Raw genomic sequence first — 72,089 nt, 5'->3', positions numbered from 1 at the left:
CTTTATATTAATGTTGGGCTGGTCCCCTAAAGAAGTTTTGTCTTATTGTATATGCCCTGCCGTGTTTGTAGGACTGTGGACTGTTTTAGAGGCGTCATGCAGAACTTCTCATTCAATTTTCCTTGGTTGGGACTCTTCGGTCCTCACTCTCTCTTTTTCTTCCTCGGCCTGGCAGCCTCGATCTGTACACTTGCCTCCCGCAGCCGTACGGTTCCGGGTCTCCACTATTCTATTCTTTCTTGATCGCACGCATGGGACTGTAGAGTTCTGGGAGAGGTGGAACAAGGAAGTGAGATCCCCAGCTGCCATCTTGCTGCTGTGCTGGGCCTCTGGATGGGATGGTGGAACAAATGGGAAGCAAGCAAGATCCCTTGTGACATCACAACAATGGGCTACCATCTTGGTAACCCACTGTTGCGATGTTCTAATTCTAAAGATTTTGGTTCTAGTAGCTGCTGCTGTGTGTGTGGGAACAAAAAAGGCAAATGCACCATATTAGCCTCCATGTCTTTAGTAAAAAAAAGATTTCAATCCTGTTGATTGTGATAGAGGCTTCCTAGGGAAATCATATGTCACAATAATAATAAAATATGCTTACATTTATTGATTTAAAAATAGGGAGGATTTCTGTTGTAGAGCAACGTCCTCTTGCTGATGTAAGGAAGAGTGTTGGGGTGTTGAATAGTTTATTTGGATAAAAAATCTTTCAAAAAAAGGCAGCCCCATCGTAGCTCTAAACCATATTGCATTTCAATAGGTATTTCCAGCCTAGAATAGAAGGAGATCTCCATTATGCCTATTTGAAGAAAGGTTATGTGGTATCCTAGCTACGATGCATGCATTCAGTTGCCATGATACTGGATGATGCCACGGAGCATGATTCCCGAGAAGAGTGTCAGTTTATGAGAGGAGGTTCAAGTTGTGAGCTGTACCTGCTTGTTTCTGAATAAACTTACTTCTATTTAACTCTTGGAAGAAGTCATCATTACAATTTGGCAAAGATGGATGCGTGATACAAGCAGAGAATGTGGACCCATGCTATTTAGTTTAAAGATAAAGATCATTTACTGATTTATAGAGAAATGGATGTCTTACATTAAAAGGATCAAGATCACAACTATATCTGCAAATAGGATTGAAAGAACCTCCCACACTTAAATGTGAGTACCTTGACTTTAAAAAATGTATTTGAACTAGAGGGAATTTTGAAGAGGTACTTTTCTTCTAAAGAGGCTAACAAAGTTAAGAATGAATTAATGTTCCTGCAAGGATAAAGATAAAGTGGAACTAATTACAATTCTTACGCCTGAAGTGGGAACTGTCTCATCCCCTGCAACAGTTATGCCTGAAGTTGAACCGTTTTATCCTCATTGCCTCTATTAAGCGATTTCCTTCTCACTATTACCAAAAAACAGCAACCTGGTTAAAAAAATTGGTACTGAACCTCTGAATTCTCATGATGCAGGACATAATTGCTGTTGGTGATTATTTGGATTTTGCCTTCATTAAGATTCATGGCTAGAGATTAACACTTTATTCGTTATTATTGTGTTGGATGGTATGAGTAAAGTGTTGGTGTTCAAATTTCACACCTATCATATACTTCATGCAAGTTATCCTTCTTATTCCCTAACTTTACATTTCTATGCTTAAAACTTGGAAGTAAACATCTCAGGATACCTAAACGGTTGGTGTGCTTAACCGTTGACGGCCGCATTGTTCGAGTGGGGTGTGCGTGTGCGCGCAGGAAGGTGCTGGAGCGAGGCGATCTTCTTCTGAGTGAGGTGAGTGAGACGCCATTCCTACATTATTCAAGTCTCCGGTTGCTTGAGCGAGATGATCTGTTGCTAGTACGTGGAGTTTGACGCCATCTGCTGCATCATCTGGTCGTGTCTGCACGTCACAGGTGCTAGCCAATCCTTTGTGTTCTTTTGGAAGTAAAGCATTCTACTCTGATACGTCCAGGCACGAGGTCACATTGTACTTGGGGCCAGGCTACGTAACCTTGCGTGCCTCCATTTTTGAAATACCGCTTCAACAAATTAAACACCTGAGTTTATCGGAAACTTAAAGCTGATTTTTTAAATTCATTTCTACACATCCCGAGTTCATCTGATGCTCAAGGACAACTTTAAAATTAACTTCTACATGTTACAACGAGGTTGTTTTAAATGTATCAAGCTGTAGGTACTTTCCCCCACATGCGTCAATCTCGGCTTTTGCGATTTCTAAATTGCGAAAAATAACGATTCGCAATTTAGAATTCGCAAAACGGGATGCATGAATATTTTCTAATACTAATAGCGATTCGGTAAAATTCACATTTTTTTCCGAATCGCTAATATTATGCGAATTCTAATTTGCTAATTTGCATTTACCATTGATTCCTATGGGCCAAAAGGCCCATAGGAATCAATGGGAATTGCGAATTAGCAAATTAGAATTCGCATAATCTTCATGCATTCCATGGGTGCAGGGGGGGGTCCAAAGGACCCCCCCCCTGCACCCCTGAAATTTATTTTTAAGTGGATGTTTCACACACACATGTCCTATGGACATGTGTGTCTGTAACATGCAAGTTTTAAAAATGCTTTTTTTTGCTTTTTTAACAATTTTCGCAAATTAACACGAGGGTCAACCTCGTGTTAATTTGCACTTCCAATTTTCAAATTCGCTATTTTTTTTAAAATGATGCATTGCATTTAAGGAATCGCACAAATGCGATTCCTTAAATGCATTCGCAATTGTTAGAAATGCTAAAAATAGCGAATTATGCACAAAAGTTTGATGCATCCCAAAAACGGATTTTGCAATCGCAAACGGCCGATTTTTCCGATACGCACCGTTTGCGAATGCAAAAAACGTTGATGCATGTGGGGGTTTAGCTCTATTCAGTCATTCAAAATTAATTGCTCAATGGAACACAGTGACAGCAATTAAGTTATCGGCACATGCTCTTGAACAAGTAGAACTTAACAAAGCTTTTATTCTTTATTTATTTAGCTGTCATCCCTTTTCATTTTACATAGTATTAACCTTTCTCCTTGAGCATTGTACATTTTTAGTATTTTATTGTGTTAAAATAGATTGTGATTTCATTGCAACATGGCCTCTCAAGGGGGATTGAATACTCCAGTTCCCTTCTTAGCCTGTCCAGGTGAACCTTTGATTAAATGATCAGACTGGAAGGACTATTAATGCTCTTGAAGAGGAGAATGATGACACATTTTCCCAATCCAGGAAGAAGAAAATGCTCCTGTACAACTTAGGCCCTGAAGGCAACAGGGTATTTAATCAAATGGAGAAAAAAAAACAGACCAGCGGATAGTAGTAATGTTTTTAATGACACTCTTGAAGATTTAGATGTACATTATCATCCTCCTGTATGTGCAGGCATAAGTAGATATGGATTTTTAAAAAGAAAACAAGGTAACACCTAATCTGTTGAGGATTATGTCTCCTCCTTAAACAAATTAGTAATTAAATATGAATTTGGTACTTTACATGATAGTTTTATAAGGGACCAGTTAGATATGCACTCCAACAAGTTGGACTTGTAAAGTAAATGTGTTGGACTTGTAAAGCGCACAGCTGCCCGTAAGCGTCCCGGCGCTTGCTTAGGGAACCCGTCCTGGTATTCCCCTGTGAGAAACCCCGGCAGGGTGTCCACAAGGTGAAAGCCAGGCATCCCGCCGCGAGGGGCCGTAGTGGAGATTAAGCAAGCTATTGCCCAGAGTCGCAGAGTGTGACCCCGTGAGTTGAGTAGGCACCAGAGCAAGAATTGTCGAGGCTGTGGAATTTTGGACCCGAGACCCGCCGAGGCGGGGAATCGAACCCTGGTCCACGGTCGAACTCAGCTTCCGGGTCTGCCGCCTCTAACCACTGAGCCACGCTTTCGCCAAGTTTGCCATCCAAGAGAAATTGTGGACTTGTGGAGATGCTCCTGTCAATTAAATCTTTGCTATGGTGAGAAAAGCCAAGATGTCAAAAAGATGTACAAAGGCTGCACTCAAAAGTAACGAAGAAGGGTTAACAGTAGGCAAAGTCTCACATGCTCACTATAAAAAGAATGAAAAACATAAAAACATTCCACCTCTAGTGTTCACAAAAAAGTGGGAGTTTTCAACAAAACCAAAGTGGATAAAACCCCAAATTGCTACAGATATATTTATAAAGGGCACTATACCAATGATACAAAATGTAAAAAAATAAAAAGGAAGAAGGGAATAGCCCAACTATCCAAGGGACAGGGTCACACTTTTTCACAATGACACAAAATGTCCAGCTTTAAAGTATAAATGTTCCTTCTGTGGGAAAGTTGGGCATTTTACAAATGCATGCAAGATAAAATTGAATAAAAACAAAAATAGTGATGTGTTGATGACAACGGCACAGATAACGATTCAAACTCACCAAGTGATGATGGCATTTTGTATATCATTGATTGTGATAATACAGGAGATATTGTATCTTGCGTTAAGTCCAAGAAGAAACCCACTTGTGATGTATGTATAGGTGGTGTGTTAGTACAGATAGTTCCAGATTCAGGTTCCCCATATACAATTATTCAACAAAATGTTTGGAATTAACTATTTGCTAACACCCTTAACAAAGATTGGCGACCTTCTGACATTCAACCAGTAGCATTTACAGGCGAAAAGATTCCCATGGTGGGAATTGTGGAAGAATTTTTTTAATTTAAAGGTAGGAAGGCTTTAGGGAAATTGTATGTCGCAGAGGTGGGACCTTCCGTACTAGGGTGGATTGATCAAGGGGCCCTGGGTATCATTCTTAACCCAAAAAATTATGATCAAGTGATGATTTTTGACGATTATGATAAACAATATATGGATCATATCGTATAACAGTTTCCCACAGTCTTCTCAGGAAAATAGGTAAGTGAAATGGGTTTTCTCATAAGATTATTCTTAGAGATGATGCCCGTCCTGTGTGTCATAAAGCAAGAAACATTCCTGTCAATGTGAGGGAAGCTGTTATGGCGGATTTGGATACTCTTGAGAAGAAAGGAATTATAGAACCAATTGAATGCGCAGAGTGGTTGGCCCCATTAGTCGCCGCACGCAAATCGAATGGCCGTTTGCGTTTGTGTGTGGACTTGAGAGACCTAAATAAAAATATTCTAGTTGATAAATTTCCACTACCTAGGATACAGGAACTTCTTTCTCGTACTAAAGATGTTAAATGGTTTTCAACCATTGACCTGACCTCCGCTTACCACCAGATTCCCTTACATGAGTCCAGTAAGAATCTAACTGCTTTTATTACTTCCTTCGGCTGTTATCGCTTTCTCAGAATGCCATTTGGATTGGCTTCTGGGGCAGCAGTTTTTCAACGTCTAATGCACAAACTATTCAAAATGCAGGAGGGGGTCACATACTTCCAAGATTACATTTTAATTATGGGTCCGAACTAGGATGAACATGATCAAAGACTTATTAAAGTGTTAAATGTTCTTGCAAAAAATGGTCTTACTGCTGAACTCAAAAAATGCTAATTTGGAATGAATTCAGTGACTTACTTAGGTCATGAAGTGAGTGGTGACGGAATTTCCCCTAAGAAAAAATTAATTCAGGCCATTGAGAATGCCCCCATACCTAAATCTAAGGATGATGTAAGGTCCTTTCTCGGTCTAGCCGAGTTTTACTCAAAATTTGTAAAAGACTTTGCAAGCAAAACTTACAACCTGGGACAACTCCTTAAGAACAGAAAAGAATGTATTTGGAATGCTGAGCTTCAACATGATTTCAACAAAATCAGACAAGATTTAGTGTCTGCCTTGCATTTACAAGCCTTTGATTGCATGTCTCTCAGCATTATTATCACCAATGCCAGTGGGAAGGGTCTAGGGGCTGTCCTTTCCCATTGTTGTGATGATGGATCTGAGGCTACCATTGGTTTTGCATCTTGTTCCCTAACCGCTTCTGCAGAGAAGTACTCTGTAATAGAGAAAGAGATGTTAGCCACGGTATGGGCCATGGAAAAATTTTGAAAATGTATTTGGGGTACCAGGTTCACTTTACATACAGACCATAAGCCCTTGCGTAAGATTTTGACACCTAATGGCATTCACAAAGCTACTCCTAGGTTAGCTAGGATGAGCCTTAAACTATTGGAATTCACCTATGATGTAGTATACATTCCAGGGAAAAAGAATCACATTGCAGACTATTTGAGCAGAGCCCCTCTACCTTGTCAGGATGACATAATTAATGATTATGATGAATATAACGTTGCTGCCATTCAAGAATCCAGTTGTGATACCTCACACACTATTTCAAAAGAAATGTGGAACAAGGAATGTGACTGTGATAAAGCCTTATGTGATGTAGCTAAATATGTTGTGGAGGGTTGGCCCACAAAGTCTTGCTTACAAGAAGATTTAAGATTCTTTTGGGAAATTAAAAAGGAATTGTTCATTGATGACTGCAATCATTTATGCATGGGTAGTAAAGTTGTGGTACCTTCAAAGTTGCGTTCAAACATTCTGTGTAGTAATCATGAAGGACATTTAGGTGTTACTAAACTTAAAAGTAGAGTGAAGATATCTTATTGGTGGCCAGGTCTAGACAGACACATTGAGAAATGTGTGCAAGACTGCCATACTTGTGCCAATTCTGATAAGGCCCAGAAAGTGTTTAAACACTCTCTGGGTAGCAGGTTTATTCCGGAACATCCCTGGAAGGATTTGAGTATTGATTTGCTTGGTCCTATTGAGGATCAAACTGGTTGTCTGAAACACATCTTAGTTATTATTGCCAATTTTTCCAAGTGGCTGGAGATTGAAGTTATAGATCGGTGTGATTCTAAAGTGATTGTAAATTTTCTGGAAAAATTATTCTTACAGGAGGGTATTCCGAGGAATACCCTTAGTGACAATGGTCCACAGTTTTGTTCAGATATTTTCTTACAGTTTCTAAAAAGGAATGGTGTGTGTGGGAAGAAAACTCCCGTCTATCATACAGCCTGTAATTGAATTGTGGAGCGTTTTAATAGAGTCATCATGGGTAGCATTCAGGCAGCAAACTCTGCAGGTAAGAACTGGGAGAAAGAACTGTATAGCACTATATGGGAGTACAGATTCACTCCCACTTGCACTAGCTACAGTCCATTCAGAATTTTACAGGGGAGAGAACCTTTTACAAAAGATAATGTGGAATGGAATTGCAAAAAGGTTTGTGGGAAATGGTCTCCTGCTGTTGTCCGATCCAAATTATGTAAGGTACAGGAGTCATATATTGACAAATTTGACAAAAAACATTCCAATAGAGAAGCTGATCTCCAGATTGGTAATTGGGTGAAAATAAAGTTGGGAACAAAAGTTAGGAAAGGTGAGAGTAAATATTCTGCTCCCTTACAAGTTTTAGAAACATACTCTAAGTCTGCGAAGTTGAGTGATAATAAAATATGGCATCATAGTAGGATGGCTAAATGTAAAGGAAACTTTTCTGTGGTTGGGGTGAGAAACCCTCATCAATGAATTGGATGTGGGACGAAGATTTGAAAGAAAAGAAAGAACCTCCTTCTATTGTGCATGATAATGATAATCATCCATGTGCTACAACTGCTTCAAATTCTGTTTCTTGCAATCCATCTAGAGTAACTCGCACTGGTAGATCAGTGAAAATACCCTCAACATACAGAAGTTATGTAATATAATTCGTTATTGTATTACAAAGAGGGGGGCAGGTTGAGTATCTCATTTTGTTATTGTATTTTAGTTGTTATTTATTGTTTATTGTATTTTTATTATATTCATTGTTGCCTTTTGGCATCCTTATTTTATATCTAATTTATTATGACTGCTAGTATTACCATAGCTTATTGCACATTTTTCCTTATTCAATGTAAAGAGAGAAGATGTGGTATCCTAGCTACGATGCATGCATTCAGTTGCCATGGTACTGGTTGATGCTTGGAGCAGGATTCCGGAGGAGAGTGTCAGTTTATGAGAGGAGGTTCAAGTTGTGAGTTGTACCTGCTTGTTTACCGAATAAACTTACTTCTAATTAACTCTTGGAAGTAGTCATCATTACAGGTTAAATAATTTTGTATCCAGTATGGTGGCCTTGGGTGTTTAGAACAGTACATATAAAAATGTTGGCTGACACAGGATCCTCTTAAGGTAGGAGACTGGCTGTTCGTTTTTTCTCAGCAATATCCTTGGTCCAGTTGTCAGGAAACAGACTGGGTAAAATGTACTAAATGATGGCCGTACTTTGGTTTATTAATGAGAAAAAAGATAGTATCCAAAAGTTCAAAGCAAGAGCTTAATTTCCCGATTTACATGTAGTGGGTTTATTATGCACTTCATCCAGTTACTAAGGCCCACATGCATCATTGAGACATTTTGCACTTCTTAATTTGCGAAAAATAAGGAATCGCAAATTAAGAATTGCAAAATGCTATGCATCATTATTTTCGGTATTCATTTGTGATTCGGTAAAAATCGCAATTTTTACCGAATCCCAAATAAATACCGAATTCTTAAGTTAATTTTCGCAATTCCCATTGATTCCTATGGGCCAAAAGGCTGCATGGGGGGGTCCAAAGGACCCCCCCATGCACCCCTGAAATGTATTTTACGCATCATGTTTCACACACACATGTCCTAAGGACATGTGTGTGTGAAACATGAATGTTGAAAAAAAAACATTTTCAGCATTTTAAACACTTTTTCCAAATTTACCGAGTGGTTCAACCACTCGGTAAATTTGACACCCTAATTGCGATTTTGCACTTTTAAAAGTAATGATGCATTGCTTTTAAGAAATCGCACATCTGCGACTTCTTAAAAGCAATCGCAATTTTAGAACTCACAAAAATGTTACGAATTCTAAAATTGCTTCATGCATCCCAAAAAGCACTTTTGGAATCGCAAACGGCCGATTTTAAGGAATCGCACCGTTTGCGACTCCAAAAATGCTTGATGCATGTAGGCCTAAATGTTTGCTCCCCAATGATGCCTCTCTGTACCCCTACACCATCAAATATTAGACAGGATATAAACATTTGCATTACCAGGGGGAGAGCGGGCATGACGTGCCCTAGTGCAAACAAATTAGCCTTCTACCACAGTAGTGTCCCTGTGCATCTGCTTTACCCCTATTTATAGCACTTGAAATAAACTGAACTATAACTTTACTGTGCGCAGCCCTATGCCTTATCAAATATCTTCAACCTTCAGTTACCCCATAAGGCTTTTGTATTTGATAGGTAAACCAAGTTCCAGCTAATTGTTCGGAAACCTGAGAAGGAATGGGCTTGAAACAAAGTTCTCTGTTTGACATTAAATCTTTTCACCACACCGGCCCCTGCTATCTTGTCGAGAACGTGGCCTGACACGCTACTGAAATAACTCTGGGCCTTGGATTAGGACAAACTGGTCTCTCCTTCCAGGACTACCACTTCCATATAGCGCGATAAAGCAGCAGACTGAAGGTGGCATCAAGGACTGGCATCAAAGTATGAAAAAGGACTGAAAATGGGCTTCAGTTTTGGATACGTGCTCCAGATGGCACAACCCTATTAGGTCTGGAAAGCTGAAAATCTTTGCATCATTCACACCATCTTCACACTCCATGCTGGAGGTGAAATGTCAAATAAATGTATCTGTGCAGACAAATATATTCTCCCTCCTTGTTTTGAGTATTGGATTTCTCAGAGGGGACCTATTGAAAAGCACATGCAATAGCAATGTACTCACTCATTCTCTCAGTTACTGTTTATCATTTTCTGCAATGATCGATTCATCCATTTGCCTTCCTTAACATTGTTACCTTTTCCCATGGGATTCTTAAACATATATCATCATATGGCTCCTTACCATGTTTACTGTGGACGGCATTAAGGAGTTTATTCTCTCTTTTGTAGTAAATTGATGCAGTAAAACTGCCTCGAATGACCAATACCACAGGTTTAGGTTTTCACTGGGTGCAGTATTACCACATCATTCTGACTTCTGCACCTGAATAAAATTGAATAATGTGGTAATATGTTGGGTTTTCCCCATTCCAAGGTGCTGAACTCATAGTGTGCAGTTTTATCCAAACACCTATTGTGCATATTTGGAGGAAATGCTTGAAAACTAGCATTTATCGAAGGCAACCAAATCACCCACCCTTTCCAGCCAGGCTTCAGGCAAGGTCGTACTACAGAACTGGTGATGATTGCCATTATGCATGGTTTATGAAGTAGGTTGCATAAAGGTGGTGTCGGTGGACTGGTTCTCTCAGATCTTTCTGCTGTCGTTGACACCTTGGATCATTTCATTTTCACTGTCAGACATCAGGAAATAGGAACTAGAGGCATTGAGGCTTAAGTGGGACCAAACTGTTATTTTTTCATGTTTTAAAACTCAGTAGCCTAAATATGAGGCTCCTAGCGTCGCTCTTGCACCATGCAGCGTGGTGCAAAAGCGACAAAAAACTTGAAACCTATTTTTGAAGCCATGTAATGCCACTTTATGTGGCTCATAGTGCCTCCAAAAATCTTGAGTAATGCAGTGATTTGTGATGCTATCCCTTGTGAAGGCATCCATGGGCGTTGTGTGGGTGTTCCCAAGCAACTCTTATGAATTTTGACGCATCTCCTGATTTACAAGAATTTGTCAACCTGGGGATATGTCAAAAAAGTACACCTTCCCAGGGAAATATCTTTATTTCTCCTTGTTTCTTCCTCTTTCTTTGTGTGATGCATTCTACAGCACACATAGAAAGGGCACATACAGCTAGATTCATGAAAGGGCCGTTTTGCGAGTCTTTAATAGCGATTGATAAGGAATCGCTATTAAGGACTTGCAAAACGGGATTCATGTAGGAATTGCTAAATAAATTGCGATTCCTACACATTCCTTATTTGCGATTAGCAAGGCCCATAGGAATGAATGGGGAGTTATTCCTTATTTGCGATTAGCAATTTGCTAATCGCAAATAAGGATGCGATTTCAAGGGTGCCAGGGGTGTCCAAAGGACACCCTGTAGCACCCCTGAAATGCAACATTACACAGGTGTTGCGCACACACATGTCCAAAAGACAGGTGTGTGTGTAACATGCAAAAGAAAAAAATGCACTAAAGTGCTTTAATCTATTTTTTAGCTATTTACCACGAAGTCAGACTTCGTGGTAAATAGCGTCCAAATATAGCGAATTCGCAATTTAAAATTGGTTGATGAATTGCATTTAAGGAATCTCTAATAGAGATTCCTTAAATGCAATTCCTCGCACAATAGCGAATTCTATAATAGCGATTATTGCATTTGGGATGATGAATCCCAAATGCAATAATTGCGCTCGCAAAGGGCCAGATTCTCAGAATCTGGCCCTTTGCAAGCCGATTTTCGTTTCATGAATCTGGCCATATGCCTCCCAGGATTGTTTTTGTGCAATAAGGTGCCCCTTCCTGTACAAAAACAATCCTGCATGTAATACAGGCACCCTTGCACCATGGTGCAAGGCAGCCTGCATAGGCACTGGGCTGTCAAAAGTGTGACAGCACAAGGGGAAGGACAGGAATACACTTTATTGTCTTAAATATGCTGCATTCCTGCCCTTTCCCTGTCACGCAGTGCAGCACAGCAAGGTCAGCTGTGTTCTCTCTCCTTTATCACCATTATTTTGTAGCATATATATGTTGTCACTGGAATTTTGTTACATTCAGCTGGAGCTAAATTTTATATATATATATATATATATATATATTCACAAATCCGGCTCAGTTTCCCAGTCCAATGGCGCTCCTTGTACCGGTGCACGACTCCCAAGCAGAGCCCCGCTTGTATTTATTGCACAAATCTTCTTTTAAGGGAAGAACGAGTCGGCACTCACAAAGTTTATCCCAATCCTCTTTATTCTCTTGTGATCACTCCAGCACAGCAAAAAACAAACCAACGCGTTTCGCAACGAACTGTCGCTTGTTCACGGTCGAAAACACAAAGTGTTAGACCCACCTATAACGGGAGGGCCCTACAGACATTTCCTGTTTGTGATCTCACTTCCTGTTGAATTCACAGGAAGTTAGATGGGGGTTGTAGTTTTAAGGGTCATTTCGCATTTTATCGTTTTAAACAAATTACACAGCGGTGTAGTGGTTAAAAAGTGTGAAACATTTCATATCAGTGTATGTCCGAGAATTTAAATACACCCCTGTTTTCGTGGCCTAATCCCCCACACATTTTTTTGCGCCCTGGTGGTTATACTACGTATTACAAAATATCGCCCTCCAGTGGGCATATCATCCATTGCAACATTGTTATTTCCATTACATTTTAAGCAAAATCAGAGTATGTGTCTTGAAACACTCCACGCAATCAGCAAAAATTGCGAATATCATGAGACAACATTGGCATTTGGTCACGGATGAACCAGATTTACATTCGCTATTTTCCAAAGAGATCACTTTTGCATATCATCGGTCAAAAAACATGCAAGAATTACTGAAAAAGCGAACACCTGAGGCTCCTGAAGTAACTTATAAAGGGATGCAAAGATGTGAGAATTGCATGCATTGCAACAATGTGATTGTGGGAAGAATGTTCATACATCCCATGACAGGTAAAAATATTCCTTTATTTCATTCAAGTACTTGTGATACTAAAGGAGTGATCTATGGCATCAAATGCCCATGCGGCAAATTATACATTGGCCAAACAGAGCGCAAGATTAAAATAAGAATTACGGAACATAAAAGCAATATCCGTTTGAAAAATGTCAAATCAACAGTGGCAACTCATTGGGCTGAAACAGGCCATAATATAGCTCAATTACGGTTCACTATATTAGAGGTGATTAAACCCAGATCTGATCAAGACACTCATAAACAAAGACTAAGATCAGAATACTTTTGGATTCATAAATTGGGAAGCTTACACCCACAAGGACTGAATGACAGGATAGAGCTATCCTGCTTTTTATGAACAATTAAAAAAGCTTTACTATATTCCTGTTTAACACATCGAAGAGAGTACTATGATCCCATTCCAAGATGGCTGCCACATTTCCTAAATGTTTAATCTTTCCTTTGTTTACATTGTTTAGATACATAAATCACTTTTTGGTTTGTATTTCTTCACATGCACTCAGGATATATTGAATTGTTTGTATTTTTTATGTTTATTTTAATTTTATTTTTTGATCGTTTAAATGGTCAATAATTTTAGAATTATTTCATGTAAATAGGAGGTCACATAATCACCACCGTTTTTCATTAAGCTGGTATGTTATATCACATTTCTTGTGGTTTTCATATAGTATTCGTAGCCCATCAGCACAAAATGCACAGAACTGAGTAGCGATCATGTGATCGCGATAGGAACCAATCACGGAGGTTCTAACTGGTAATATCAGACATGATTGTGTGACACGCACAACGATTGGTTGAGCGGAAACGGCGCGTAACTCTTGGCATTTAACTGTGAGTAACATCGAAATGTTTGTTTCAATCGCGGTAAAATTGCTTTTGGTTATTTTGATGCGAATAAGATTGCAACGTTCGTTTCAGTCAGGGTACACTTAACTTTATGTGTTGCACATATTTTTATTGTTTAGTTTGAATGTTTGGGGAGTTCACCGACAATAGTGGACACATTATGGTATGCACTCGAACATAATGTTAAATGTGGTAGAATGCTCTTGATTTGATATTTTTACTGATACTATTGCTGATATATTATTTGATACGCTCGCTGATATGAATGGATTGAACAGTTATACACTGATTACTGAAAAAGGTATATGTAATCGCTGTAATGCTCATATAACTCCTTGTTTCCCTCACAGACCCCCGAGGAAGGGTCAACCTCGACCCGAAAGGCATTGGGTAGAAGTTAAATGTTAAAACCTTCATATGTCATTAATGAATGGAGTAATTCAATTGACTTTGCAAGATGATGAAAATGAAAATAAAAAGAAATGATGTGAAATTTCTAACAAAAGGTGAAAAAGTTTTTTCATAAAAAGATGCAAACATTAGTATGAGACCATCAGGGTCAGGATAACATTGTGCACAACTCCACTTGCAAGTGGAATCTCCACTTTCTCCATTTTTGACTCATACGTAATCGAATGCCCATGTTCGTTGAAATATATTGGGAGCACCAAAAACGAATTCAAAAAACGAATTTTGGAACACGTAAGAGCTACAACCAACAGAGACAGGAGCAATGCAGTAGCGAAACATATGGAGAGCATGCACAACAGTGACTGGAAACTACTGAAAGTATATGCACTCGAATGCATATTACCACATGAGAGGGGAGGCGATCAAGAACAGAAACTGAGATGTCGGGAATCGAGACAAATCCTAAATTTTCGAACAATGACCCCGTGGGGGTTAAATCAGAGCGAAGAACTTTATGTACATCTGTGATGAACTTGGTTGAATGAACATAAATTGATCAGTATATGTCCCGATAATTCGGAGAGGAGGAAATCAAAAAATAACGAAGTATGAATAGACAACTAGAACTAAATAATACTAATGTACAAAGGTGAAAAATTTGTAAGATGGGATGTGACATGGAAGGTGTGAAATTGGATTATTTTGGTCCCGCACCCCTCCCGCAAACCCCCCCCCCCCCAATTGTTCATCTATGGGAATGATATAGAATGCCAAATCTGAGGTGGTATACCATTTAGGCAGGAAGTGCAGCATTGATTGATCATACAATGCCCACTGGAGGGCATAAAACAGAATGGCAGGATTCGAATTGCAAAGTTTTGTATCTGATTTTGCTTAAAATGTAATGGAAATAACAATGTTGCAATGGATGATATGCCCACTGGAGGGCGATATTTTGTAATACGTAGTATAACCACCAGGGCGCAAAAAAATGTGTGGGGGATTAGGCCACGAAAACAGGGGTGTATTTAAATTCTCGGACATACACTGATATGAAATGTTTCACACTTTTTAACCACTACACCGCTGTGTAATTTGTTTAAAACGATAAAATGCGAAATGACCCTTAAAACTACAACCCCCATCTAACTTCCTGTGAATTCAACAGGAAGTGAGATCACAAACAGGAAATGTCTGTAGGGCCCTCCCGTTATAGGTGGGTCTAACACTTTGTGTTTTCGACCGTGAACAAGCGACAGTTCGTTGCGAAACGCGTTGGTTTGTTTTTTGCTGTGCTGGAGTGATCACAAGAGAATAAAGAGGATTGGGATAAACTTTGTGAGTGCCGACTCGTTCTTCCCTTAAAAGAAGATTTGTGCAATATATATATATATATATATATATACATATATATATATGTACGACACATTTTACAAAAAGCACTGGCACTTTGTTAGATACGATCCGATAATAGGATACCAGGTTGCTGTTCCTCCTTGTGCGGCAATGAATGATCTCTGTTCACCAGAGCCAAAGCTGCATGCACCAAACACATGCATAAAATAACTTTGTAAGCGAGTGCAATGCTTCAGCTATCAAATGGAATAGGGGAGAGGATGTGTCCTAACGGCTAGAGTGGTCAACCTCGGAGCTGGGGAACCAGGTTCGAGTCTCTGCAGGGATGCTAAACATCTGATAATTATGGACAAACCAATTAAGCTCTTGATGAATGTGTCCATCTGTAATGCAACTAGTGCTCATGTTAAGTGCTCTGATACATTTGGGTCGAGTTTGCACTATATAAAACTCCCCCCAAAAACGAAATAATAAAGTGAGAACTTTTGTTTCACATTGCCATTGCTGTGTCCAAAAAAGGCAAATATATTTACATTAACTTGACAGCTGCTCTGTAATCTCTAGTGGTCTCTACACTCGAACAGTGGAGTATTTAGGGTCCTGCAGTGTAAAAACATTGGAAGAAAGGCTCTAACCACATTACTTCCTTAATTTCAGCAAGTTTCACATTGGTGGAGACTTTCTCTGTCCAGAAATCAAAATGTGGGTACACTCTCCTGGCACAAATGAGTTTCTTCCATGTATTTGTTGAGTTTGTCTAGCCATGGACTCAACTCCAGTTTGTGGTTGTGGTGTCTGCCTACAGCAATAATATCAGCAGAACAGTGGTGGTGAAAGTGCCATTTTGGGACTTCTTACAATCCCACCTAGTCTCCATCATAATAAAGAAAATCAAGCAACCATTCCGAACCCCAAAAGCAATAAAACCTGGCTACTACCAGACACATAATGCATCAGGTGAATTTTATAAGATGTAAAAGGTCATATATATGCAGACTGAGATCATATATTTCTTTCACATTCACTTTCATGCATAAGAGCTACTAAAAGGTAATTGCAACATGATTGGAGCGCACCTTAAAATCTCATGCACAAAACTAACACTCTGCACATAGATTACGCAATAGACCGACACCAATTATACACCACTACTAAGTGATTCAACTACTGAGGAAGTACTTTAGGGACCACATGATGGTTATGAAGCACTTTACAAACACCATAATACTATATAATACTCAAAGTACTTATGCCCTACTGTGTTAAAGGCAAAACCTTTGCAAGACTTCAGGCTGTAGTGTGGCCACTGAATTCTTCCAATTTAGTGAGATCATTTGAAATTAAGGTGAATTTCTGATTACTGTGTTAGGGGTAGGGAATTCAACATTCATGACTGCATAGCATAAGTAGACACAGCTTCAGACAATATCCTCAACTGGAAGACATGGTCTAAGTTCATCAGCCATTGAATGATGTTCCTTTTGCTTTTTGTCCCAAATGAAGACATAAGTATGCAAAAAGAATAAGTCTGTAATTTATTTAGAATGAAATAGTGTTTTCAGCCATCAGACACCGATTGAAAACAAAAGTATTAACCACTGATTTGGAGAGTAACCACTGACTGGGCCCAAACCCCTGTGGTGTACCAGATAAATATATTTTCAAAAATATTGTGCTACCATAACTTTGTTGAATAATATTAAGCCCCAAAATATCAACAAGGTGAGACTATACAGGTAAGTATGTTTACTTAACTCCACGTGTGCATCTAGACAATATATATATATATATATATATATATATATATATATATATATATATATATATATATATATATATATATATTCACTGAAAAAACCATAGGTTAGAGACCATATATAGTTAGCTGGACATTTTATTGACATAAAACCAATGAAATTCCATATATAGTTAGTTGCACTAACTATATATCGCGCACCCGCAATCCACTGCTGATGATGTCACATATTACATCATTCATGACATGGGTCAGTGACATCACTGATGACATCACTGATGACATCTCAAATGACATCACTGATGACATCACTGATGACATCTCAAATGACATCACTGATGACATCATCTAGTGTCTGTGTGTTTTTGTAAAGTTTAAATATGTTTTACATATTGAAGAATGAGTGGATGTATGGAAGACTGAGTGTGTGTGTGGCTGGCTGGGAGGTGTGTGACTCTGTGCATATCAATGTGTACTTGTATCAGTGATTGTATAAGAGAGTAAGTATGTGTTAGTATATGTGTGAAAAAGTATGGTGTTCTGTGTTTAACTGTATAGATGAGGAAATCGAAGTGTGATTGATTCTTCACAGGACTGACTAGGTGTATGAGTGCATATGATAGTGTTGTAATAATGAGTGACTGTATGTATGAGTGATTGTATGGGTGAATGAGTGAATGTGTGTGTAGACGTAGGAATCAGTGAGTGCGTATGTAGTAACTGGTATTGGTGTGTCATGATGTCATCAGTGATGTCATTTGAGATGTCATCAGTGATGTCATTTGAGATGTCATCAGTGATGTCATCAGTGATGTCACTGAAGTATGGTGTTCTGTGTTTAACTGTATAGATGAGGAAATGGAAGTGTGATTGATTCTTTACAGGACTGACTAGGTGTGTGAGTAACTCCATGGATGAGTGGCAGTGTGTGAGTGTCTGCATAGGTGTATGAGTGCATATGATAGTGTTGTAATAATGAGTGACTGTATGTATGAGTGATTGTATGGGTGAATGAGTGAATGTGTGTGTAGACGTAGGAATCAGTGAGTGCGTATGTAGTAACTGGTATTGGTGTGTCATGATGTCATCAGTGATGTCATTTGAGATGTCATCAGTGATGTCATCAGTGATGTCATTTGAGATGTCATCAGTGATGTCATCAGTGATGTCACTGACCATGTCATGAATGATGTAATATGTGACATCATCAGCAGTGGATTGCGGGTGCGCGATATATAGTTAGTGCAACTAACTATATATGGAATTTCGTTGGTTTTATGTCAATAAAATGTCCAGCTAACTATATATGGTCTCTAACCTATGGTTTTTTCAGTGAATTTTCAAGGTTTTGTAAATGCAAATTCCTAACTATATATGGTCTATAACCTATGGTTTTTTCAGTGAATTTCATTGGTTTTTTAAAAGCTAATATCTATAGCTGTAAAATATATTCTTTATTACGTGACGTATCACGTAGCCACGTGAGACGCCTCATGACGCGTCGCATAACCGTGACGTATCGGCTCTGCAGCGCAAACAAAACCCGTAACGTAAGCGTGCCGGAGCACGCTTACAGATATATATATTTTTTTTAACCTTAATTAGACAAAATCCACACGTGCACATATCTTGAGGCCTTGCAAAGGCACATCAAACAAACAGTCCCTACAATTTTGCCAAGTTTGCTGGAAATCTATTCCCTTCATTTTTTTTTTACTGTTTCTCTTGGTTTTCTTCCCCTTGTTACGCTTACCGGGACGCTACCCGGTACGCGAACCGGACGCTCCAAAAACACAAGATGGCGGACTCCCGTTACGCTGCCGGTTAGCTGCCCGGTTCGCGTACCGGGAAGCGCCTCTACCGCGAAAAATCGCGGGGGACTTTAATATCCCCCTCATCAATCCTAGGGGGTCAGGAGGGGTTTACCTTGCCCCCTTTCCTTCATTTCCCCCTTCTTTTTTCACCACATCTTGTCTCTCGAACCTACCGAGAGACAAGATGGCGGCCGCTCCGGACTGTTTACAATGTTGACAGCTACGCTGCCGGTTAGCTGCCCGGTTAGCTGCCCGGTGAGCTGCCCGGTTCGCGTACCGGGACGCGCTTCTACGGCATAAAATCGCAAAAAATGTTTTATTTTTTATTTTTTGCCCCGCGGGGCACTTTAATATCCCCCTCATCAATCCTAGGGGGTCAGGAGGGGTCTACCTTGCCCCCTTTCCTTCATTTCCCCTTTCGTTTTTCACCACATCTTGTCTCTCGATCCTACCGAGAGACAAGATGGCGGCCGCTCCGGACTGTTTAGAATGTTGACAGACACCGGAGAGCCAATCAGCTTCGCTTCGCGAAGTTCCGTTACGCGTCAGGTACGCGAACCGGGGCGCTAACCGGAGCGCTGTCACAGATATATATTTTTTTTTAAACGTTAATTTCTCAAAATCCACTGGAGCACATATATTGAGACATAGCAAAGGCACGTCGGGCAAACCATATCTACAATTTTGCCAAGTTTCATGTAAATCTATTCAGCCGTTCGAGCTAAAAGTGAGTCCAACCGCCCTATGGAAAAATGAATGTGAAAAACGCGTTTTGGGACCCCCCTTTTTTCTCGGCCCCCCCTTGACGAAACCCCCCCAAATTTTCAGGGGCTGCTCAGAAACAAAATGTGCCATTTTCCTGAAATTTCTGCCAATTCCGTCCTCAAACGCCAAAGTTATTAGACATAGAATTTTCAGAAATCCCATAGAGAAAAAATCCTAACTATATATACCCACTGGCTATCGCCAGTAGGTAATATACATATATAAACATATATAATCTGCATATCTATATAAATATAAATGCATGCATACATATACATATATGCATACATATGCATGTTATTTACATGAAAGTTTTAAAAACACTAATAAAAGCAAAGCTAAAAAGCCACCTCATTACAAACAGAATGGCTTTAACTTAAACGAGGGCGAGATCTATTGCATTTTCAATGCTTGTTTACTTTGGTTCTATCAAGAAGGCATTCAGATGTGTCACACATTTGCCATAAATTCTGAATGTTAGCACTCTAGTTGCTCATTAGATCACTGTAGTAAAGCTAGTGCTGACCAGGGAAGTCTGCTGCTAATCATGGTTTGCAGCCATTTTCCCGCATTTTTTATCCCGCAGACTTTCAGTCCGCATACCATTATCCCGCAAGGTCATTGACCTCGCATACCATTATCCCGCATTTTTTCAAAACGCATGTGCATTTATCGCGCATGCCTTTACAAAGAATTACGTTTTAAAGGCATGTATGGTAAATGCATTTGCGTTGTGAAAACCACGATGACGAGAGAGGTAAGTGGGTTTGTGTTAATTTTTTCGTGGGTTAGTGATTGTGTAGTGTAGTGTTGTGTAGTGTAGTGTTGTGTTAGTGTAGTGTAGAGTTGTGGTGGTTGTTTAGTGTAGGGTCATGCTGGGGGTAGTGTTTTAGGGTTTAGGGTTGTGTTGTAGTGTTTGCGTAGTGTAGGGTCATGCTGGGGCTAGTGTTTTAGGGTTTAGGGTAGTGTTGTAGTGTTTGCGTAGTGTAGGGTCATGCTGGGGGTAGTGTTTTAGGGTGTAGGGTAGTGTTGTAGTGTTTGCGTAGTGTAGGGTCATGCTGGGGGTAGTGATTTAGGGTTTTGGGTAGTGTTGTAGTGTTTGCGTAGTGTAGGGTCATGCTGGGGGTAGTGTTTTAGGGTTTAGGGTAGTGTTGTAGTGTTTGCGTAGTGTAGGGTCATGCTGGGGGGTAGTGTTTTAGGGTTTAGGGTAGTGTTGTAGTGTTTGCGTAGTGTAGGGTCATGCTGGGTGTAGTGTTTTAGGGTTTAGGGTAGTGTTGTAGTGTTTGCGTAGTGTAGGGTCATGCTGGGGGTAGTGTTTTAGGGTTTAGGGTAGTGTTGTAGTGTTTGCGTAGTGTAGGGTCATGCTGGGGTGTAGTGTTTTAGGGTTTAGGGTAGTGTTGTAGTGTTTGCGTAGTGTAGGGTCATGCTGGGGATAGTGTTTTAGGGTTTAGGGTAGTGTTGTAGTGTTTGCGTAGTGTAGGGTCATGCTGGGGGTAGTGTTTTAGGGTTTAGGGTAGTGTTGTAGTGTTTGCGTAGTGTAGGGTCATGCTGGGGGTTGTGTTTTAGGGTTTAGGGTAGTGTTGTAGTGTTTGCGTAGTGTAGGGTCATGCTGGGGGTAGTGTTTTAGGGTTTAGGGTAGTGTTGTAGTGTTTGCGTAGTGTAGGGTCATGCTGGGGGTAGTGTTTTAGGGTTTAGGGTAGTGTTGTAGTGTTTGCGTAGTGTAGGGTCATGCTGGGGTGTAGTGTTTTAGGGTTTAGGGTAGTGTTGTAGTGTTTGCGTAGTGTAGGGTCATGCTGGGGGTAGTGTTTTAGGGTTTAGGGTAGTGTTGTAGTGTTTGCGTAGTGTAGGGTCATGCTGGGGGTAGTGTTTTAGGGTTTAGGGTAGTGTTGTAGTGTTTGCGTAGTGTAGGGTCATGCTGGGGGTAGTGTTTTAGGGTTTAGGGTAGTGTTGTAGTGTTTGCGTAGTGTAGGGTCGTGCTGGGGTGTAGAGTTTTAGGGTTTTGGGTAGTGTTGTAGTGTTTGCGTAGTGTAGGGTCATGCTGGGGGTAGTGTTTTAGGGTTTAGGGTAGTGTTGTAATGTTTGCGTAGTGTAGGGTCATGCTGGGGGTAGTGTTTTAGGGTTTAGGGTAGTGTTGTAGTGTTTGCGTAGTGTAGGGTCATGCTGGGGTGTAGTGTTTTAGGGTTTTGGGTAGTGTTGTAGTGTTTGTGTAGTGTAGGGTCATGCTGGGGGTAGTGTTTTAGGGTTTAGGGTAGTGTTGTAGTGTTTGTGTAGTGTAGGGTCATGCTGGGGGTAGTGTTTTAGGGTTTAGGGTAGTTTAGTTGTTTAGTGTATGCTAAAGGCATATTCGTTCTAAAAGTTTTCGTTATTTTAATTTGCGGCCTAATAGTACATGCAGGATTTTTTTTGCGGACTGATGGTATGCGGGATTTCGTCATATATTCGCTAATCATACTTTCTATGGCAAAATGAACCCCCTCATTTTGTTCCTTTTTAAATTAAATGTTTTAAGAGTTACCACTTTATTCCAATCAAGATGGCTTCAGGTGTGCCATACCTTTGTAATAAGTAGGACTGTTAGCACTCTAGTTGTTCTTTAGAACACTCTGGGACATTCTGTCATTGGGCTATAGTTGGGCTACATCTGGCTGATATTTGGGCTACATTTGTTTTTTTTTGTCTCTGGTGGCCATCTTTGGGCTACATTGGGCTACATTGGGCTACATTGGGCTATATTGGGCTACATTTGGGCTCCAACATATATATAGCCCAATGTAGCCCAATATATGTTTTTCAAAGTTAATTTTCGTAAAAACCACTGGAGCCTATATCTTGAGACATAGCAAAGGTACATCGGGCTACCAGTCCCTACAATTTTGCCAAGTTTGGTGTAAATCCATTCAGCCGTTCGGGCTAAAAGTGAGGCCAACCGCCCTATGGAAAATTGCATGGGAAAAGCACGTTTTGGGACCCCCCTTTTTTCTCGGCCCCCCCTTGACGAAACCCCTCCAAATTTTCAGGGGCTGCTCAGAAACAAAATGTTCCATTTTCCTGAAAATTTCAGCCAATTCTGTCCTCAAACGCCAAAGTTATTCGACATAGAATTTTCAAAAATCCCATAGGGAAAAAATCCTAACTATATATACCTACTGGCTATCGCCAGTAGGTAATATATATATATATATATATATATATATATATATATATATATATATATATATATATATATATATATATATATATATATATATATATATTTGTACGGTATTCAGATGTGAAGTTAAGAATAGTGCTTCTATAGTTACCAATGTGCACTTATTGTTTTGTTACTTCAGTGCTACATACTTTACCTGTGATATTATGGATTGCACTCCATAGGAAAGAGCATGGGTATAGTCATTTCGCTGAGCTTTCTTCCCCTCACTGAAGAAACCCCTTCCCTGCGGACTTCTAAATTCTCTGACCCTAAAGAAAAGGAAAGTGGGTAGAGTCATGAGGGACAGAGCACGATAAACAGAGTCTCACAGTCAACTTATACACTTATTTATTTTAGAAACCTGCTGCAAAGAAATTGGCAACAAGGAAATATGTGAATTTCAACTCGCTTACATAACTTGAAAGTGGGTCTGTCTAAACCCATGTTTAGACAGACAGACTTTCCTCAGTGAACAATGGTAGGCAGATGTAAAATAGCTGAGAGAAAGAGATACCCATCTTATTGCTGAGCTGCTCAATGTGGATCCAGTAGTACCAAAGAATGTGATTCTATTAGTGCCGGAAAGTAGAAGGAATCCCTGTTCTGCCCGCCATTTCTGGGCTTGATCTGGACAGCAAAGGAAAACATGCTGAATTTGTCCTGATGTCATTTTTTTGACACCATGACACATTCAGCACTGCTTGCAAATTGTCAGGCGGCTATCTGATTCTAGATATCAACTGGGCCCAAAACAAAGGCCTGATTCAAAGGGCCATCAGCCCTCCTTTTGTTTATGTATCATCCTGGCTTAGAGCTTCTGGAGCATAACACCTAGATGCTCCTAAAATAGAAGGAAACAATGGTGAACAACTTGCTACCACTTCACAAGTGCTTAAGAGAAACTATGGGAGGCAGCTTTGTAACTTTGTTCAGCTCCCAGTGTAAGTGATGGGATTGCACTGTGCGAATGGAGGCTTTATTGGTCTGTATGAGTATTTAAACAAACATTTATTTAAATGGCACTTACTATTTTTTTAACTTTCATTCTTTTATGGCGCTACTCATCACTGTGGAGAGGTTCAGAGTGCTCTACGTCACACACAGAGGCACAATAAATCATATATGTGTGTAAACAATGTACAGGAAATGTTACATAAAAGAATGAAGGTAATTGGTGTAGGAATAACTATTATCCATACTTGAAGAAATTATACATTAAGAATAAATGGTCAGAGAAACAGATTCAGAATATAAAACATAACAGTGATTGTTGCTGTCTGTGCTAACAAGACTATTAATCCCCGAAAGAACCCTTCTTTGCAATCTTAGAATAATAGATTGAGAAAATTCCATAAGGAGCTAGAACCATGACCTTAATTTTGCATGTGGCTCCATGATGCCTGATAAATATATCACTGTGCTATATTCGAAGGATTGCAAGTTATGAACTGGAAGTATGAAAATGATCTCAGCGTCAAACGCAGTGGCCTACTTACCTCTCTTGCTAAAATACCAATGTGTGATCTGCACATAATTCGAAGTGCAGGCACATTAACCCTCTATGCTACTTTATGAGTCAAAACTCCCCCAGAACTGTGTTAATCACTAGATATATCTTCCCACTATTTCAATCCCTTACAAACTGCTGGGCACACAATGATCTCTGCAGCCAGTGTCTTTACCCTGTCAGATATTTTAGATGTAGTCTCTTTGTGACAAGTTATGTGAGTTGAAATTCACATATTTCCTTGTTGCCAATTTCTTTGCAGCAGGTTTCTAAAATAAATAAGTGTATAAGTTGACTGTGAGACTCTGTTTATCGTGCTCTGTCCCTCATGACTCTACCCACTTTCCTATGCCACGTCTTAACCCCTAATATATAGGTTCCTATAGTAGATTTTTTCCAGTTCTAAAACTGGATTCTAGGCAAATGTTTTATTTCACTGAGCCTTCTTTTTCTCCATTATGATATATGAAAGCACCTTCAAATTCATGAGTTCAGTATGTGCAATGCACACAATCCTCTTGCTTGTTGATTTAATAGACTATAATGTTGTTCTGTGTATAAGATGAGTCTATGCTACTTACTGGATGTTCAAGACAACTGACTTGCCTCTTGATTTGCTGTCAGAGTGAGAGCCCTGAATGTGTCTGAGTTCATTTAAAATAACTATCACTTTTACTAAATATCTCTCAGTGCAGTCATGGAAACTGATGTACTAAACTGAAACTTTAAAAAAATATACTTTCTTTAATTTTGAAAAGGCTTTATCACGTTTCTACCCAGTGTTTGTAGCATGATTAATATTTATCTCAAAAATTTTCAAAGCTCATCTCTCACAGTGAAGTCAGACCATAAACTTGTCTTTTGGTCTACTTCTTAATTTATTGGCTCATGCACTTCTTATTGTGAATTAAAGGCACAGCTGCCTTTCTTTTCTCTTAGAAGGCATTACATCCGCCCCCTGCATCTTTGCATCTTCAGTCTAATGGCACAGCTTGCTCCTGTCACAGTGCAGGACGTTTCTGCCCCCCCCTTTCCCAGCTGGGTTCCTGAATCTTCGTTGGCGTGCCATCCAACAACAGACTAAGGGGCCGATTAGGATGGCGGTTTTTCCGCATCCTCCGGGCCGGCGGAAGTGTCCGCCGGCCTGGAGGATGCGGAAAAACCGCGGCGGAGACTCCAAAGACCCACCGCCAAATTAGGATGGCTGGTGGGTCTGATAATCTGTCCGCCGCTTTTCCGCCGCGGTCGGAAGGCGACCGCGGCGGAAAAGCACTAACATGTCTGGTGGTGTCTATCAGACACCGCCAGGCATATTAGGATGTCTGAAAATATATGCTTTTCCGCGGCGGCTTTACCGCCGTGGAAAAGCATACGGACCTTCACTTCGGGGGCCCGTTGCGGGCCCCCTGGGTGAAGGTGGGGTGGGGGGTGCACATGGGGGGTACCTATGGTACCCCCCTGCATTTGCGTGCACAATGCAGCAGGCACCGCGCGGTGCCTGCCGCTTTGTGCACGCAAATGCTGTGCATGGATTTTTTACATTGCGGCGGGTGCAGCTTGAAGCTGCACCCGCCGCAATGTTAGAGATAGAGGATGTGACCGCCACCCTGGCGGTCACATCCTAATTTGATCGGAGGGAACGCCGCAGCCCATGCGGACGTTCCCTCCTCCTCAGGGGTCGCGGACGGACTCAAGTCCGTCCGCGATCCTAATCGACCCCTTAATGCCTATCACATGCGCGCCTTTCTAAAAAACTTGCCTTTAGATACAAAATGCCCTTGAATGGTTTCTGTAGCGGCCTGTGTGCTCCATTAAAGACTCTAGGTGCTTCAACGAAGCAGGGTGTGCATGCACCCTGGAGGGAACATAGGTTAGGAGGATGTTTCCATAGGAAAAGCATTCTTTGACTTGCCTATATCTTTGGTGCCATTTGATGAATCTTGAGGAAATGTTCTCCAAAGGTAACGCCAGTAATTCTTGTTGCGCATGGAAAGTTTCAGGGTGATCCGTCAAGCAAGAGCCAAGAAAAAAGGGGGGGGGGGTTTAAAAAAAAGTGTTCTCCAATGTTAACTTTCATAGACATTTCAGACACGACTATCGCCCGAACCACTGGACGGAATTAGTTGTGGGGTTCCAGAGGGACCCAGCCAGGTAAAAAAACTACCATAAAAAAGTAAACGGTTGCCAAAAACTGTGGCGGATCCATCGCTCTGGTGAAACAAAAAAAGGAAAGCACTGGCTCCCGTACTTGTTTTAGAAAAAGCCCCCAGGTGGGGCAGGTCCCTCGGGGCATTGTATAAAAAATGAAAGGGTCACACAAGCCCCTCCCCACCTGCCAAGGGATATATTTTACAAATATGTAGGGTCTGCATTACAACACCCGTGCCCCGTGGGCCACCACCTCCCTGGGGCTACATTCAAAAAAATATATGGGGGTCTGCGTGGACCCTCCCTGGACCCTGGGGACGACCACCTCCCCAGGGCTACTGTTAAAATGTAGTGGGGGTCTGCAGAATGTAATGGGGGTCTGCATGGACCCTCCCATGCACCAGGGACCACCACCTCCCTGGAGCTACATAAAAATAATTATATGGGGAAACACGTACTCCCCAGGGCCCCAGTGAACAACACCTCCCAGGTGAATATTAAAATACTACTAGTGCGTTCGGGCCATGTGGCCCCCCTCCCGGGCAATGTAGGGCCCCAGGGACCACCACCTCCCCGGTGCCAACCTGTGATTATAGGAGAAGACAGCACCCCTGAGACATACTGTTTGCTTTTGCTTGATGGGCGCTTTGACAGCTTCAATAAATCAATCAATTAAACATTTGTAGAGCGCGCTACTCACTTGTGAGGGTGTCAAGGTGCTAAGGGGGGTGGGGGAAGCAGCTACTGGTCGAACAGCCAGGTCTTGAGAAGTCTCCTGAAGGTCAGCAGGCCCTGGGTGTGACGCAGGTGGGCGGGGAGGGTGTTCCATGTCTTGGTAGTGAGGTGGGAGAATGATCTGCCACCGGTGGTCGTTCTGCGGATACTTGGGTTGGTGGCGAGGGTGAGGTCAGCAAGCGAAGCTGGTGGTTCGGGGTGTAGAAGGACAATCGTTCGTTGAGGTATGCTGTTCCGGCGTTGTGGAGTGCTTTGTGAGCGTGGGTGAAGAGCTTGAAGGTGATCCTCTTGTTGACCAGAAGCAAGTGCAGGTCTCTCATGTGGGTGGTAATGTGGCTGTGGCGAGGGAGTCCGAGGATGAGGTGTGCGGAGGCGTTTTGTATGCGATGGAGTCTCTTCTGGAGGGTGGCCGTGGTTCCTACGTAGAGGGCGATGCCGTAGTCCATCCTGCTGCTGACAACTGCTTGGGTGACCATCCTTCTGGTTTCGGTGGGGATCCATCTGTAGATCCTGCGGAGCATGCGGAGGACGTTGAAGCAGGAGAAGGAAACAGCATTGACTTGCCGGGTCATAGAGAGCGTTGAGTCCAGAATGAACCCCAGGTTGCGTGCCTGGTTGGTGGGTGTCAGGGCAGCTCCCAGCGTGGCAGGCCACTAGGAGTCATCCCATGTGGAGGTGGTGGTGCTGAGGACCTCCATTTTATTCATGTTCAGTTTCAGCCGACTAGTCTTCACCCAGTCTGCAACGGCCTTCATTCCCTCGAGGAGGTTGGATTTGGCGGTGGCTAGGTCCTTGGTTGAGGGATAGGATCAGCTGGGTGTCGTCGGCGTGCGAGATGATGTTGAGGTGGCGTGTTTGGACAATGTTGGTGAGTGGTGCCATGTAGATGTTGAAAAGGGTTGGGCTGAGGGATGATCCTTGGGGTACTCGCAGGTAATCGTGGTGGCTTCGGATCGGAAAGGGGGAGGTGGACTCTCTGGGTTCTGCCGGTGAGGAAGGAGGTGGTCCAGTTCAGGATTTTGTCTCGGATCCCTGCGTCGGTGAGGCGTGTGCGCAGGGTGTGGTGGCAAACAGTGTCGAAGGCGGCCAAGAGGTCCAGGAGGGTCCTGATGTCGCCACTGGCAGCGAAGAAGGCGGTTTCGGTGCTATGGAAGCCAGATTAGGAGTAGTCCAGGATGACGTTCTCCTCCAGGAAGTAGGTCAGTTGTCTGTTGGCGGTCTTCTCAATGACTTTCGCCGGGAACGGGAGCAGGGAGATGGGTCGAAAGTTCTTGAGGTCCTTTGGGTCCACCTTGGGTTTCTTGAGTAGGGTGTTGATCACGGCGTGTTTCCAGCTCTCCGGGAAGGTGGCGGTCTTGAAGGAGCTGTTGAGGATCTTTTGGAGTTGGGGTGCGATGAAGGAGCTTGCCTTGTTAAAGATGTGGTGGTGGCAGGAGTTGGAACGTGTCCGGATTGCATGGTGTTCATGATTTTGATGGTGTCTTCGTCGTTGACGTGGTTCCAGGAGAGCAGGAGGTCGGTGTGTTTGGTGGGTGTTGAGTCAGGGGTATCTACGTCTGTTGTCGGCGTCTGGGTGTTGAAGCTGTTGTGGATGTCTGCGATCTTGCGGTGGAAGAAGGTAGCCAGGGAGTCGCAGAGATCTTTGGACGGTGGGACGTCGTTGGAGCTGGAGCTGGGGGTGGCAAGTTCTCTCACGATGTTGAAGAGCTCTTTGCTGTTGTGTGCCTTGATGTCTATGTGTTCCTTGGAGGAGGTTCTTTTGGGGGATCGGATGAGTTGGTGGAGTTTGCGTCTGGCGTTCATGAGGGCTGCGTGGTTGTCTAATGTCTGGTCATTGCACCACTGCTTCTCGAATCTTCAGCAGGTATGCTTGGAGTTCTGGAGGTCAGCGCTGAACCAGATGGCTCTCATGTCAGTGCACCTGTTGGAGGGTTTCCTGATCGGGGCAAGGGTGTTGGTGAAGGTGTGCACGCTGCTCGCGACCGCGCAGCGGTCGCCATAAGAAGGGGAGGGGGCAGGAGAAGAGGTAGTTGGCGGGAGCGGGCCAGATCAGGTTGCGGGCTGCAGGGGAAACAGGAAAGACGGCGCAACAGGGAGGCAAGAAACAGAGCAGAAAATAAAAATGGCAATAACTAAGGAAACAGGAAAATACAAATTACAAGTCACAAATATTGTTGCACAGTGGGGGCCTCTGACAACATCGGGCGAACTGAAGGGTGGAGCGGCAGCGCCGAGATGGGCTGCTGGCTCGAACCCTGAGCATAGATCACAAGCTGGGGCAGGAGATCGGCAGACAGGTGAGGCTGCTGGGGAGAGTGCTGGCCTTGAACCAGTGGTCAGGCTTCACACGCACTCCCTGCAGCGATCGCCACAGGAAGGGGAGGGGGTGGGAGCAGAGGTAGGGGGGCAGGAGCAGAGGTAGGGGGGCGGGGGCGGGAGCAGGCCGGATCGGGGGGGGGGGCGAGCCGCAGGGGCAGTAAAGGAGGGTAAGACGGCGCAACAGGGAGGCAATAAACAGAGCAGAAAATAAAAATGGCAGTAACTAAGGAAACAGGAAAATACAAATTACAAGTCACAAATACTGTCGCACAGGGTGGGCCAAACCCTGAGCGGAGGTCACAAGCTGGAGAAGGAGATAGGCAGACAGGCGAACCTGCTGGGGAGAGTGCTGGCCTTGAACCAGAGGTCAGGCTTCCTCCCAAGCAAAAGCTAACACCCAGCACCCAGGAGCTGTCAAAGTGCTCCTGCCAGCTGGAGGTGGTGGTTTCATCTCTTTCCCTGCCTGCAGACGTGTGCAAGGAAAGAGATGAAACAATTGCTCTTGCATGGAGGGAGCTGCCTTTCCAGCAGCTCCCTTCATGCTGGAGCAATGCCGGCTCTGACAAGAGACAGGGAGCTGACTGGGACTGCCCGAGGGAAACGGCCACTAAAACGCAGCAGTTTCCACGAATACATTAACCACGCATGCATTACAACGCATGCGTGGTTAACACGAAAGCCGTTACCACGCATACTTTTACTACGAGTTATGTAGTAAAGGCATATGTGGTAAAGGTTTAAAATAAACAAGGGGGGCTTGGGGGGTCTCCCCCTCAAATAAAAACCTCACCTGAAATCACGTAAGAATGTGCAGGCAATCGTCGTCGTTTAAGAGGAAACGGAAAGAAACTTTCGTTTTTTCTTAACAACGTACGACGTCACCTTGCAAGAATTAGAGGAAAAGGTTATGCGTTGAAAATCCATTCCGTTGTAACGCATGCGTGGTAAAGGCATGCGTTGCAACGGAATGCGTTGTAAGAACATACAACCACTGCCCGAGGACCCATGCTGAATAGTGGGTGCCCTGGGCACCCAGATTACATGGCAGGGTCCAGAGGATGGGGTCCTTGAGGCTGAAATAGGCCTGGGGAGGGGGGTTATGTGGTCCCCGCCCCTTAAAAAAATATATTTTTGGCCCCCTCCCTCTTAAAAATATAGATATTTTAAGGCTGGGCCCCAGGGTATGGGGTCCCTGGGGCCAAAATCGGCGAGGGAGGTAGACCCTGTGGCTCCCCTCCCCATTTGTTTATGGTCGGGCCCTGGGGAATGGGGTCCCCAGGGACGGACTCAGCCTGGGGAAGGGGGCCACACAGCCCTTTACATTATAAATATAATAACGCTGGACCCCAGGGGATGGGTCCCCGGGGCCTAAATTGCCCTGGGAGGATGGATGCGCAGCCCCACTCCCATATTCAAAAAAGGCCAGGACCCAGGGGATGGGGTCCCCGGGTCTGAATCGACATGGGGGCACATAGTTCCTCCCAGCAAATAAGTTCATAAAAAAATTAAGGGAATTGTGATGCTCTGCACAAAGGGGGCGGGTCAACGGCGTAAAAAAAGAATACAAATCTGTAACATTTTCAGTCTTTCACCTTCAGCTATGTACATATAAAGGAACACATAATAGTTTGAAAACAAACTTGGGCAAGAAACAATAGACAGAATTGTGCAGGAATACTACATATAAATTTGCAGACAACAGACAATTAGATTACAATTCATTAAATGACTCGAACAACTGCTTATGTTATTATCACAAAATTGTTTTTAATCTTTTTATATAAAAATATGAAATCTTCACTTCATTAAAAGCATAATTTGCAGTTATATTGTCCTATACAGTTGTCAATACAGGAGTTGTTAATTTACATTGGAAGATAATTATCGATCATTAAGTCCTCCTTAGTGTGCTAATCTTTAGCACAACCAACTCAATGCACAATACATGAATTCATTAAGCTTTAGTACAATGGCAATTAATTCACAGTATGTTAAACGTAGATGTTTGAGACATTAACAATATGTAGGCACAGAAGCCGACGGTGTATAGACACTATGTATGTTTCAGCAGGAATGCCTTCATCAGGGGGCCGTCACTTTAATCACTACAAAGGACACAAAAAAGAGAGAAAACATGTAGATACAAGATATGTTTGTCTGCAATTGATAGATCTTTATTGGAAGTTTCTATTATTAAACGGATTAGTCTCAAAATACAGTGGGTAGGTAGAAGCCAGTGTGACCAAGCATACATAACTCTAAATCAACCAAACTGATAGAAAAGTGCAAGGTGGGCCCAATGGTGGTAACATTTCTATGACCACCAGAGAAAAGGCAAGATAGACAAGAAAGCCCTCAATGTGTAATATTAAAGCAGGTACGTGAGTGCCTGAAAAAAACCTACGATCATTCAAATACAGTCATAATTTAGGTCATGCCACATGCATACGTTTAGATTCAACTCATTAGACTTATTAGGAGTGGCGTAGCTTAAGAAATAGAGAATGCCAGAATTGCCACATGGGGTGTGGCTCTAAAGATCATGTAAGATTATGTCTAATGCAATATAGGTAAATACCTAAGGTTGTGACTCAAATGCCCAATGTCTAGACGTTGTGCGGTTATTTGGGATATGTTGTGCGACACTAGTACATCCAGAAGGTGGTGAGTTTAAAATAATGCTGGATCATATATATAATAAGCAATGTAAAAAAATGTTTGCATTGAAAAACAGCAATGCTCGTGCAAGGGCAAAAAGTGAGGGCCTAATTTCCTGAGCATTGCCGGCTTCGTCGCTCCAAACTTAAAGAAGCTGAATGAGCACAGTTAAACTCAGTGTTCTCCGGTTTCCCAATCACTCCCCGCAGATAAGTTTAAATGATGCAGTCTAGCAAAAGAGAGAAGAAAACAACATAAGGGGCCTCCGGGGAATGTATGAATACACCTATTGTCACAGGTGATGTATGCTACGGTGAGTGTGGCTTGTCAGTCTGATATAATAGTTCGTCAAGCGTGGTGCTAGTGGCGTCAATTTAATCAGAAATGCCGGCCGATTGATACACCTCATTGCTCAACCTAGGAGTGTCTCTAAAGGTGTTACCTTCCTCTCGTGCTTTTTATAGGAGGAACATGATAGAAATGTTAATATATATCGAACAAAAAGTTCCATCGCACTTATTGCATGAGTGTCCGTGTAGCGGTGACATTTTTTCGACTACGGACTCAGCGGGAAGGTCCGGGCACAACTGAGATAAACAAGCAGAAAGGTGAGCCACGAAAAGTATAGTATGATGATAACTTTTGAGTTGAGAAAGAGTCTTGTTGCTACGAGGTGGCTGGTGTTCATGGGCGAGATGGGCGCCGCCCTACCACCCTTGGGGGATACAAAAAATGTGAGCTGGAACACCGAGCAGCTAGCAATAAATTGTGCTGGCTGCTTGGTAAACAAACATGGGCAAATCTGTTTTTTAGGGGGGGGGAGCGGGGGATGATGGCTCTGAGTCTTGGCTCTCTGCCTCTGCTGCTCATGCTTTTGGCAGGGCGAAGAATTCTTCGACCTGGAGCCAGAAAGCAGAGCAGTGATGACACACAGGGGGGCAGGACCTGTGTCTCATTGCCAAAATACAGCTTTGAATTTGGGCGAACTTCGGAGAGCCCAGGGAGGAGTCTGAAGCTCCCCATTCATTGCAATGGCTGGGGGCGGGCCAGTTCAGCTTCAGGGAAAGTAGTGGGGTGGGGCTGGGCCTCTCTGCCTCTTCCTCGTGAGAGACCCAGTAACAGTTGCTGTTTAGACTACTGATTGGTGTGCTGGGCTTTGGGGGAGTGGTCAATCCAGAACTTTCCAGTTTGGGACGTGCACTCTGCAGTCACGAGTCGGAGCCTGGAGCGACAGAACAACATTGTGGTAGAGGCCTGGAGCAGCACACTGAATAAAGTAAGTATTATTATTATTTACTACAGCCAAGTGTGACCTGACCTCATACGACTAATAATGATGATGGCTGCAGCTTCAGGAGCGTGAATGAAAGCGTGGGTGTTAACTAGTTTAAACACCGGCGGTCGGACCTTTCACAGAATCACATGCAGACTCTCTGCCAGTGAAAGCAGGCCTGGTCGCCAGTGTTACTTCTTAATTAGTCACGCACTGTGTGCAAGCTATCGGTAGGCAGCCAGCAGGCAGACACGGCGCCTGTACTTTTGATCTTCCTGTAGTTATGATTAAGAAGTCACTGTGTAGACGTACCGTATATCTAGAAATAGCTTGGCATTGGCAGTGATATTTGTTGCTGCATGGGTCTGGATCTATTTATTAGGTATGTTGTAATAATAAAAGCTTCATGGCCTATTTACGTTTCAAATCTTTTCTACAGGATGAGACTATCGGGGACTGTGTGATTTACAAACCACCGTTTCAATGGTCGAGCCTGAATGAAAGAAGCCTGGGGCCCAGACAATGCTTCCCACAGATAGGCACAAGTGCGCCCTGCAGCCCTCCACCTCTCCACCCCCGCCCCCCAACCCCATGCTGTCCCTTTCGCCTTGGCACTCCCGCACACACTTCCATCAGCTCTGAGCAGGCAAAAAATGGCAACCTTGTAGGTAAAGCCCCTCAAACTCCGGTTCTGAGCAGTTATTCCCCATTTCACAACCACCTCCCACCATGGCCAGTGAACGTGAGGGCAAAGATGCCCATGTGCCTCGCATGATCACAGTGTCTTTATTTCAGGTGCTTGACACGCACGGATCTAGCTGCTAAACGCAGTGAGACACTTTACAGAAACCATCTGCATTGCAGCAGGAGTGTTTCACACATGTGGTGGTGTGCTGGGGATACTGGGATGGGTGAGGTGCAGCCGAGAGCTGATTACACAGCCCAGGATGCAGTGTGGAGGGAGGAGTGACCTTAACACCGCGTCTGTGCCGCCCGTCTCACTCTGCAGCTTGAAAAGAACATACACGGACATGCCGAGGGTCACACTGTGTCAATTGAAAAAGGCTGAGCTCCAACCACAGTTCCCCTTCTTTAGGATCAGTAAATTATTAGAGACGTCACTTCCTCCTCCCAGACTTCAGAGTATCCCACACATGCTGTTCACAAATAAACACTGGCAAAAAGTCACTTTCATTCTTGAATGTACCTAGCGTGTGATGTGGATTCTGCTTAACAATGTCACCTCGTCTATCTTACGTGCATTGTTGTTCGCTGCTCTTTAACACGTGAGCTCGGGCAGAAAGAGGTGTAAATTGTGCCCAAGATCACACCAGTAATTGTCAAGTTAGCCGATCAGGATTAGAATCCCGAATATATGGATCCAAAGATCATTCTGCTGAAAAATTGTTGGCTTAGTTATAAAATGGGCCCAGAGAAAACGGAACTAATTCCCATTTCCAGTAATAACAGAACTCCTGCTCCCACACAAATTGGAAATCGTCAGACTGCTCGGTGGTCCTATGAAGGGTACATAAGTTGTGGCAGCCATTAGGGTAGTGCACGAGGTACCATTGGAAGTTATCTGCGTTGCCACTGTGACTTGTGGGGGGTCTCAGTCTGCATCACAAGTGAAGCCATTGTGTCACGGGCCCTGGCTGGTGCAAAGAATGAAATGGGCCCAATGGCAGTAGCTGCTCTTTGAATGATGAAATACAGTTGTGATCAAGTTCAGTCAGCCCTTCAGGTCTTTGAGCCCCGGTGCGACTGCGACTGCTGAACAAGTGGAATCTACGCCTATACTTTGCACAGGCCCGAGGCATTCTGTACTGATATGCTTTGGAACGGGTATCACGTTCTGGTGTGACTCTGGTTGGGTAATAGCTTCATTTTAATTGCGGAGAGTGTGAAGTTTGGTGTATGAAAGGTCTGCATCTTATCTCAACTTTATGTGTGGGGAGGATGTGGCGCAACGGTCAGAGCGGCCAACTTTAGAACTGGAAGGCAGGTTCGAGTCTTGGCATCGACTCGAGATCCTGTGATTCTAGGCAAATCCCTTAATCTCCCCATGTCTACTAAAAAATGAATGTGCCCGTCTGTAATGCTACTGAAATACTTTCTGGTCGAATTCGTGCTATATAAAACTGCAAAAACAAACAACAAAATGTGTAGCGCATACTAGTGACCTTTAATGTTAAGTTAGGCATGGTGGCTTTAGCCTCCTCGTGGAAACAAGGCTGTGATTCAGACTTGCTATTCACAGGTTTTGTACACCAAACTTCATACCCACCGCAATTGAACTGAAGCTTTTACCCAACCAGCTCAAGCCACTGAGCTACTTCTGTTTATAAAACCACTCTCTGGTGATAATAGCTGATAGATGTATTTATTGGGCATGTTTAAAGCACTTATTCCCTGGAATGGAGTTTCATGGTGCATTTTACTTACAAAGGTATTGTATTGCAGAAATATATCCGATGTCACCACCTAGCATCCCCTCGCCCATTCCCTACCTTCACCCAGCTGAGAAGCATTTATCCACAAAGCACTTGGGTTCCATGGTTTTAAGATGGCTTATTGAGTTAATGCACAGGCTATGGACTTCAGAGTTTAACCTGTGGGGCACTGGCTCAAATACTAAAAGGGCCAACCTAGCGTTTCATCTTTCTAAAACTCATTAAAAGAAGCAGAGATGGGCAATAGCAGCACGTGATGTACCAAGCTTTGCATAATCTGCATGCCCCTCCACCAATCAAGTTTCTCCATCTTTGAGCTCCTTGCTCTTTCATGAACTCGACTGAGTGCCCTGCTGCTGAGGTGTATGTGTGTGTATTATCTGCAGGTCACATTGATGCACCAGGCAGGCCAATTCATTAACCCCTCTCTGTCCATTATCGTTCCCTGTCCGTCATCACTAGTTTAGAGCTGGTACACTTTCCTGCATTGCTTGCACCCAAACTCTTAGTGCTCCACTCTCTCGAACATTTATGTTAACAAAGTAGAATTCTTATTGCCTTTCCAATGGCATTGAGGTGATCGTGAGGATATTTATTTTGTCTTGGTTATCGACCCAGTGTGATTTATTGCAATGTAACATTTGTTAGAGTTTGATATTTTACCTTTAATTTGGCCACTCATTTTCCATGTAATGTATGTTATTGCTTTTTGTGAGGCTACGCTTTCTATCACCAGTGATGAGTCTTTGCACAGAGTACAGCATTTTGAATTTTCTTTGACGATGCGAGTCGGTCACATTTAAAGTGCTGGTGGTGTGTTTGATTTTTTAAATCACATAGTTTAGCTGCTGGAATCTAACCTCGTAGGCCTGTTATTCCGGAGGTGCCCTGACTTAATTATTGTAGTAACCCAGTCAGGAAAGGATAAAGTCACAGTGAGTTTAATCTGCCAGAGAGAATGCATCTTTCTTATCAACTTGAGTTGGAAAGTGTTATTAGGCTGTGATCCAATTTGCAAAGCTCTGCTCAACTAAACTCATCAATTTTTTGTAAAATGTTCTTGCGTTTCCCCCCGCACCCTCCTTTTGCAGCTCGGCTCGCTCGCTCGCTTGATATACTACGGTACCATTTTTCGCCCCACCACTTTGAAAATCCACCAGCCGCCCCTGCCTATATGCGCCGTGTGCCAACATCTGCGTGTTTCCTAGTGTGCAAATGGGCCAGGGGGTGAATCCAAAATTTGCGATTACTCTGCCTAAGATACGGACTTTTGTGCCTACATTTGGGGCTCCTGCATTGGGCTCCTGCCACACGCCCTGGTTCACTGTTGCTCGTCCGGGCTCCTGACATCAGCCCAGGTCCCCCCCAGCTGCCGGAGACGCCAGACCATTGCGCGCCACGGCCGCCGGGAGGGGGGGACTACAGCCCCCAAGAGCCTTTGCGGCTGACGCCGCCCACTTCCAGCCAGCGCCCGGAGGCGCTTAAAAACAAGCCAGCCCTCCCGCGTCGCGGGACGCGCACAGGTGAACGCCGGGCTAAGCCCGGGCAAAGGGCGGGCCCTCTTAGGCCCTCAGAGACCAGAGGAGGCTGGGCTGGGCCACAAAGCTGACATCTGCTATAAGAGGTGAGCTGGGGTTAATTCATCATGGGGAAGCGTAATATCACGCCTATAACATCTGCTCCTGTCAGTTCCCCTATCCCACCTCACTCGTTTGAATGCTTATTGGAAAACGCCCTAACAATGGTCCAGGAGGAAATGGCTAATACGGAAAGGAGGATGTCACTGGGTCGTAGTACCATTGTCCTACAGTCATCCCAAGTCAGTCCTTTAAATACTTGTCCGCTATCTCCAGCAATTACCATCTTGAAACCATCCACTATGGTACCATCGTCGGAAATGCTGCCAGGGGACAGCAGTCCAGTTATAACCATTGACTCTCAGCCTGACTGCGATGTACAGTCTGTAACCCCACCCCTGTCAACAAACAATAAAACGGGCGAGGGCAAAAGGAAAAGGGGCCCCCTGAAATCTACTGTAAATAAAAGGAAGCAACCTGCCCGCAACAAAAACCAACCAACTCCTCAGAGCATGTGGACCAGAGGGAAATAGCAACAATCTGAGGGTAACATTGATAATACCAAAATGCCACTAAATGCTCATTCTGTTACCCCCATAACACTTTCTATTGATGACTCTAATTCCTTGGGCACACAGACTGAGTTTCTGACTGAGAGCATCATTCAACCAAAGCCCAATGGGAATTTTATTGAGACAATTGTGGACTCTATTTTTAAAAAATTAGAATGTCAAATGATCAAGCAATTTAATATTGTTTTTAAAAGGCTAGATAAATTAGAAAATGTTATTAAAAAGGAAGAGGTAAAAAGGAAAGGGGTGATAAGCCTTGACCAGCTGAGAGGCGATCGCCTTTTGAAAGATCTGGAGTCCGCTGGCAAGGTTTTCTTGTGTGGCGCGCCTAGTACCAACAGTGGCACGAAGGGAGTTCCTAAACCTGTCAGTAGTAACCCTACAGCTAATAATACACATAGTCACACTAACACAGGTCAAATTAAACCTGCCACCAAACCCAAGCCTACTTCTCTCGCAGTTGCCGCTTCCACTAACACCACCATTACATCTAATGGCACACGACAGGAGGGCCTTAATACAATCCCTGTGAAACCTGCGATCCAAAGCTGCAATAACGCTAAGAAGGAACAACCAACAGCCAGCAGACCCAGAAAATCTCAAGAACCCGCCCTCCATTTACCACCTGACGCCTGCCCATACATTTTAGTATTGGCAGGCGTCCCACCCCTTAAGGAGGGACAAGGCGAATCCTGGGTCCAGCTAAACAATAAGTGTATCGATTGGCTGACTAAACATAAGGGGGTCGGCCACGATATTTCACACGAAATTCTGTCTGCCCGTCGTGTAAGTTGGGTTGGCCCCTTACGCAAAGACTTAAAAGGGGACTGCATTGTTCTAAATTTCAGGTATCCCGGCACTGCTAAACACATACTCAATCGCAACAGCATCCATCCTGGACCATCTACGGTTGTTACTCCCCTGCCTTTGGCCTACTTTCATAGGCCACCACCCATGGCAACTTTTTTCTGCTCCACCGTCCTTTCCACTTTTTCCAGCACCACTGCCTTTCTGTTATGATATAGTCCTCAGGATCGTTGTGTTGATTGGTATGCCCACCTCTAGATCTAGCCAACGCCTGAACTGCCGTAATGGTACAGAGCATTGACAGGATCAAGCGAGGGGAAAAATAGAACAGAGCAGGGGAGGAAAGGAAGGGGACAGCAGGGAGGGAGATCTGAAAGACATAAACAGAACACACTCATAAGACTAGGTTTCTATGCCTTTCAGAATCAACAATACACTTGGAACTACTGTACTGAATAATACCTGTAAAGGAATATTTAAATCTTGTAGATGTGTAGAGGCAACGTAGGGGTTGAAGCGGTGAAACTATGTATTCCTCTACTAAGAATCACAGGGGAAGAGTGTAACCTACACCTCCAGAACCCCTGTTAATAGAAGAGGTATATACAACAGTTAACACATTTATATCACGTTGCCTCTTCAAGATAAATAAAGGTTCAAATGAAAACAAACAAAAGAACACCATGGAAATCTTGGCGATTCCTTGCACCCAACTAATGCCTCTTAGATGGGTCAGAGGCGGAATCCCCAGAAATGACAAGAACAACCTCCAATGTATATAGAGTTTCGCAAGGCTGTTAATACACAGCAGAGAATACACGTTGGCCGAAAATACCAACCGGGCCAAATCCAAATATATATAAGTCACACAACCATACCACGATAACAGCCGTTACCGTGGGGCTCCCAAAATCACCAAGCAACCTGGAAACAGCGATCCCGCTGAGAAGCGCAGAGGCGCCAGTAACCTTACCACACCAGGACAGCCGAGTCCACCATCCCAACCAAGGTCTCTGACGGAATACCCAACACCGATCCCCCGTCGTCGTCCTCCTTAAGTCTTTTCGTCGGGAGAACGCGACGTGCCGCTAAGGATCTCGGGAATTGTAGTTCCGGCCCATGGCATGCCGGGAGACGTAGTTTGATTACGTCGCGATCGTGACAGTACTTCTCTCTCTCATCAGAGGGGGTCATGGACCCGGCTTCGTGGGGCATCTCCGATGAAAGGCAGACACCAACACCGGTGCATGAATCCCCAGAGCAGGTTCCCACGAATTTTCCTCAGGCCCATACCCCTTCCATGACACCAGATACCACAACTTACTCCTCCGATACTTGGAATCCAGAATTCGACGAACCACATACTCCAACTCACCCCGTACCAACAAGGGAGGAGGACGATGCTTGCCCTTAGACAATGAAGGTTTCAACAACGAAACGTGAAACACCGGATGGATGCGTAGATGAGAAGGGAGCTTCAGTTTCACCGCCACCGGGTTCCCACGTCTCAACACTGTATAGGGTCCAATGTACCTATGGTTGAACACGCTGTGTTTTCTGAAACGCAGATTCCTTGTGGACTACCAGACCTCATCACCTTTACAGTACAAAGGCCCTTAACCACACGCACAAGAACCTAATAAAAAAGGCCCTTTACGATTTCTACCGTAAGCAGAGGCTAAGGCGTGACTCGGCAAAGCCGACCACAGTTAGATATACTTCCCTCATGGAGCCAAGCGATAAACCATTTGCTCTGCCCCAGGGCTACCTCCGCATAAAGCTTGGCAGGTGGAACAGGAGCTTGCTATTCCGGTTCAGGGATTGAAGTATTATAAATCTACTAAGCTTCCCTTTAGGATTTAATAAAAATGTGGAAAATCTAAGCTGCCCCTGTAACATAGGTGGTAAACAAAGTCTGCTACATTTCATTTTCTTCTGTGGTTTTTACAGAATGCACACTTTGCACTTTCTAATGCCGTACTGTAGAAAAAACGCTCTGACGGATTTTAAATTAGCTTTTAAAGATTTGTTACTGTTGAAAACGGACGAGGTCATTTTTAGAGTGAGCTGCTTTCTTAAAGCAGCTGTACGGTCCCGTGCTTCTATGTTAATTGACTGAAATACTGGCACTATGCATACTTTGCACTTTGCTATTTGCACAGTGTATATTTTGCACTAACGATTGCATTTTGCACATGGAAAAGGATGTATTGCTATGAATTTGTAATCAAATGGAATGTAATGTGTGTTTTTAATTTCTGCTGGATTTTATGTGTACTTTTATGGATGTTTTACAATCCGAATAAAGATCATTTGACTTGACTTGACTTGAAAATTTGCGAACAATCGTGACAAGAATTTTCAATTCTAATAAGGACGCGGAGGCGAGGATTATGCTTCTCATTTTCTTTACTGAAAATTTCTCAGCAGCCAATTAGAAAGTAAAAAACCAAATAATACACTACAATACCCATAAACCCTAGTGGGTATCACATGACAACCATAGAGTAGACCCCTATATAAGGAGCATAGGAGAATAGTACATCCTCTTTCTTTGTGTGAAATAACAGTTAAGTCCAAACAAGAATAATAAACACAGTCTGAAATCTGGAATCACAGGAAGAAGAATCCATTCTTCGTAAGGAAATCCATCGGCCAACGGGCAGCAATGAAAAATTTGAAGTCAGATTCAATGAAGCATCATCCAGCTGGAAACCCAGATTCTGCAACAGATCTATAGTCCAGGCAAGGTGTTACATTAGTACACTGGTCCATGATGAGGATGTCGTCCAGATAAATAATGAGGCGGACGCACCGGGCTCGAAGAAGTTCGACTACAGGCCTCAGAAGCTTCGTGAAGCACCAAGGTGCCGACGAGAGGCCGAAAGGAAGGACTCTGTACTCGTACCAGATCCCCTGCCATTGGAATTGAAGAAAACGCCGATGTGGTCTGTAAATGGGCACTGACAGATAGGCATCTTTCAGATCTATGCGGACCATCCAGTCCCCTTCCTGAAGAAGATCGCGAAAAAGATGGATCCCCTCCATCTTGAAGTGACGATATACAACCCATCCATTGAACTCCCTGAGATTTAAAACAAGCCTGGATCCACCCCCCTTCTTCTGAACTAGGAAGACGCTGCTGACAAAGTCCTGAGGGTGACGAGATGTCTGCACTATGGCCCCTTTCTGAAGCAGAGAGTCAATCTCGCTGGAAATGAACATCTGATCTTGAAGGGAAAAAAGCATGGGATGAGGAGGGTGAGTTTGAGATGGAGAATGAAGAAACTCTATCTTGTAACCCTGCACTGTATCCAGGATCCATGCATCTTGCGAGATCCCTTGCCAACTGTGGAGAAAAAACTGGATGCGACTCACCAATCGAACTTTTGAAAAGGGAATTAGGGTCACCTGAAGCAGCGGCATCACTCTGTCCTCCATGGATACCTCCATACCGACCCTTCCTGTTGTTATTTCGTGATCCACGTGTGGGGTAGAAGGAGGCAGAGGAGTTGGATTCCTGGTATCTCCCATGCTGGGAATTATAGCCCCTTTGGGTGCCTTGTTGGTAACCGCGGCCAAACGACCGCCCCCTATGTCGTCCGGCCCTTACAAAAAACGGACGAAACACCTGTTTTAAGGAACCCTGCGCCTTGTCAAGGCCACTGAATGTAGCGACAAACTTGGTCAACTCTTTCAGGAAAGGTTGTCCGAAACGGAGGCCCTGCCCCAAGGGACCGGATTCAGAGGTCGACAATTCAGCTAATTTGGGGTCAAGCTTAAAAAGAATAGAGCGATGCCGCTCACAGGACATAGCTCAATTGGCATTGCCCAGAAGACAGAAAGCACGCTGAGCCCATCCTATCAGGTCATCCGGATTTATGATCTCGCCAGTGGATTTCGCCTTGAAACCCAAATCTGAAATTTTGGTTAAAGGACCGGTCAAGTCTAGCAACCGATCCTGACAGGATCTTCAGGCACCATAAATTCCCTTTTTTAAATCTTTTGTGTATTTTTTAAGATATGTTAACATTGATAAATTCACTTCAGGAGTATCCGCCATCTTGTCTGCAAGATCCGGTCGTGGACATTCCGAGCGCAAACGCGACCTGACATCCTTATCAAATGCATGTTGCAGTCTGGATTGGACATATTCAGCAACCTCCATAGAGGGAAGCCAGGAAGAGGAATTAGGGTGGACAATTTCGGGAGGGTCAAAATGGAGCAAATTTGGATGAGACGGGGCATCTACAAAACTCTCTTTGCGTTTTTTCTTTGCAGGAGGAGGGGAATTTTCTGGCTCAGACACAGTATCAGAGGAAGAAGAGGTGACGTCCCCTGTAGGTGAACTAGGTGGTGCTGACTTGGAGGAAGACCCATAAGAATGGTCAGAAGACAAGGTCTGCGCCAACTTGGAAAAATCGAAGGAATGCGGATTTTTTGAACCCTTACCGCTGGAAGCAGAGTGTGGCTTAGAGCCCTGAAGCCTGCCCTGCTGAAGGGCATAATTACATAAATGTCTCCTTAAAGGTTCAATGGCCTTCACCATGGCCTTATTAACGGAGTGTTGCACCCCATCATCTAGATGCATTCTGTTTGCGAGAGGATAAAAAGGCAGCTGCTGCAGCTGACCAAACAGCTCGGACCCCTGTGCCGCAGGAGGAAGTTCCAGGGACAGATAAGGATATTGTAGATCATGGGAAACCAATGTGTGAAGCTGCGCCTTTGTATATCCCCCCTCCTAGGGGTGCTGGAACGAGTGACATTAAAGATTCAGCTGATGCGAAGGGATATTTTGTCTATAATTGGGTCTATACTCCTTTGCCTGACCCTTAAAAAACCTGGCTGCTTTTTATGAAGAAGTTAAAGGAGCTATTAGTTCTTGCACTATGACTTTGCCTGATATTGACATGTTTCTTGGGCTTATCTTACCCCCTGATATGTGGAGATTGATTTGGAAAGTGAATGATCATACAACTTTTGGAGATATTTGTACAGAAATAGAGAGAAAAGATGCAGAAAGAGCACCCATGCAGAAACCGCCACAAGAGATATTAGACCTCCCAAAGGCTATCATAATTATGTTGAAAACCCTTACACCTCCTAAAAAGATAGATTGGACTATGTTAGCATCCTGTAAGCAGAAAGCGGATGAGTCGGTTTCTGATTTCTTTACACGTTTTGAGGAGACATTGATTTTAGTGGGCAGTCATTGACAGATGACACGGGCAAGCATCTGTTGACAAATTTTTCGCAAACATGTTGCCAGGAATAGCTAGACGCCTTAAGGCCAGCGAGAGTTCATGGACTACGTCTTCCCCAGTTTCCCTTTTGATTATGGCCCAGTATTATGAATGTCAGGAATTGGAAGAAAAAGGCAAGGAGGATTAAAAGGAAAAGGATTTAAAAACAAAGGTGATGTTAGCTCAGGTTTATGGTCCATCTTATAGAGGTGATGGTAGAGGCGGACATTCCTTGTTTTGGCCTGGTGCACCTTCTTTCCCTCGAGCTACTTTGTCTTCCGCTTATTGTAAGGAGATTGGACATTGGCGTTTTGAGTGCCCACTTTTGCGAGGTCAGCGGTATCAGCATGGTAGAGGACAAATGAGAAGCCGCCCAGGGAACTCAGGAAATAGGGAAGTATGGATAATCGCACTAAGTTTGAGGCAGTAGAGCATACTCAAAATTCTTCTAATACTTTTGACAGGCAAAATCAATATCAAATCAATATCAAATGACTGATTATTTGACCAGTGATTCGACGGATTCTAATTATGGATAGGAATGCCAAGGATGGGGTAGGGAACCAGTTGAAGCCCAAGTAGATCAGAAGGGCCCCTATGTAGATGCAAATATCTTGGGTTCTACTGATCGGTTTCTGTTTGTCTAAACAATTGGGTCCTAGGGCTCCTGTCTGGCTTAACAATAACATTGATAGGATTCAATGGGACACCTTCCCTTAGCCCACTGTCACAACCACTTGCATTTCACATTGATAAATTCACTGCCACATGTCCATTCTTGCTTTCCCCTAACACACCAGATAATATTGTGGGTCTCGATATGCTCAAACATTTTCGTGCTATGATACGATGTTCCCCAGAAGGTGTGCAGGTTATTTTGAATGACAATTACCCTATGGTTGAAAGGTCTTGTCTCATTAGTCAGGCAGTCAGTAAAACTTTATTTGGTTAGTTACAACCATAAAAGTATGCACTTTACATCTTATCCTTCAGTTACAAAACATATGCAATCAATTCATAAACAATATAGCACATGTACAACACGCATAAAATCACCTGTATTCTTTAAAATCCGAATCACATATTATTCTAAAATGATAAAACCAGATAGTTCATACATAAACATCCAATATTTCCGATAAATCTAATACCGTACTGTTATCCTTTGAATGCACACTCTCGCATTAACGTCGGAGAACACAAACGTTATTTACTCAGTGCACTTAAGGAACACTTTGATCTTACACATAAATTTCCCCATGGCACAAGCTATGTCTAAGTTCCTCATTCCCGCTAGAAGGTCAACAGCTTGCGTCCTACTCATAATCCTGTATTTTCTTAATATTGGACATAAAATCTCCTTTCGTATATCTAAAACTTTCAGGCAATCAAGTAAGACATGTAAAATATCATAGGGGGTGCCCAAAGTGCAAGTGCATTTCCCATTAAATCCAACCATAACATTTTTGACCCCATTATTCGTGTAACAGGGATTTATCCCAATTCGCGCTTTTAACACCTCACGTTGTAAACGATAACTAGGTAACCTTTCAATATAAGGATAGTGTTGATCCTCTTCCCAAGCCAGTATCATATGGGACACTAAAGTTTTCAGCAAAAGATACTCCCAATCATATATACGGGACATAGCACGACCCAGTAACCTAAGTTCCTTCTTATCCATTTGTGGATGTCCTAGCTGCGGGCAAAGCCTTAAACCTAATACTCCATATGCTTCCCTTAATGAGGATCTTGTCTCTTTCGCCCAGGACAGCTCACTGGTGGCAATTTCAGCTTTACACCACTGGGAAATTTTATGGGGCTCATCTGCTCCTAGGCGCTGCCAGAAACGTACTAGGGCCATACAGGCTCTTATGGCCAAGAGGTAATTTCCAACTCTAATCTTGCTGCTTGTACCATAGTTGATTTTGGCAGCAAGAACAAGCTTTTTAGAGTATTTCCCTCTTCTCTATCCCAACAGATTTTGCCACTTAAGTAAAGTACTTTTGCCCCATACAGGAATTGTGGAGGGACCTTCGCTAGATAGGCCTTTATAACCGGACTGTCCAACATTTCTCCATAAATACTATTAAATCTTTTTAGTCCCTTCAAAGAAGTCGCTGCCCTCATTTTAAGGCTTCCAGATGGGTGTACCATTTTAATTTACTCTTGAACCACATGCCTAGGTATCTGTATTCTATTACCCTCTCATGGAGTTCTGTGCCAAGATACCAAGAAACTTAGTTTTACTCCTCCAGAAACATAGAATTTTGGTCTTTTCCATGTTCACTACTAATTTTTTTATTTAGGTTTAAAGTATTTTATTGCATCATTGAAAACAATACAAACAAATGAATACAGTCGTCTCGAAAGAGGTAGTGCAAAGCTTCCGCTACAGGAGCGCAGCCAGCGTGTGAGGCTCTGCAATTACAACGTCCATCAGAGCATGGTGCCGGGTGCGCATGCGGTGGCGACAACTTCAAGAACCAACAACCCCTTCCCCAACTCCCCCCCTCCCATCCCACCCTCCGGGCCCCTTCCCCCGCCCCGTACTGTGCCAAAGTCGCCCTCCCATATCACACCCGCAATGTGCCACCCCTCCCGCCCGTCAATCCCCCAGGCAAATTAGGTCGTTGGGGTTGTCGGGGATGTTAGTCGTAGCAGCCGAAGATATCGGGGACAGGTGAGTTCTTTGAATTCCGTCTTTAGCAAGGTATGGAATGGCAGCCATAGCTCCTCAAACCTATCCACCTCCCCTGCCACCATAAGGGACAACTTCTCCATTCCCAGGATGCGCCACAACCTATGTAACCAACCAGTAGTGGTGGGGAGCATGGTGGTGCGCCAGTGGATGAGTATGTTCTGGATCGCCGAGCCCAAGGCAATCGCTATCTGCCTACCCCTCCGAGACCTCAGAGGATACATCAGGCCGTTGGGCAAACCCAGCAGGACATAAGCGGGGAAGCGAGGCAGTTCAATGTCAAAGCACAGATCAATCTCATCCAAGACCTCCTTCCAATAGGGACTCAATAGAGGGCAATCCCACAGAACATGCGTAAGTGTGCCTATCTGTCCACAATCTCGCCAACAGGTGTTCGTAATGTTATGATTCATTTCATGTAACCTCTCCGGTGTGTAGTACCAGTAGGTGGATATCTTAGTGAATGTTTCCGTGAGTCCGGCATGGTAAACGGAGTGGCGTGCCCGGTAGGAAATGTGGTCCCAATCTGTGTGGCTCAGAGCTCTCCCCAGTTCCCGCTCCCAGAGCTCCCGCCCGGGATTGTAGATGTGGAAAGGGGGGGGGGGGGCTGCAGGAGCTTATAAAGATCCGAGATAAGTTTGGAGTCCGAGGTGCGCGTCGCGAGCCATTTCTCGTAAGGCGTGAGCTTCCGGTCTGCTGAGTCACGTACCTGCGGCTGAAGCGCCCAGTGACGCACCTGCATATACCGCATCCGTTCGGTCTCAGGCAGGTGGTATTCCCGCCTGAGATCCTGAAACGAGATGACACCGTCCGGGCCGTACATGTGGAACAGCGCACTGCAGCTAGCCGTCCGCCAATGCGTGAAGGCTCCGGATTCCATCCCAGGATGAAAGTCCGGGTTCTCGACCAGCGGCGTAAACAGTGACGGGAAGGTGGTGAGCTCATGCTTAACATTCGCGGCGTCCCAGACTCGCATCGGGACTCGCGTGATGAAGGACGCGTAGAGGTTTGGGGGGGCGGTGAGCTCTGCGCAGGAAGGGCACCTCCTGCAGGGTCCTGCCTGCCACTGCCTGGTCCTGGAACAGCCAGTGTTTATCAGATTCCCACCTGCTCCACTCCACCAGATACCGTAGTTGCGCCGCCTGAAAGTATCTGTGAAGATCCGGTATGCCGAGTCCCCCAGACTCAGGTGCCAGTGTGGACAAGGCTCTCTTGAGTCTGGATTTGCGGCCCTGCCAGACGAAGCGCGCAATATCCGCCTGAGCCTGCCGGATCCACCCTTTCGGGGTTGAAGTGGTAGGGCTCGAAATAGATATAGTGCCTGCGGCAAGAGAGTCATCTTCACCGCGGCTATTCTGCCCAGCAAAGACAGCGTTCTCTTATTCCAGAGGGCCAATTCCTCCTTAATCTTCCTGCCTCAGGCCGCATAATTGGCTGTCACCATGGCAGTTAAAGAGGGCGCCAGTAGAATGCCCAGGTAGGGCACCAGGTCTCTGGACCAGCGCATGGGGAAGAGGCCCTGCAATTCGGTTCTCGTGGCGGTGGTCAGCGAGATGTCAAGGGCCACCGATTTCCCCATATTCATCTTGAAACCCGCCACTGCGGCGAAGTTCTCCAATTCGGCAATGCAAGCAGGGAGCGCCTTTCTCGGGTCTTCAAATGTGACAGGATCACGTCATCCGCATAGAGGCTAACGGTGTGGATATACCTCCCCATCCGAACGCGTTCTGCCTCTGCTGAAGAATTAGAGCAATGGTCTATGGAGGGAACATTGGATGATGAGGGCTGTTGGAGAAATAAAGACATGACCGAATGGAGATTGCACACAGCCTATTTATACCCTATGATTCACATGGCACATGGGTCGGCACATGTTGGAGCATCCGCATTAGCGAAGTTGCTTACGCAAGTTTAGGACCATCCATAAATTGCCGTCACAGCTAAAAAGATAGTCCAGTCTTATCTGATGTGTCTCCAGTATAATCCTGGAACGGGAACACGAACTCCAACAAGAAGGTTTGCCACACCAACTGCACCTTTTCAGGTTCTGCAAATGGATTACATCCAGCTTCAACGCTGTAATAACCTAAAGTATGTTGTAGTAGTGGTATCTGCCTTTAGTAAGTGGATCCAGGTGTACGCTATGAAAGAAAATACAGCTCTTACTACAGCAAAGGTGCTTCTAAAGGAGTCATTCCCCAGATACGGTGTTTGACAACTTTTGTGGAGTGATAATAGACCCCATTTCATTGGGCAAGCTGTTGAGTATGTCTTGAAAGGATTGGGAACCAAGCAGAAGTTCCATGCTGCTTTCCACCCACAATCAGCAGGGTTAGTGGAATGATACAATTCTACTCTCAAACTTAAGTTGGCTAAAATACAGTCTTCCACATCTCTGAAATGGCCTGATGCACTGCCTTTGGCATTGCTGTCCATTAGATCGGTGCCACATACACGATCTGGCCTCACTTCGAATGAGGTGGTATTTGGAAGGCCCATGAACATTTGGGGGATTCCTAAGCCACGCCCTATACATGATGGACCTTGTTTTTTGATGAGTGACTACCTGTCACAGTTGACTGACAGCTTGCTTTCTATTCATCCAGAGGTTCGAGAAGCTCTCCCTGATAGGTCACAAGGTGATGGCCATGATCTATGGCCCGGCGACCAAGTGATGGTCAAAGTCTTCCAGAGGTCCAATAGCCTGGAACCAAGGTGGTGTGGCCCTGAGCAGCTAGCTCTTGGCAACTAGAACTGCAGTCCGAGTGACCAATAGGAAAAATTGGATCCACTCCACCTACTGCAAGAGTGTGCCATCTGCCCTCGTGGAGCCCGCTGCACTCACCGACTATTGAGATATCCTGGAGACAGAGAGAGGCCAAGCCATATCACCCGAAGGACCTGAGGAAGTCTTCCCGGACCACACGATCCCTGGTACATCTCGATATCCGCTGCGACCCCAGAGAGAAACTGCATTGCTGAAAAAGAATGGTTGAGCAACCGTCCTGGGTCAGTGAAAGACTGAGCCGAAGTGACACCCGTCTTAACTCTCAGTGAAGAAACCAACAGCTGCTCAAGACTTTAAAGCTCCATGTGCATTGTTGTTCAACATCGAGATAAACATGTCTATGGAGAAGACATCGACTTCTGCAAAAGTTTGTGACAGAAAGGCCATGTTTATTGTTGGGCTCACTACCATTGTTATCATAATAGCTACGATAACATGGGTTATGAAGAGAGTAACTCCTGCACGAAATCTACTAGCTGTCACTAATCCTGTTCCCATTGAGCATTATTATTTCTCCCTCCCCTATCATGAGCAGCCCACAGAATGTCCTACCTAAATTATACGTTCATTCAGATGTTTCATCACACCCATAATGCTATGAATATTACCAACTGTTGGGTGTGTTGAATGATGCCAGCTCATCAGAAAAAGGGAGGAACGCCTTTCATTCCTCTGCTGTTTTCACACAACGGTTCTTGTCAGGCTTGGTTTGCCTTGCTATGAGCATCTGAAGTTGCTACCATTACTTATTCTGATGTAGGAAGACTAAATTTGCAGCTAAATGAGGTGCGTTACCCTGATGAGGAAGGAGATCCACAGGCAAAAGGAAATGTATGGTACCGCCGAGGAAACTCCTGCATGCTCTATGTTTTCCCAAATACTCGAACAACCAAAGGAAATGGACCTCCTGTTATAGCTGTTACTAGAGCTCAAGCAGACTTATGCATGAACAGTATTGGAAGTATTCCAGTGGGAAGGAAATGTCATCATATAATACCTACTTCATCTGCGGGAATAAAGGATACTATTATGTGCCCATTGGTTGGTCAGGAACTTGCTATGTGCCCTTTTTGTTGCCACCTGTGTTTTGGCTTCTGCATCCTACCATAAAGACTATAAACTGTATAATGACATTTTTAAGAATTGATATAGGAGGACAATAAATCATGATGAGATGGACCAGACTGACACTGCACTGCAGCAATATTTTGACTTTATTTTGGGATTGTTCTTCTTTGTTGGTGCTGCCTTAAACAGTCGGAAAATCAGGCACTTGACACGTGTTGTAGAGACTGTCACCAACCAAACAGCTATAGCACTTGGAAACATCGCAGAAGAACTACAAATTGCGAGGATTGTGGCGCCCCAAAACAGAATGGTCCTCGACATCGTGTTGGCTGATGGAGGTGGTGCATGTCGCATCATCGGAAGCAGCTGTTGTATTTACATTCCTGATCACGCCCCTTCAGTTTTTGATGCAATCTCTGAACTGCATAAAATCGCTGCCTTGATTCACCCCGATACAGAAACATGGACTTTAATTGGTTGGCTGTGGACACTATTTGTTACCTGGGGCTAGAAACTGTTGACAATACTATGAATGTTCTTTGCGATCCCACTGTTATGTTGCTTATGTCTAGAATGTGGTCCAATGTTTTGTTCCCTTTGTGCCACTGCTTGTATACCTACCACACATAACGCTGCAAGATGTTTTCTTTGTTCCTTCCAAATCATAGATGTCTTCAGCTAATGCTAAAAGGGTTGTCCGTGGAAACTTGGCAGAGATCACTGTCAGCATGAGTTGAAACCATTTTGTTAGTGGCATCCATTTTAGGTAGCCATGTGTTTGTGTTGTGCCTCCTGATCTTTGCTGTTGCCTGCTTCTCTGTTATGCCTGAGTCATCATCTACTGCTAACTCCTTCAGCACTGAGCCTGAGTACTGTGCATGCTCAGAAAGGCCTGTAGCTGCTAGAATGCACCTGTTACAGACTTAACTGTCAGGCTATTTTAACTGACGTCAGTAACTATGTAACTCCTCCCACTTTGTTGACTAAGGGATTCTCATGTGCTCTTATATGTGACTAGATATTTGTGTGTACACTTATACTGCCTCTTTTTGAACCTCCATGCTTACACTGCAACTATCATAGTATATAAGCACCATGGGTTCTGTACTCCGTGTGCTGCCTCATACATTGCCTGAGGGTTATGTATCGATGAAGTTCCACTCATAAGTCCTAATAAACTATTTCTTTAATATTACAGCTTAAGTGCCAATCTCTATTTTGTCAGTCTAAAGGACCAAATGTGCAAAGAAGGGTGAACCCCTGCACCGGTGGGCCCCTGAAAAGACTGACCCCCACAGTCTGTCCATTAAATTGTATGCTTGATGTCTTGATGGCTTAAGGGCAGACCGTGCACATGGTACATTTGAAATTTCTGATCATTAATGGTTTTTTGAAAGAGTTCAATGTGGAGTCTCATTCTCGATCTAACTATATGATCTTTCAAGATTTTTGTTACCACAATCGGCAAACATTGGTTTAGGTAACCTGTCCTTTGGTTCTTTATTAGCATTTAATATGTGCCAATTTGAGTAGACAATGTGGCTTATTCTTTCATTAAACATAGAGTGACGAGTTACAAAAACTAGTTTAGGAGTATCTTTGTGCATGGTATTAGTCAACAGATGCTGGTGTTCGTAGAACCAGGCCCTCTTGTAAGAATCTCTTACTAGTTTTTTGGGATAACCTCTTGCTACGATCTTTTTCCTCAGGTCCACTGCTCTAAGATCAAAATCATTAGGGGTGGTACAACTGCGTCGATGGCATACAAATTGACCAAAAGGGATGCTGTACATTTGGGCTGGAGGATGGAAACTGTCATAATGTAACAGGGTAATGTGTGCTGTTGGTTTGGTATATAGATCCACTGCCAGTACTCCTGCTACATGTTTGATCGTGATATCAAAAAATTTCACGTGAGACTCACTATAATTAGATGTGAAATAGATATTGTTGTCACACTGATTCAGCCACGCAAAAAATTCCAATAGAGTCTCCACCCGATCCATCCAAATGAGAAAAATGTCATCTATAATCCCTGATCATCTAATTTCTGACGTAACAAATGGGGCCACTTTGTTATAGATGAATTTTTTCTCAAATAAAGCCATGTAGATGTTGGCTACCGTAGAATGCAAGATGCGCCCATACTCACGCCTTTCGTTTGCATGTACAGCTGTCTGTTGAATTTAAATGTGTTTTCTTCAAGCACTTTTTTGAGGAATTTAAGAATGAATATACTGGCACAATCAATATTTATGTATTTGATAACTAAGTTCACTGTTTCTATAGCTCCTTGTATAGGTATATTGCTATACAATGCCTCAATATCCAGGGTGACCATCAATTATAATCCTTGATTGAAGCTGAGACCATCTACCAGATTGATGATATGTCTAGTATCTAGCACATGGGATGGTATGTGGGATACATGCGGTCGAAGTATGGCGTCAATGTATTTTGACAAAGGCTCCGTGATGGAGCCTATGGTGGTCACAATCGGTCTATACAGGGGATTATTTAGATTCTTGTGCATTTTGTGAACTCCGTAAATACTAGCGATCTTTGGATGTTCTACATTTAGATATGCATGTTCTTTTTCACAGATATGGCCATCACGAAGTCCCCAAGTGTTGTATTTTGTTCTTAACCTTACTAGTTGGGTCCACATTGATCATAATATAGAAACTGGAGTCTCCTAGCATTTCCCTCATTTTTGATATGTAGATTGTGGTATCTAATACCACAATACCTCCTCCTTTAGCACAATTTTTGATTGTGATATTGGGGAGTGTTTTAGCTCCTGAAGGGTGCTATATTCCTCTTGTTTAAGATTGTAAGGTGTTTTTGGTATGTGCTTGGTGGTTAAGGTAAGTTTTGCTATACCACATGTTCAAAAGCCACGACCTCAGGTGGTATTTCATCTGTTGTGAGAGTGAAAGTAGATGCTAAGGCCAGGCCAGATTGATTTGTCGTCGATGTAGGTATGGTTTCTTTGTAAAAAAAAAATGCTCTGAGGCGAAGTTTCCTAAAGAATGCCATGAGGTCACTTAATAGCTCAAATGTGTTGATTCCAGCATGGGGGTGGCAAAAGACAAAATTCTAGTTAGTAGAGAATGCATGAGAGGCATAAGTCTTGATTTACTGAGGTTAAATATGGGGATTTCTTTCAGTCCCTCCAATACTGGGCATTGTGAGTTCCCAAGTATTAGTTGTGGTCGATCTGTTGATTGCCCTGGTATCTGGGTTGGTATTGCGTCCACCGTTGCCTCTCCTCATGTTGCGCCTGGATAAAAAAGATTGACTGGTTTGTTGCCCTCTCGAGTTGTACCTGTTGCCTATTGAATCAAACTGATTTGATGAACCTTCATCATCAGAATCTGAAGTGTCAGAAAACGTAGTTACTTTAGGGTTGTTTTGCCTGTTGTTTTACATATAAAAGAACACACAACTTAAATGTAAAGTAAATGCAAGTTAAGTTAATCAGTGCGAAATGTACTCTTGTACTTCATGAAATTTCAATTAGTTAATGCACTGCAGGGTTCTGTGCCTGTAACCAGAGAGCTACGGGTGTGAATCCTGGTTGGAGAAGTGGAGGATAGCAAGGAGTGTAGCACAGTCCCCTGCAGCCCCTTCAGCAAAGGGGTCTTTGTTACACCCCTTTCACAGCTCAGCTGGTAACCCACTCAGACACTCATGCACCCACTCAAAGACCAACTCCAAAACTCACACACCCATTCAGAAACTCACACACCCAATCACAGACCTACTCAGACACTCACACACCCACTCACAGACCCACCTAGACACTCATGCACCCACTCACAGACCCACTCAGAGACTCTAGCACTCACTCACAGACCCACTCAGAGACTCTAGCACTCACTCACAGACCCACTCAGACTCATGCACCTACTCACAGACATAGTTAGCAATTCATGCACCCACTCACAGACCCAATGACACTCATGTACCCACACACAGACCCACTTGGACACTCATGCACCCACTCACAGACTCAATCAGAGACTCATGCACCCACTCACAGAGAGAATCATGCACTCACTCATAGACCCATTCAGACACTCATGCACTCAGTCACAAATTTACTCACACACTCATGTACCCACTCAAAGACCCACTCACACACCCACTCACAGACCCAATGACACTCATGTACCCACACACAGACCCACTTGGACACTCATGCACCCACTCACAGACTCAATCAGAGACTCATGCACCCACTCACAGAGAGAATCATGCACTCACTCATAGACCCATTCAGACACTCATGCACTCAGTCACAAATTTACTCACACACTCATGTACCCACTCAAAGACCCACTCACACACCCACTCACAGACCCACTCAGAGACTCATGCACTCACTTACTCACCCAGTGAGACACTTTTGCAGCCACTCCCAGACCCACTCAGACACTCACATATCCACTGACAAACCAACTCAGATACTCTTACACCCACTCACAGACCTCCTGAGAGACTCATGCACTCACTCACTCACACACTGTCACTGTCAAAGGTTACTGGTTACAGTTAGATAATACAATTTAAAACACATCAGAAATCACTTAAAAAAAAAGGTTACAGTGATGCTATAATAAGGAAATAGAATTAAAGAAAGCTTAGAAATCCACTGAGAAAACCAAAGGTTACTGCAACATTATTGTTTGGCTCAGATTTCAGTCATACAAAACCAGTGAAACTCAGCAGTTATAGCTACCTGACTTAACTATAACTTATGTCCCCGCAATGCACTGCTTATGACTTTACATATTACATCACTCATGACATGGTCAGTGACATCACTCATGACATCTCAAATGACATCACTGATGACATCATCCAATGACTGTGAGTGTTTTTAGAAAGTTTAAGAGTTTAAATATATATACCAAGGCGATTCAGTAAGTGTGTGACTGACTGTAAAAATAAGTGATTAAGTGTCTCAGTGAATGTAAGGGTGAGCGACTAGGTTGTGAGAATGTCTGTATCAGTCTGTAAGTCTGTGTCTAAGTAGTTGTATGGGTTGGTGAGTGGGTACATGAGTGGCTGTATGGGTTATTGTTTGATTGAGTACCTGTGTGGGTGACTGGGTGTAAGTGTGGGTGGGTGGGAAGGTGGGAAGGTGTATGACTGCTTTCATGGATGAGTGAGTGTGTGACTCATTGGCTGTATAGGATAGTGAGTGCATAGGTAAGGGGCTGTATAGGTGACTGAGTATGTGAATGGATGTGTCAGGTATATCAGTTAGTAACTGCATATGTAAAAGGTAATATAGGTGAGTTTTGGAGTGTGTGAGTGACTGTATGTGTGAGTGAGGGATTGTGATAGCTGCTGTATGGGTGAGTGTGTGCTTGTGTCAGTGGCTGTATAGGTGGGTGAGTACACATTAGTATCTGTATGAGTAAGTGAGTGGAAGTCTGTGTAACTGTATGGGTAAGTGGCTGTGAGATTGACTGTATGGGTGAGTGAGTAGGTGTGTGAGTAGCTCTGAGTGTCTGACAGTGTATAAGTGGCTGTATGTATGTATGAGTAGATATGTCAATGTCTGTATTAGTGAGTGAATGGGTGTATGAGTGGCTGTGTGAGTGAGCGAGTGGATGTGTGTGTAGATCTATGAATCATTTAGTGGATGTGTAAGTACTAGTATGGGTGTGTTCATGGTTTTGACAAAGGTAGTGTGGAATTTGGAGTGAGAGCATTAATGGTTATGTTGGGGTGTGAGTGGGTGTGTCAAAATATCTGTGGATACTGTTATCAGTGATGTCAGATGAGATGTCATCAGTGATGTCACTAGTGATGTCATTGACCATGTCATGAGTGATGTAATATGTGAGGTCATAAGCAGTGCATTGTGGGGGTACGAGTTATAGTTATCTAACTGCTGAATTTCTCTGGTTTTGTAAGAGTAAAATGTCAGCCTAACTATAACGTCGCTGTAACCTTTGTTTTTTCTGTGATTTTCTAAGGTTTTTTAAATGTATTCCCTAACTTTAACATCCCTGTAACTGTTTTTTTTCAGTGCATTTCTAAGGTTTTTTAAATGTTAGTTCCTAGCTATACCGTCCCTGTAACCTTTGTTTTTTCATTGAATTTCTAAGTTTTTTAATTGTTTTTATTTCATGACTATAACTTCCTTCTTTTAGTTTTTTATAATTAGATATTGAACATTACATATGCAGGGTGCCCCACTTATTGTTGTATGTGTCATCTATTTATTTAAAAAGTATGTTAATCACCTTATTTCAAGATATGTTTGGTTTTCTCAATGACGTCGCGATTGCCGATGCCACACAGCTAATATAGTGTGTTTTTGACAAAGTGTAAAACACATATATAGACATATTTTATATACATTTTGAGTCGAGCTGTTTAGTAAGATTTTTTTTAAACATTTTATTTATTCGCATTTCATATTAATAACGTTCACAGGATACTGCACATAATCCCTTATACAAAGTTTGTTGACACAAACACATATTCACTAACAAAAACTTAAGGACAGTCAATTACATCAGTCATATAAATTCAATTCTGGACAGAAATAGTACTGATATCGGATACAATCATTTGAATCCCCAGGGTTGGTCATCTGTTGCAATGTTAAGACCATTTACCCAGCACAATTAGTCATTGGTATATTTCTACCTTGGGGGCCTGTAATTATTAGTGTCTGCATATCTAAATTTTTATCGTCTGAGTCTTAATAATAATAATAATAATAATAAAAAAAATTATAAAGAGCCTGGTTACACTACAAACAGTGTGTCCCCGCGCTATGGATACAGACCAAAAAAGCCCCAATAACTGTCCGACAGGTAGTACAAAAGGCCAGAGAGAAGAAGGTCCTAACTACTTGGGAACTAGGTGAGACTTCAGTTTCTGACGAAACCTCATCTCAGATGGTTCCATACGTAGCTCGATCGGAAGTGCATTCCACTGTGTACTGACCAGGTATCTAAAAGATAATGTGCCCTTAACCAATCCAACATGGGGTTCCAGATATCTTTGGGCCTGGATGCTGCAGGCATGAGTTCCCAGAATAACGAGAGTTGGGGTTGACAATATGTAATATCTCGAAGCCATTCCTTCACCTCAGGGGCTTGTATTTTCCTCCAGTGAATAGCCACTCTACGTTTGGCAAGCAGTAGCATCATCATATGTAGTTTCTGGAGGCCCGCTGGAGTGTCTTTAACGAATCTCAGCAGACCTAGCTGCGGGGTGGGGCTGTTTGGTGTATTTATGATTTAGCCAATGATGCGAAAGACCTCTAACCAGTACTTAGCTATAGTGGGGCAATCCCATGCAACATGCAGGAATGTTGCAGAGGTCGCATTGCATCTCCAACAATTATCTGTGGGCCTCAGACCCATACGGTGTAGCTGGGAGAGAGTACAATAAACCCGATGGAGATATTTAAAATGAATTAAGCACAATTTATAGTTAGGGGAAAGCATCTTTAGCTGTTTGGTAAGATATTAATTTAACTTTCCCCTTTGTATTCATTTTTCGAAAAAGCTACATTTGAAATGCATTTTCCTTGTTTGCAGCAGCACTGGAATATGTGATGGCATTGGTGGTCGCGAATACTGTGTGTTTTTTGACAAAGTGTTAAATACATATATAGACAAGTTTTACATAAAGTTTGAGTCAGCTGTTTAGTAACATATTGGTTTAACTTTATTTTAACAATGCATTTGTGAAAAACAACAGTTTCAAAAAGTAACTTTCCACAACAGAACTCGCAAATAGCACATAACTACCAAATAGACCATCTTTAAAACAAATGTTCTGTTTTTGAGATCCTGCCAGGCACAGTGATGATCTTGGTAGCCACGATCACAGCGAAATGACAAAACAAAAGCACACAATCAATAGTCACCACCACATACAAAACTTATAACTGGAAAATAGATTATAACCAACACACTAAACACATTACTACCTACAAGACTCTATAATAGCATGTATAACTCCCTTAATATCTCCATAGCTCTTTCAGTGGACTATGTGACTGCATGCATCACTGTATTTGCAAGCCTCTCATTCACTGTATAACTATTTCAGTGGATCTGTGAGACGGTGCATCAGTTTATCAATGGTTCTGTAATTTACTGTGTGTCTGTCTCACTGCATCTATGAGTGAGTGCATCAGTGTCTCAATGGGTCTGTGATTGGTTGCATGAGTCTCTCAGTCAATCTGTGAGCAGGCTCATGAGTGCCTTTGTGTATTTTAAGTAAGTATATGACTGTCTGACTGGATCTGTGAGTGGATACATACATGTCTAAGTGGGGGTGTGAGTGGGATAGTGGGTGCATGAGTTTCTGAGTGTGTCTGTGACTGAGTGCATGTGTCCCTCAGTGGGTCTACGACTGGGCGTGTGAGTGTCTGACTGGTTCTGTGAGTCGGTGTACAAGATTCTCAATGGATCTGTGAGTGAGAGCATATGTCTCTGAGTGGGTGAGTGAACAGGTATATGCATGAGTGTCTTGGTGGGTCTGTGAGTGGATGAGTAAGCCTTTGAGTGGGTGAGTGAGTGGGAGAGTGTACATATGAGGGAGTCTCTGACTGTATGAGTGAGTGACTGAGCGCATAACTCTCTGACAGGATCTGTGACGGAGTGTGTGAGTGACTGTATGGGTGTGTGAGTGTCTCAGTAGATCTGTGGGTTGGTGTATGTCAGCGGGTCTGCCAGTGGGTGTGTGAGTGTCTGAGTGGGTCTGTGAGTACATAAGTGCATGTGTGAGTGGGTCTGTAAGTGGGTGTGTGAGTCTCTGAGTGGGTCTCTACATGGGTGCTTGCCTCTCTGAGGGAGCCTGTAAGAGGGTACTTGAGTATCTGAGTGGGTCTGTGAGTTGGTACATGACTGCCCAGGTGGGTATGTAAGTGGCTGTAAGAGTCTCTAAGTGGATACGTGGGTATGTGACACTGTGCATATGAGTCTATGAGTAGGTCTCTAAGGTAGGTGCCTGAGTGTTTGAGTGGGTCTGTACATTGGCGCATTACTCTCAGAGCGAGTCTGTTAGAGGGTACATGAGTAGCTGAATGGGCATGTGAGTGGGTGCATGAGTATCTGAGTAGGTATGTGACTGGATCTATAAGAGTGTGAGTAGCTATGTGAATGGGTGTATTAGTGTCTGAATGAGTTTGTGAATGCATACATGAGTCTGTGACAGTGACTGGCGAGTGTGTACAAATATTTATATATTTTTCTATATATTTTCATCAATATTCATGCTGGCGTTGCAATATTCTAGATGCAACCTCGATGGTACATGGGTGGCTGCTCTGGCTGTCATGGCATCATCACAAATATGGTACATGATTTAAAAAAATCAATTTTGGACACATAACTTATGTCACCAAAACTCCAATTTCTCAAACATGGGGTCAGAGTACCTCCACCCTGACCCCTTAGTTTAGCTTTCACGGAAACTTTCAACCCTGGGAACCATTCCCGATTGATAAAATGCGGCCACAGCTTTCTTATGAGGGTGCTTTCAGCCAATCACAGCCTTCCAGCTGGCGCGCTTTTACGATTTACCTCGATCAGGTTGCGTTTTAACTGCAATCACCACCAAACCGCTGCAACTTTCTGTCCAGGTTGCATCCAGCCTATCAGAGCATCCCCGCTGGCGTGCGCTTGCACGATTTACCTTGAACACGTCGCAATTTTATCACTGTCACCGCGAAACCAGTTTGGTTTTAATTTCACAAAACACTACTGAACTGTCAATGCGGTCAAATGTAAATGGTGAGCCTCCATAGCTGATGCAAGCGTTGGAGGGCCCCCAGTCTCCCCCAGTTAATTTTCAACAAACAAATTGCACTGCACTCCGTGAACTGCAAGGTCAGTGACCAAGGCGAATGCCGAAACGCATTGGTGTAGAGGCATTACTGTGAATAAATATTTCAAGCATCCCGGAGTGTCTTGGTAATCTCTCAACATTGGTCATTTGGTGAATATATATATTTATATTTTTATATATATATTACCTACGGTCGCCAGTAGGTGGTTATAGTTAGAACCTAGTTTCCATTAGAATAGCATTTTTTGATTTGCTAATACCTTTGGCGTCGTTTGACGAATCTTCGTGAAATTCTCCCCCAAAAAAAGTCTATCCAGGTCAGCTCCTGTACGGAAAGTTTGGGGGTGATTCGTCAAGCGGGGACTGAGAAAAAAGGGGGTACCAAAAAGTGTTTTCTCCATGTTAATTTCTATAGGAAACTTTAGCCAAGGCTACAGCCCGAAATGCTGAACAGAATTACACCAAATTTGGCAAAACTGTAGCGCTTGGTTCAGAAAGCGACCTTTTTTTTTTTAAATGGTGTAAATCCATTCAGTAGTTGCTGAGAAATTCAAAAACTAAGAGTCAAAATGTTTTATTCCCATAGGAAATTTTAGCCAAGGCTACAGCCTGAACTGCTGAACGGAATTACACCAAATTTGGCAAAAAGGTACTGCTTGGCTCAGAAAGCAAGCTTGTTAGAAATGGTGTAAATCCGTTCAGTAGTTGCTGAGAAATTGTAAAAAAAGAACTATCGATGTCTATGGCTGTGGTGGAGTTGCGACACCTCCCAACCACGAGCTTCATTTTAATTGGCTGCCAACACTCCAAACCAGGAAGTGTTGGCAGCCATCTTGTGACTTGGTAGAACCGAGTCACATGAAAACAGTGAAACAAACACGAAAAACAAGAAAAGGGGGCAGGGTAGAAACACCCTGACCCCTAGACCTGCTCAGGGGGTCCCACAAGGACCCCCAGGGCCAAAAAAGCATTTTTTTTTAAAAAGTCGGCCAAATTTGCACGGGGGTTGCGAATCCAGCTGACAAAATTTTGAAAAAATGAAGCGCGGGCTCCCACGCTTTGTTGTATTGAAGCCCCCCGGTGGGCCAGGTCCTGGGGGCACTGAAAAAAATGTGTGAGTGGGGCTCCAATCTCCCCCATACTGCCCCCGGGGCCTGATTTATGAGTTGCAAGGGGGCACACAGCCCCTCTGCAGCCCTATGGACCGCCACCCCTGGGGCTAATCTTTAAATGTGTGGGGGGCCTCCATAGCCCACCCACGCCCCAGGGACCGCACCCCCTGGGGCTTTTACTAATTATTTATGAGGCACACGGCCCCCGCTGCCCCCAGGACCGCCGCCCCCGGGGCTTTTTAATGAAATAAATAAACCTGTGTCAGGGGGTTCAAGCCCCCCCACACACCCCGGGGACCGCCACCTCCCCGGGGCACTAATATGCAAATGCGGGGTCCGTTACAGACCCCCAAACCCCAAGACAACCACCTCCCCGGGGCTCTGCACTAGGTGGGAGGGGGGCTGCGGGCCCCCCTCCTGGAGCCCTTCATGGCCCTGGGGACTGCCACCCCCCAGCTCCGGCTTCTGCAGTGTCCTGGGGTGCCCACCCTTGGGACACTGCTGTTTGCTACAGCAGGGCGGGAGCCGTGCGGCTCCCGCCCTGTCATAGCAAACTGTGGTTTGGATTTTGTAAACGAGAGCAGGTTTCCTGCTCTCGCTTAAAAAATCCAAATCACATTGCTTTTCCACAAGGGTAGCTGTTGGTTAGCAGCTCCCCATGTGGAAAAGCAATGCTAACTCCCGCAGGAGGCGGGGAGCCGGCGGGACCGTGGGGGAATCGGGGCTCCCCCACGGTCTACAATGAAGAAGCCGGGCCATGAGTGGCTTAGTAGAGGGGCCACGCGGCCCCCCTCCATCAATGATTAAAAAACAACAAAAAAAAGAAATTATATGAGGCACAGTCCCGGGTGATGGGGCCCCCGGGACCACTTAAGGCCTCCTCCTTTAAAAATGTTTTTTTTTAAATGTGGGCATGCCCCGGGGGATGGGGTCCCCAGGGCCAAAATAGCCTCGGGAGGGGGGGCCGCGTTACCCCCTTCCTGTTTATTTAAAAAAAAAAAAAAAAGCAGACCCTGGGGGATGAGGTCACCAGGGCCCCAAATAATTTAAAAGGAGGGGGGGCCACAAAGCCCCCTTGATAAAAAAATAAATAAATAAAAAAGCTGTCATTGAGGCGGAGGCCACGCCCCCTAACTGCAGCACTCATCAAACACTCCCCCTGGCACATTGTAGGTGGGGAAATTAATTTCCCTTGAATTCGGAGGGTCCCTGGGGGCCAACTAGCCCACCAGGTACTTCCAGTATGCACTAGGGAGCTGCGTTGCAGAGAGGTGTTCAGAGGCCACACCCCTTTTTACACCTCTCTGCAACACAGCTCTGTGGTGCTTACTGGAGGTACCTGGTGGGCTAGTTGGCCCCCAGGGACCCTCTGGACTCAAGGGGGATTAATCCCCCAATTTACAACGTGCCAGGGGGTGCATTTGCACAGTGGTGCATAGAGGTGGCGGGGCCTGACATACCAAGTGTGCAAATGCACCCCCTGGCACATTGTAAATTGGGGTATTAAGTCCCCTTCAATCCTGAGGGTCCCTGGGGGCCAACTAGCCCACCAGGTGCCTCCAGTCAGTGCCAAAGAGGTGTAAAAGGGTCGTGGCCTCCGAACACCTCTCTGCAATGCTGCTCCCTGGCACATACTAGAGGTACCTGGTGGGCTAGTTGGCTCCCAGAGAGCCTCAAGATTCAAGGGGACTTATTCCCCTAACTTAAAATGTGCTACAGGGCACATGTGCACACTTGTCACATCAGGCTCGCCCCCTCCCTGCACCACTGCGCAAACCCACCCTGTGGCCCGTTTTAAGTTGGGGGATTAAGTCCCCTTGAATTCTGAGGGTGCCTGGGGGCCAACTAGCCCACCAGATACCTCTAGTAAGTGCCAGGGAGCTGCCTTGTAGAGAGGTCGTCCAAGGCCACGCCCCCTTTTTACACCACTTTGCAACACAGCTCTGTGGCACTTACTGGAGGTAGCTGGTGGGCTAGTTGGCCCTTAGGGACCCTCAGGACTCAAAAGGACTTAATCCCCAAATTTACAATGCACCAGGGTGTGCGTTTGCACAGTGGTGCAGGGAGGGGCGTGGCCTGATGTGACAAGTGTACAAACGCGCCTTGTGGTGCGTTCTAAGTTGGGTCATTAAGTCACCTTAAATCCTGAGGGTCCCCTGTGTTGTAGAGAGGTGTAAAAAGGTGCGTGGCATTGGACCACCTCTCTGCAATGCAGCTCTGTGGCGCTTACTGGAGGTACATGGTGGGCTAGTTGCCCCCCAGGGACCCTCAGGATTCAAGGGGAAATAATGCCCCAAATAAAAACCCACCAGGGGGTACATTTGCATGGTGGTGAAGGGAAGGGGCGGGGCATGATAGGACATGTGTGTACTTATGCAATCACTCCACCAAAACCCAAGCACTTATAAATTCACCTTGCACCCTCCTTGCAGCACTCTAATCATCCAGTCACTACCCATGCACTCATGCAATGATTCATGCACTAACTCATACACTGCTACAATACTCTGAGCTGTACCAATGCAGTCCAACCATTGCACTGTCACTACCCATGCACTCCTCCAATCACCCAGCGAGCACCATGTACTTATCCAATCACTCCGCCAAAACCCAGGCACTTATAAATTCACCAAGCACTCTCCTTGCAGTACTCTAATCTTCCAGTCAGTACCCATGTACTAATGGAGTGACCCAGACACTAACACATGCACTGCTACAATCCCCTGTGCACTACCCATGTAGACCTCTAACCACCTACACAGTACTTTTTCACTCCTCCAATTACCCAGGTTGTACCCATGCACTCCAGAAATCCCTCTGTCACTGCCCATGCAGCATCATGTACTTATCACTCCGCCAAAACCCAAGCAGTTATAAAATCACCATGCACTGTCCTTGCAGCACTCTAATCATCCAGTCACTACCCATGTACTCATGCAATGACCCAGGCACTAACTCATGGCAAATACAGAGGAGGTCATGCTCATTACAGGGGTACCCGAACACATAATGTTCCCTAGTGTATGTAGGTGTTTTCACTGTTATCTAAGTATCTTTTAGCATAGCACTGGCTCCAGTCCTGGTTAGTCAGTCAGTTACCACCAGTACCCGTCACTAAAAAGTTTGGGGCACAGGAAGACTTTCTGCTCCTCTATTGCTTCTTCCTGCACTTTCTTCGTCTTTCTGGACTTCTGTTGCCTCTTTCTGCATTTGTCTTGCTACTTGCTGCGCTTTTCTTCCTCTTTTTTCACATGTCCTAACTTTGTAGGCATAGTTAGAAATTAGCATTTAAAAAAACATTGAAATTCACTGAAAAAACATAGGTTTCAGGCACGTTATAGTTAGAAATTAGCATTTAAAAAACCTTAGAAATTCACTGAAAAAAACATAGGTTTCAGGGGCGTTATAGTTAGTTGGACATTTCACTTGTACAAAACCATAGAAATTCTCCCTTATAGTTAGTTCAGCTAACTATTAACTCGCGCCCCCGCAATGCACTGCTGATGACATCACATATTACATCATTGATGACATGGTCAGTGCCATCACTGATGGCATCACTGATGACATCTCAAATTACATCACTGATTGGATTCTGGTTTAAGTGATAGCCTGAGGGACCCACGGCATTAGTAGGAATTAAGTGATATCTAAAGATTACATGGAACTGGTAGTGAGAATGTCGTTGCGTTACCTTGCAGGGCTACGTACTGAATTTATAATTTTTATCAGCTTGAAATCACTACATGTATGGAGCTCTCACTCTGAACATGGATGAAACTGAGAGGTAAGCCATGGTATGGGTAATTTGGTAATCTATGAGTGTAATGGGACGTAATGAATAGCTGTTGCCTCATCCCTTTGTTGTCTCAAGCTTTAAGGGATTCTTCTTTGCTTTAAATTTTGAAGAAAAGTCTTTGGAATATACTATTAAGGTACCATCCTTTCATTTTCTAACATATTATTGTGAGAACGTAATATTGATGCCACTGGGGGTTTCTTAATCTTAAACAGCACATGGGTCATCCCTATGTCATGCTGTAGAATCACTTTCACCAAGGGACATCATGGAATAGGATGTTTAGAATGTATTCGTGAATAACAATACTTTTATATATTTCCCTATATCGTGTTGTAGAATCACTTTAAATAAGCGACATTATTTAATCGGATGTTTAGAATGTATTTGTGAATAACAATACAGTTATATAATTAGGGAAGATTTGCTTGTTGATGAAATCTGTTGTCAGCATGAAACTAATTACACAATGCTTTGGTTTATGACTAGTCCCTTGTTGCACAAATGTGATGTTTGAGCTTATATGATGAACTATTGATGGATTATAATTTGGCCCACTACAATGTGATCATTTATATTACTTCCAGCCCTGAGGAAGTCGTGGGGTTACACCCGTATACGACGAAACGTGTTGGTGTAAGGGAGTGGAAGACTTTGAAAAATAAAAAGACTGGACAAGCCCAAGAACACGAACATTTCTTTGTCTCTTCATGCTATGGTATTATCATATCTCTAGTAACTGTGTGTGCTTCAGAAACTGTTAATTGTATGTTCAATCTTTGATTGAGATATTAGGAGGAACTGGGTGAATATTTTCCTCTTCTAAATAAACAGCAGGATATATGTAATTTACTTTATATTTTATGTAAATTTGTATGAGCTCCTGAGGTCTCTATTTCACCCATTTTGGTTAATCTAAGACTCACCCATGCTAAATCTTCTTAGGCACCAGTTCTGTTGCATCAGAGGATTCTTAGAAATGCCTTATCTATCATCTAGAGGTGGATTTCTTCTGACTTCCTGATGTTTAATGCAATGAAGGCTGACCTTCCCATCACTATGAATAACTATATTAAATTGAATGCAGTGTTTGGTCTGAAATTGTGGGCACCCTGCCCAGACGTTCAAAAGCCATCCGCGATTTTGTCATTCTCACTAATGCAGGCCTTTTGTTGAAGGTACAAGTAGGAAAGGGTTCTAGCACCTGCTTCTGGCAGTTTAAACTGCTACAAAAGAGTCTTTCTTTTGCTGATTTTTAATTGTATTTTTCTATAGCCAATGCCAAGATACAATCATGCTGGGCTATCTTAATTCAATCTACTTTGGCCTCCCAGGCAAATTGATAAGAACAGTACCAATGGTTCAGAGTGTGGAATAGAGACTCATCCCTAGTGGCAGGAAAATGGATTATAGCACCCCAAGTTTTGAATTGCGTTGAATTGACTGTCAGTCAGAGAACACATCTTGTTAAAGTCTCTGATTATCATCAATTTATCCAGTCTCCCCTGAATTTATGATGGTAACATTTTCTCTTAATAGGCCAAAGTATACGTTGTGACTGATACACCAACTATGGGTTGCCACCCACAAATTCCTAAGAGCAAGATCATAACTTTTGGTGATAGTTTTTTTCTGTGGCTGCAGCTGAAAAAGTTTTTCATTGTATTTTTGTTCTATTCCTACCTCAAGCTTTTATGCATGAAAATAGAGACCCCGTTTTAAAATATTAATTGAGCCCTGGCAGCTCTTGTTTGTTTTATATTTTTCTTCATTCTGTCTGCTTATGGAGTTGTGTTACTTTGTCTGTAGCACCAAGAAACTACCGTGACAGCATTTATTTACAAATAATGAATAACACTAATAAGGTGTTCATCGTTTAGGTACTGGGTCAGGCATTACATTTCCAGAATGTATTGAACTTCGGCAGGGAAACCAACTTCCAAATTTATAATACGCAACATTTGACCTCTCTTACATTACCAAATGTGGTGTCACAGGACGTGCTGTCACTTGTAGTTATATGGCGCCAATGAATGCACTGGAACAGTAGAAAAAGAACGTTAAATCCCCAGGGCAGAAAACAAATGTCAAACAACATAACAACACAGAAACATGTCACAGAAGCTCTTAACTGCTGTTTTCAACTCCTGTGTGACAGAAATCTACATTTTCTCTGCACTTGGCTTCTCCTACAACAAATGTACTAACTTCAAACAGTACTGCCTTTCATTTTTGTATAACATCACCTGGTGTGATAAGTCTTTTAGGCCAATACATATAATGAGAAAAGTGAAACAGTATGCCCTGGACTGGAAAGTCTTAGGGCCATATGTATCAACATTCCATTTTGCGATTCCTAAATAGCGATTTTTAAGGAATCGCTATTTAGAAATCGCAAAATGGTATGTATGAAGGAAATCGCTTCTTTTTTGCGATTCCTTAACATTCTTAAATTGCGATTAGCAAATTGCTAATCACAAATTTCCCATTCATTTCTATGGGCCAAGAGGCCCATAGGAATGAAGGGGAAATTTGCGATTAGCAATTTGCTAATCGCAAATTGTGAATATTTTCAAGGGTGCAGGGGTGTCTCAAGAACACCCTGCTGCACCCCTGAAAATGACATGTGTGTGCATATGGCGCACATACATGCCAAAAGGGCATGTATGAGCGTCACATGGCACCTTTTGATGTTTAAAAAATTGCTTTTTAAAAGAATTCGCAACGTAATTTACGAATCCTTAATGCCATTTTTTTTTCTTTGATACATTGCATTTAAAGAATCGCAAAATTTGCAATTCCTTAAATGCAATCGCAAAATAAGGAATGGCAAATTAGCGATTCCTTATTTTGAACCAAAAATGTATCATACATACCATTTAGCGAAAATGGGTTCGCAAACGCCTGGAATTCTGCGAATTTCGGCGTTTGTGAACCCATTTTGATTTGATACATATGGCCCCAAGTGAGTAAAGTGTCAATGCTGTCTCAAGATATTACACAACATGAACCTGGCACAAATGGGGCAGAGGAGATATGCAGAAGGGTTGGTTTTCGCGAGATGATGAAGAGATCAATACCAGATGTAAAGCATGGATATGTCTAAGAGAGAGTACACATATTGTAATACCTATTTCAACAAGGCAGTTACTCATTTAAACTTTCAGTAACCAAACATTCAAAAACAAATATGCAGCAGAACCACCAAATGTGAAGCAGAACCCACAAATAAGCAAAATCAAATCTGCAACTTCATATCCATAACAATTAGAAAAACGTATTTGTCAACACACACAATTAAACCTTATTCATTGAAAATAAGTCTCTAATAACTCTTAAAGAACTGCAAAACTACAATGTCTCAAATTTTATTTTTCAAGAAGAAACAAGATTCCCCTGACCCCACAGTCAAATTTTCAACTTTCAGCGTCCCGGTATCTTGTGTCGCTCCAATTCAATTGAATTGGAGCGACACAAGATACCGGGACGCTGAAAGTTTTATCGCTATTCCCAAGGACTGTACTGGCATGAAGAAAGCCCACTGATACTGACCAGTCGTGAACATTAAGTACAGGAACTCATCCCATTTATTATATATGCTGCAAACATACGGACATTGGGAACAAGAGCGATATATAGCCGGGCCACAAATGAAACACGTGGGTGACACAGCCGGACTTAATTCAGCAGGCAGAACCTGTAGTACACCTTGTATAAACCTTCAATGAAAAGATCAAGCGATGCATTACTTGATACATAAATAATACTTCTAACTAATGAGATGCTAAAGGAGTGAAGGAGAAAAGAGTACATCCTATAAATACAAGGGAGGAAAGTATTTTAAAATACGGAGACAGAGCTATTGGTTGTCTTGAAAAAGATGGTGCAGTAAACAGAAACCCATCGAAACGCGTCGATGCAATTAAAGGGTGCATTCAGAAGGATCAACACATTTGTGTCAAATACAGATTTAATCAATGTATTAACCAATGTGGATCTAGAATTGTAAGATACACATTAAGATATGACAAGTTTTTGTGCCTTACATATTTTGTCTGTCTCGTTTATGCGGGTCATAATCCATCTATGATCATTGTTTTTGAGAATTATATGTGTTTTACGTATGAGGCAGAGACTGATTCAACCAGGTTAACTGTCTAGCCCGTACAAGATATTTTAAAGGTGTAAGGACATTTTAATTCATTTTTTCTAATAATAAAATATTTCTGTAATACATTATGGTTTTTTTTATAATTTAATGCACTGTGAATTATTGTATTCGTTGTATCATTTGACTGCGGGGTCAGGGGAATCTTGTTTTTCTTGATTGGTATATGTACCTCAATTCCCTTGATAACTTTAAGGGGTCCCTCTCATATTTTCTTATCTAATTTTATTTTAACACAAATGTTAAGGAGAAAAATGTGTAATTACTTCTGCTATTAAGAACAACTGTGAAAGCTGTAGTGTTATACTTTTTAAGTAAAACAAGGGAACCCAATTGATACCTTTGGACCATGGGCAATCAGTTATTTAATGAAGAAAGGTCCTAAGGATAGTTCAGCAATGTACACAATATAATTATAGACCGAAATCAGTGCTATAATCAATTTTCTTCACCCAGCCGGGTGAAGAAGTTTTAATAATCAATGAGATATCAATTGACATAGGAGAGGTCACAAATACACATTTGAATAGGGCACAATCCTGTACCTAACCCAAAATGAGAAAACCAACAGTAAGAAAGATAGAAAAAATGAAGAGAAAGTTTTAACAGGCAAAGAACGTTGGAGCCAATTGTCGCTTGCACATTATTACATAATTTCGACAAGTTTCAACACACAGTATCTACAGGGCAATATATTAAATAAGTTAGCTGTAGAACTGTTAAATCGTCGACGTTTCGATCCCCTGGCTCCTACTAGAACGGGATCATCATCAGGACTGTAATAATTAAGGCCTGTTTGTATTGCAGATGCCTTAATTAAAGGGCTTGTCTGCTCCAATCGGGGGCCCACAGCGGAGTCCTCCTCACTGGAAGAGGTCAGGTACAATGACCCGAGTTTAGTCCTTAGTCAATCAAGCCGCGTGATTACGGCAGTGTTGTTGCTTTCGTAGGAATCTACGAAGCCAGGGACGTGGGGGAGACTCAATGGTCTCTCTCCTCAGTGTTATACGACATTCTAACGATAGTTTAGAAGTTTAAAAAATGCAATGCCTTATCTTGTGAAAACAATTCAATGTGTGCTAACAACTTTCTTCTTGATGTTGTTCCTATGTCATTGTCACATGATTGCTGGCCTGCTGTAGTATGTTGGCTCTTGTGGAATGTTCTTTCAAATAGCACAAGGAATTGCCCATTGTGCTCATAATAAGAAATGGGAACTAAAACATGAGAAGACAATGGGCCACATGTATCAAAAAAGCATTTTGCGATTACCAAATAACGATTTTTACCAAATCGCTATTTTATAATCGCAAAATGCTATGTATGTAAGAAATCACCAAGGGCCATATGTATCATCATACCGTATAGCGATTCCTAAATAGCGATTTTTAAGGAATCGCTATTTAGAATTCGCAAAACGGTATGTATGTACAAATTTGCTTTTTTCTAGCGATTCCTTACCATTCCTAATTTGCGATTAGCAAATTGCTAATCGCAAATTTCCCCTTCATTCCTATGGGCCAGGAGGCCCATAGGAATGAAGGGGAAATTTGCGATTAGCAATTTGCTAATCGCAAATTAGGAATTTTTTCAAGGGAGCAGGGGTGTCTCAAGAACACCCTGCTGCACCCCTGAAAATGACATTTGGGGTCATATGGCGCACATACATGCCCTAAGGGCATGTATGAGCGTCATATGACACCTTGGTTTTTTTGGAAAAAGCTTTTTTAAAAGAATTCGCAACTTACCACCAACTAGAAGTTGGTGGTAATTTGCGAATCCTTATGGGTATTTTTTGCATATTTTTTCTTTGATACATTGCATTTAAGGAATCGCAAAATTTGCGATTCCTTAAGTGCAATCGCAAAATAAGGAATTGCAAATTTTGCAATTCCTTATTTTGATGCAAAAATGTTTGATACATACCATTTATCAAATTAGCATTCGCAAAGGCCGAAATTCGCAGAATTAGCTTGATACATATGGCCCCAAATATTTAGCGATTCCTTAATATTAGCAAATTGCAATTCTCTAAATAGGTAATCTCTAGGTAATACTACTCCAAGCGTCTCTAAAAATCTTAAAGAACTGCAAAACTGCAATGTCTCTAATTTTATTTGAAAATAAATGTTAAGGAGAAAAATGTGTAACTCCTTCTGCTATTAAGTACAACTGTGAAAGCTGTAGTGTTATACAACATTCTAAAGAAAGTTTAGAAATCGCAAAAATGCAATGTCTTATCTTGTGAAAGCAATTCAATGTGTGGTAACAACTTTCTTCTTGATTTTGTTCCTATGTCATTGTCACATGATTGCTGGTTTGCTGTAGTAGATTGGCTCTTGTGGAATGTTCTTTCAAATAGCACAATGGGCCAAATGTATCAAAAAAGCATTTTGCGATTACCAAATAACGATTTTTACCAAATCGCTATTTGGAAAGCTCAAAATGCTTTGTATGTAAGGAATTGCCAAAGATTTAGCGATTCCATAATATTACCAACTAGCGATTCTCCAAATAGGTAATCGCTATTAGGTAATACTACTTAATTCATTCCTATGAGCCTAAAGGCCCATTGGTGCAAATGGTTT

The sequence above is a fragment of the Lissotriton helveticus genome, chromosome 3_1 (assembly GCF_964261635.1).
Source record: "Lissotriton helveticus chromosome 3_1, aLisHel1.1, whole genome shotgun sequence".
NCBI classification, from domain to species: Eukaryota; Metazoa; Chordata; class Amphibia; order Caudata; family Salamandridae; genus Lissotriton; species Lissotriton helveticus.
Note: the sequence above shows the minus strand (reverse complement) of the source record.